Here is a 71641-nt window from a genome sequence, read left to right as displayed (position 1 = left end):
ACCAAGATTTACATAAGTCTTGTAGTATTAGAGCTGGGATCCAAATCCAGGCAGACCAGTCACGCAGTCTGGCTCTTAAATACTGTGATGTGTTGATATAGTTATCCATGCTCTTTAGAACAGCAAAGTCATTATTTCAATGATTTAGGTTTCCTTTTTTTTATTTTTTATTTTTAACTTTTATTTAATGAATATAAATTTCCAAAGTACAGCTTATGGATTACAATGGCTTCCCCCCCATATCGTCTCTCCCACCCGCATCCCTCCCCTTTCCCACTCCCTCTCCCCTTCCATTCACATGAGGATTCATTTTCGATTCTCTTTATATACAGAAGATCAGTTTAGCATACATTAAGTAAAGATTTCAACAGTTTGCTCCCACACAAACATAAAGTGAAAAATAATAGATGATTTTTTAAATGATGATGAAATCAGATCAGACCTATTGTCATGTTTAATCCCAGTGAGAGTCAAGTTGGGAATTGATAATTTCTTCTCTTTTTTTTTTTTAACAGAAGATCAGTTTAGTATACATTAAGTAAAGATTTCAACAGTTTGCACCCCCATAGAAACACAAAGTGAAATATACTGTTTGAGTACTCATCATAGCATTAAGTCTCAATGTACAGCACATTAAGGACAGAGATCCTACAGGAGGAGTAAGTGCACAGTGACTCCTGTTGTTGACTTTACAAATTGACACTCCTGTTTATGGCATCAGTAATCTCCCTATGCACCAGTCATGAGTTTCCAAGGCTATGGAAGCCTTTTGAGTTCACCGACTCTTATCTTGTTTAGACAAGGTCATAGTCAAAGTGGAGGTTCTCTCCTCCCTTCAGAGAAAGGTACCCCCTTCTTTGATGACCTGTTCTTTCCACTGGGATCTCACTCACAGAGATCTTTCATTTAGGTTTTTTTTTTTTTTTTTTTGCCAGAGTGTCTTGGCTTTCCATGCCTGAAATACTCTCATGGGCTTTTCAGCCAGATCCGAATGCCTTTAGGGCTGATTCTGAGGCCAGAGTGCTATTTAGGGCATCTGCCATTCTATGAGTCTGCTGAGTATCTCGCTTCCCATGTTGGATCACTCTCCCCTTTATTTATTCTATCAGTTAGTATTAGCAGGTACTAGATTTGTTTATGTGCTTCCTTTGACTCTTAGTCCTTTCATTATGATCAATTGTGAACTGAAATTGATCACCTGGACTGGTGAGATGGCATTGGTACATGCCACCTTGATGGGATTAAATTGGAGTCCCCTGGTATGTTTCTAACTCTACCATTTGGGGCAAGTCAGCTTGAGCATGTCCCAAATTATACATCTCTTCCCTCTCTTATTCCTACTCTTATGTTTAACAGGGATCACATTTCAGTTAAATTTCAACACTTAAGAATAACTGTGTATTAATTACAGAATTAAACCAGTCATATTAAGTAGAACAGACAAAAAAAATACTAAGAGGGATAATGTATTAAGTTGTTCATTAACAGTCAGGGCTATGCTGATCAAGTCACCATTTTTCATAGTGTCCCTTTCACTTCAACAAGTTTCCTTTTTGGTGTTCAGTCAGTTGTCACCGATCAGGGAGAACATATGGTATCTGTCCCTTTGGGACTGGCTTATTTCACTCAGCATGATGTGTTCCAGATTCCTCCATGTTGTTGCAAATGACTGGATTTCATTGTTTCTTACTGCAGTATAGTATTCTAAAGAGTACATATCCCATAATTTCTTTATCCAGTCTACCGTTGATGGGCATTTAGGTTGGTTCCAGGTCTTGGCTATTGTGAATTGAGCTGCAATAAACATTAGGGTGCAGACCGCTTTTTGTTTGCCCATTTAAATTCATTTGGGTAAATTCCAAGGAGTGGGATGGCTGGGTCGAACGGTAGGGTTATCTTCAGGTTTCTGAGGAATCTCCAGACTGACTTCCATAGTGGCTTGACCAGTTTGCATTCCCACCAACAGTGGGTTAGTGTCCCTTTTTCCCCACATCCTCACCAGCATCTGTTGTTGGTAGATTTCTGCATGTGAGCCATTCTAACTGGGGTGAGGTGAAACCTCATTGTGGTTTTGATTTGCATTTCCCTGATTGCTAATGACCTTGAACATTTTTTCATGTGCCTGTTGGCCATTTGGATTTCCTCTTTTGAAAAATGTCTATTGAGGTCCTTGGCCCATCTCTTAAGTGGGTTGTTTATTTATGTCAAAGAGCTCCTGGTGGAGCGACCAGGAGAGGGCTTCAACAGAGGCATACTTGAAGGGGCTGGTGGTAGTGGTTTTTTTTTTTTTTTTTTTTTTTTTTTTTTTTTTTTTTTACAGGCAGAGTAGACAGTGAGAGAGAGAGACAGAGAGAAAGGTCTTCCTTTGCCATTGGTTCACCCTCCAATGGCCACTGCGGCCGGCGTGCTGCGCTGATCCGAAGCCAGGAGCCAGGTGCTTCTCCTGGTCTCATATGTGGGTGCAGGGCCCAAGCACTTGGGCCATCCTCCACTGCACTCCTGGGCCACAGCAGAGAGCTGGCCTGGAAGAGGGGCAACCAGGACAGAATCCGGCACCCCGACTGGGACTAGAACCTGGGGTGCTGGCACCACAGGCAGAGGATTAGCTTATTGAGCCGCGGCGCCGGCCGGTAGTGGGGTTTTTAAGCACAATTTTTTGGGGAAAAAAACCTTGACAATCAGCTTGATGTTCAGTTACAAGGCAAGGACAAAACTCATCAAAAGACATGATCTGTAATCTTATTTTCCCTTTTTGGCTTGCTCACGATAAGACAAAAATGCCGTCTGAAGCCTGAATAGGTAACTTGTTCTCACAGTAAGCTGTGAGCTCAGGAGGATGGAATCACCATCCCATTACGATTCTCATGTTAAGGTTGCAAGCTCTCAAGGAGTAGGGCAAGTGCTTTTCACCTTGCTAAAGATAACTTTTGGGGAAGCAAGCATTTTGCACCCTCAATTTCCACCAGGATCAACCTGACTCCTCACATTCCCTCCCCAGAAATGGACCCTAGCTTCTGTTTTGGGGTATGGGGCAATGTCTACTCTGGCTTCTTTAGACTGAGTAGGGATGGAGTAGGGACTGGCAGTCAAGACAGAATTCCAGGAGGAGGTGGCCTCTCAAGGGGGACGCAGTGCCAGCTTGCAGAAACTGCTCCATCTGAAGTTTCATGTGCATGGCCATCTAGAATTTCACTGTTTCAAGTCTGGAGAAAATTAATCTAACAAGCAGATTAAATTCACAGGGTCTAAAACAATGGACAGAGTCATTATTAGAGGACCTAAGAAAGTTTACTCACTGAAAGAAAAATAGAAACTGATGAAGGGAGAGGAAGTTGATAATAATCAGATGGGCATTAGAAGTTGGCCAGGTATATATGGGGGTCCAGACATATCTGTCTCTTCACATGGGGTACTGGAAGAGACATCATAAGGGAGGTGTGAACCTCCTTAGGGAAGGTACCCTATTGACTTCCATTACCTAGCTAGCCTGGAGGGGAGCTGGCCTGAAGGTAGGTGGCATCTCTAAAACGAAATTTACAGTTCTATCTGCAATATTACTGACCCTAAATTTTCCCCCAAAATTGTGCTTAAAAACCCCTCAACAGACTTTGGAAGCTGGGCAGAGTGAAGCACTTTTCAGCTTAGATCCCGAAGGGTCTGCAGCTCTGACCTGGGAGTCCTTCAACTCCAGGACAGTTCCATTTCAAGTGACCCATCTCCTGGCTGGCAGAGCTGATCGGGCTCTCCAGAACCTAGCTTCTGAAGCATTGGCTTTTTCCACATGGAAAACCAATGTTATTTGGGGATGGCCTGGCCTTGTTGGGTCTCCTTGATGGCAGATCACTGTGTAGTTGGCCTGCCACCTCTCCTTACATTGCTCCTGCTGCCTAGTTCACTCTTCTTCCTCCTGATCTCTGTTAAAGTAAACCAGAAGTCTTTATGAGGATGAAAGCCAAGGTGTACTCAATTCTGTTCCCAATCTTTGGGGGTCACAGAAATCGGTGGACACAGGCATCTTAGGTAAGATGAAGCTCCTGAGGAGAGCTATGTCCTTACTTCAAGATCAAATATGATGATCACCTTATACAAACTGTCTATAAATCTTGAAATTATTAGCAAAACTTTCTCTCCTTTAGTTTGGTTTGAAAAGGGAGGTTTTGCCTGTTTACTGTGCCCATGACAAAATAAATATAGCTGTGAAATCATAATTTCTTTTCTATGTAGCCAGGCTATTATTACAGAAAATTGTTAGCCATCCCTTTTTTTAAAAAAAGATTTATTCATTTATTTGAAAGTCGGACTACACAGAGAGAAGAGAGGCAGAGAGAGAGAGAGAGGTCTTCCATTCGATGGAAGTTGGCCATAATGGCTGGAGCTGGGCCGATCCAAAGCCAGGAGCCAGGAGCTTCCTCTGGGTCTCCCACATGGGTACAGGGGCCCAAGGACTTGGGCCATCTTGCACTGCTTTCCCAGGCCATAGCAGAGAGCTGGATCGGAAGTGGAGCAGCCAGGTCTAGAACCGGCGCCCATATGGGATGCCGGCACTTCAGGCCAGGGTATTACCCATTGTGCCACAGCGCCGGCCCCAGCCATCCCTTTTATAAGGTCTAAAGATCAACATGTGCATCCTGAAGAGTCCTTGAGAATAGGATCAGTTTCCCATCTTCAAGAGAATAGAGAAACGAGGCAACAAGTCAGGCTTCTCAGATTGTTTACTACCAGTAACTGAATATCAAATGAAACTTTGGCAAGCCATTTCAACTGTCAAATAACAGCGTATGAAAATATTTACCAAAAGGTTGAATGCTTTCTATAAATTTTAAGAGTACACGTAGTTGGAACTATTTTTTTTAAAAGATTTATTTATTTATTTGAAAGGCAGAATTACAGAGAGGCAGAGAGAGAGAGAGAGAGAGAGAGAGAGAGAGAGAGTGTCTTTCATCCACTGGTTCACTCCCCAAATGGCCACAACAGCCAGAGCTGGGCTGATCCAAAGCCAGGAGCCTGGAGCTTCTAGCAGGTCTCTCATGTTGGTGCAGGGGTTCAAGGACTTGTGTCATTTTCCACTGCTTTCCCAGGCCATAGCAGAGAGCTGGAATGGAAGTGGAGCAGCCAGGACTCTAACTCACGCTGATATGGGATGCATATGGGATCACTGCAGGCAGCAGCTTTACCCACTACACCCCAGTGCTGGCCTTGAGTTTTGTAACTTTTGGACATTTGTATCAGTAGCACTTTAATTACTGTTACTTAAAATTTATCACCACTTCACATCTTGATGGTAACTTTAATATAATCCAAATAGCCTAATTAGTTGGTATCTCTACAAGATGAGAGATATTTCATTTGACATTTCCAGGGGCCCAACTTGAAATATCAAAGTCCAAAGAATTTGGAACTTTGAATGCCTATCAAAGACACCAAGAAGGCTTAAAATAAGTGATAGAAACAGGATCCTTAACATCATGACATAATAAAGATCAGATCTGATCATTGCTACAAAGTGATCACTCAAATACTTTAGAATAAGTATACATTTAAACAAACTGAAACTCTTTTAAAACTCAGCTGTTCTTAAAGAATCAGAACTTAACAAACAGTAGAGAGCACAACAGATTCAACAGAACACAAATCTGTGTCTCTTTGATCATCCCAAATATTGGAAATAAAACCTTAAATATAAGAGTTAGCACACGGTGGCCGGCGCTGTGGCTCACTTGGCTAATCCTCCGCCTGCAGCACTGGACCCCGGGTTCTAGTCCTGGTCGAGGCGCCAGATTCTGTCCTGGTTGTTCCTTTTCCAGCCCAGCTCTTTGCTGAGGCCCAGGAAGGCAGTGGAGGATGGCCCAAGTAGTTGGGCCCCTGCGCCCGCATGGGAGACCTGGAGGAAGCATCTGGCTCCTGGCTTCAGATCAGTGCAGTGTACCGGCCATAGTGGCCATTTGGAGGGTGAACCAACAGAAGGAAGACCTTTCTCTCTGTCTCTCTCTCTCTCTCTCACTGTCTAACTCTGCCTGTCAAAAAAAAAAAAAAGAGTTAGCACATGGAATCATCCCATAACTTGAAACAATTTTAACAAAATCAGAAGTAGGGAAGGAAAGAGATTACTAGAGCTGGCTAGAAAACTGACAGCCACCAATTAAACAAAACTATTCAAAGGAGATGTTGCAGTTTTTAAACAGATTTCCAAATCTGAAATTTAATACTGTTTTCAAATATTTCTGTTGATTTCTTTGATTTACTTTTTGCAATAACCCTTTACAAATCTCCAGATTAGGACAACGTGTTCTAAATATGATAGCACATCCAATTTCAATCTTAGTCACTTTCTTCTTTTTTTAAAAAAATATTATTTATTTGAAAGTCAGAGTTACAGAGAGAGAAGGAGAGGCAGAGAGATGGAGAGAGAGGTCTTCCATCTGCTGGTTCACTCCCAAATTGGCCACAATCGCGGGAGCTGCACTGATCTGAAGCCAGGAGCCAGGAGCTTCCTCCGGGTCTTCCCGTGTGGGTGCAGGGGCCCAAGGACTTGGGCCATCTTGCGCTGCTTTCCCAGGCCATAACAGAGAGCTGGATCATAAGTGGAGCAGCCAGGTCTTGAACCAGCGCCCATATGGGATGCAGGCACTGCTGGTGGTGGCTTTATTTGCTAGCCACAGCGCTGGCCCCTGCCTTAGTCACTTTCAAGCAGTGTTGAACTATTTTTTGTAGACAGTGTGAAAACATATTTGTTAAAAAACACAAATAGTTTTTCCATAGACTATAAGATGCTAAGAATACCAAAGTTTGCATTTAGACACATTTATCTCATTTACCTTTATCCAATTTACATTTAGCAATTATATCTAGATGACTTAAGGAACTGATATTATACCATACCTTTATCTCAATTAAGGTCAAAATTATATTTATATGGAATTATACTCCTGTTTGTAAAAACCCCAGATGGAAATCAGTGATGTAAGCCAGAGACTGCAAAATTCACATTAGGAGCTATAACAAGCGCTGATTGCCCATTACTATTTCATCCAGATCTGTTAAACCAAGTCATAGAACAAGTCTGGAAAGTTACAAGGCAATTTTTTTAGGCAGTGATCAACATAGATTCAAAAGAGAAATTTCTTTAAGCCTAATGTCCAGTTATAGCTGAACCAAATTTTCATGCATGAGATTGTTATTTACCAAAGACATCTTTTTAGATTCTAATTGAACTTGAGTCTAATTTTCTTTTTACACAAAAAAAACACCTTGGGCCAATGATGCCTAGTCAACAGTCAGCTACTTGGGACTGCCTCTGAAATAAGCATGTGTTCAGGCAGCTGCAAGACATGTCCAAAGGGTGACAGCAGGCTAGGAGCCAACGTGCCAGGGATCAGAAGCCCACTGGAGATTACTTACCATTGTGTTGGGTTTAAAGAGGGAAGGCATCCATCAGAACAAATGGGCACCCCGCCATATTTAAACTCAAGGGTCTGGAGCTACGACCTACAAGAAGGCTCCTGGCGGGGGGGGGGGGGGAGGGCTTGATGAGGCAGACTAGAGGGAGAAAAACTGGAGACCCTAAAAAGAGGCAATAGCCTTATAATCCAAACCAAAAGCCAATACTGGAAGCGTCTAATCATGGAGCTGTCAAACCAGTCCCAGGGATGAGGAGTCAGGTCAGGGTGTGTCTCAAGAAATCCAAGACAGTGGCATGGCCGGTAAAGCTCCACCTGAGTGCTGGCTCCCATGGGGCCAGAGTTCTTCAGTCATCTTGGGGCCTTCTGCTATCCCTTATGAAGGGCCAATCCACATGGGGTAGGGAGAGGTTAGGACACAGTCTCAGCTCCAGGAGATTGCTCTAGCCTAACCAACAAGCTTAACCCCTGAGTCTTAAGGCCAGCAGCAGCAGTAACCACTTTTAACTGGCTGACAGGGACCCCAGTGTTTTTGAGAAAGGGAGTTACTGTGGAGGGGGGTGAAACTTTCCAGAAACCAGAAGTGAGAGCAGTCCATCCCATGAGATGATCAGATGCTGGCTAGAATCAAACTCCAGCAGGATCCCAGTCACGTTGGAGTTGCATCCCAAGTCACAACATCAAAATGTTACAGGTGGAACGGCTGGCAGAGAAAAGACAACCTCAGTTCTTTGTCTCAAATGGAAGAATTTCCAGGCAGACAAGGCAGAAAGAAAAGCAAGACATAAGCGGGGCTCCAAGAAAAGCAAAACCCCACCTCAGGTTTCTTAGGTGAGATTTCCCTTCCTCAGTTTCTGACTTTCTAGAAAAGGATTTTGTTAAGCATCAAAACGCTTGCTTTGTATCACTTAGAACACTATCCCTTTTCCTATTTGTAGTCCATTTTGTTTTTATACCACAGGAGGATCCTAATATAGTTATCCCCTGCAAAATAAGGAATTCATCACACCAGGACCAACTATAATTCTCATTGGGATTCAATGTGGTCCCCATAAATATTAGATGCAGTTGCCTCCCCTTATCTGTGTTTTCAGTTGCTCACAGTCAATTGCGGTCTAAGATATTAAATGGAAACTTTCAGACAGAAATGATTCATAAGTTTTAATTTGCACACCTCTATGACTATCATGATGAAATTTTACACCATGCTGCTCCATCCTCCCAGGAGTGTGAATCGTTCTTTTGTTCAGTGCATCCGTGCTGTATCTGCTACCCACTTGTTAGCTATTTCATAGCTATCTCAGTTAGCAGATCAATAGTCACAGTCTTGCAGTGTTTGTGCTCAAGTCACCCTTATTTGACTTAACTTTGGCCACAAAGCACAACAGTAGTGGTACTGGCAGTGTTTTACTGTGTGTCATTATAATTGTTCTATTTTATTACATATTGTTAATCTCTTACTGTACCTCATTTATTAATTATACTTTATCGTAAGTGTGCATGTGTAGGAGAAGCCATAGTATGGGAGCGTATGGAGTTTGATGCTACCTGAAGTTTCAGGCATCCATGGGAGGGGTCTTAGAATTATCCAACACAACTAAGGGGGTCTACTCTATACAGTATGCTCAGGATCAAGCTATTCAGGCAGAAGGCAAGTGCCATTTTGGGCCTCACGCAGCATGAAACTTTAAATCACCCAATCACAGATGTTGGTAACCTGACAGTGAAGTATGTGTCGACTCAATGTCTTCTGTTCAGGGAAACACTGAACATTTTATTACTTAAGATAAACGCTGGTTTGTGTTGGAAAACACTGATGTATGTATGTGATGCTCACCATAGCCTTGTTGATAGTAGTGTAGAAAGAAAATACTAAAAATAACCAACACAGACTGATTAAAAAATACATTATGTGTCAAATGTTGTGGGGTCACCCATAGCTGCTTCCTGTGTCTTCCTAGCAGGCAGATGGGCGTCAGTTGTGTTGTGGCCGAAGAAAAGCCATGAATCAGATCCAGATTGTATTCCTTGCTCCGCTCTTGGTTTCCCGATGACAATTTTGCTCACTCTTCTAACAAGCAGAGGCTTTCTGACAGTAGCAATGCCCCTAAAAGTCTCTGCTTTAGTAGGGTTATGCGAGTCCATGATCATCTTTCCCTTGTAGCCAACATCATTTTCACCATTCCAGTATTGTGTAGACAAATCCACGATTGTATTTTGAAACTTCTGTTTCCTTTCAGCATCATATGTAAGTGATGCCACACGAAAGGGAAGCATTTTAATTTGGAAAACACTAGGAGGGGATTCTAATTTCTGTTGTGCACTTGTGCTGAATTGGTTAGAAAGTGTTAGAACCTATTAGGCCACTGATGTCTGATGGAACCGGTTAGGTCACTGGGTCTGACTCCCCAGGCCTCATGAAACTAAATGCAGATAGATAATCTAAAGGGTAGTGGAATGTTCATTATTCCCATGCCTGAGACATTCAGAACTACTAAGATGATGTACTGTAAGGAACCTGTTTGCATGTCCCCCACTCATCCTTTCATTGTCCACGTGGTGCTCTGTACCTCCCTCTACAGGCCACTTAAGAAGGGACTCTACCTGCTGCCCAAGTATAATGAAGCCTGAGTTCAAATACCAGCCCTCTGCCCAGGCAGGTCAACCCTCTTTTTCATTACCCCTTCACTCTATCATCATTAAAATAAAGTCTTCTATAGTTAACTAGCCACCTCTTTACCTCCTTTGAACCCTTAAATCCTAAAACCTAATAGAAAGCAGCTCTAGGACAGACCCGATTCTTTGTCCTCCACTTGTCTCAGTTCTGGGCTCCTTGCCCAGTGGGAACATTTGTAACTTTGCCATCTGCTTTATCACACCTAATCCTCCTGAACACTTCAGTAATATTGCATTAGGTAGTTTCTTACCACCAAGGGTAGAAGTTTTCTGCAAGACAAAGACAAACCTGCCACTATGATATTCAGGAAATGACAATTATGAATTCCAGTGAGTCATTAAATAAGAATTTCGTGTTTTCCATGTGTAAGTACTTGGTGAGCTAAGATAGCTAACTAAATAAGCACTTATCTTTAATTCTTGTTCCTTTCAGAGTCCCATTAAATGTTGGAAAGAAAATTAAAGGTCAAAATAAAACCACTGCTGGAAAATAAGAAGTGGAAAAATTGGTTCTGGCAAGTTACGATAAACTAAAAAACTAAAAATTCTCCCACTTTAAATGCTTATAAAAGATAGATGACTGTTACATAATTTTTAAATGCACAGCTAAATGTACAAGAAAGAAGGGGAATTCCCAACCCAGTTTAAAAAGGAAGTAGCAACAGGATGTTAAACATGTAAATTGGCATTACTGTTCTGGAAGGAGGGGGACAGGAAGTTCTACACAAGGCGATTTTTGGTGGGGAGGTAGAATTCATGTGGAAATAAGAGACAAAATCTTGGGTCTGCAGAAGGAAGAATCTAGAAACAAAAACACCTGCATGAAATATTGATCTTCCAAAGACTTTTGTTATAATAAGTGAGTGGTTGGTGGGGGGAATCCACCCAGCAACTCATATGATAAGTAGTCTTATCTTTTTATGAATTCTGGGGGCAGAAAGTTTCCCCCTGAAATAACAAAACCCCAAGGTCATGCCACCTTAATGGGTATACTCTGGGAAATCCCAAGTAAGGAATTAACATAATAATCACACCTGGGCTGGTGATATTCCTAGAGTTTAGAAGAAACAAATGCAAAACGTCTTTGATTGACACTGTCAGAAGCCCAGGACAGCATGACAGCAATTAGATGGCAGGCTAGGACATGACACCCTTCATTCTCCCATTAAAAAAAATCTGCAAATAGTGTATGTTTTGGATGCTGTTTATCCTCCCCAAAAGTCATGTTAAATTTAGTCCCCAGTGTGTCAGTAATGAGTCTTACTCTCACAGGGCTGGATTAGTTGCCATGAAAGCAGATTGTTCCAGCGCAAGTGCAGCTTCCTTTGCTTTCTCTTGCTTCCTCCCTTGCCATGTGATCGCTCATTCACATGTAACTGCTTGTCTTGCTTTTCTGCTATGCATGGTGTGGCATGAGGCCCTCACCAGAAGCTGAGCAGACATGGGCACTGTCCTCTTGGATTTCAGAACCATGAACAGATAAATCTCTTTCCTTTCTAAATTACCTAGTTTCTGGTGTTCTGTTACAGCAACAGAAGGTAGACTGAGACAGACCGTTATCCAATAACTTTGGATAACCTTGGAAGGGTTCTATGGCTCCATTAAGAATCTTTTGCAATACGGTAGAGCATGAAACAATAGCAAAATGGAGACCGAATGCACAGAAAGAATCTCTGATGATATCAACGTATCTGAGACACCTGGAGATGGATGGGGACAAAGAAGATGAGCAAGGTTTATCACACTCAACCATGCTGCCTGTTCTTTTTTTTTTTTTTTTTTTTTTTTGACAGGCAGACAAGTGAGAGAGAGAGACAGAGAGAAAGGTCTTCCTTTGCCATTGGTTCACCCTCCAATGGCCTCCGCGGCCAGCGCGCTGCGGCCGGCGCACCGTGCTGATCCGATGGCAGGAGCCAGGTGCTTCTCCTGGTCTCCCATGGGGTGCAGGGCCCAAGCACTTGGGCCATCTTCCACTGCCTTCCCGGGCCACAGCAGAGAGCTGGCCTGGAAGAGGGGCAACCGGGACAGAATCTGGCGCCCCAACCGGGACTAGAACCCTGTGTGCCGGCGCCGCTAGGCAGAGGATTAGCTTGTTGAGCCATGGCGCCGGCTGCAGCCTGTTCTAAGGAGGACTTGAGCAGCTGTAACCACTGAAATAACCAAGCTCCATGCCTGCGGCAGACTCCTGAAGAGGAAGATGGTGCTTTACCTCCCCTTAGTAAGGGCCTTCTATTGTGCTGTGCCAAGGTTGAGGTTGCCACCCCTTCCAATGCAATATACATCTCTTACTCTGGAGCCATGACCACTTTGTGTGTGCCCACATTCCAGATCCCAGGGCCATAGACACTACTTATATGTCTACATTTTATGCACTGGCTCTGTAGTACTGAAAACACTTATACCTCAAAAACTGGGGCCACCATTTCTATGGGTTAGTCTTGTTCCAGGTCTCAGGTGACTCAGTTTCTCTTTGTGCACCTGTGCTACCAACCTTGGCTCTGTTGTACCATGAATGCTCATGTCTCTAACAGCTGAGCCACTAGCATTGCAAGGCAGACCACTTCCCACACCCTGGAGCCACTGTGCCACCTTGTATACCCATATTCCATACCCCAGTTCTGTGACCACACCAAGCACACCTAAGCCTTAGAAACTGTTTTTTTTTTTTTTTTTTGAGTACTTAGTGTGTTCCAAACACCATTTTACACTGTTTTAAGCATTTTACACATAGGATTTTACTTAATTTTTAAAACAACACTGTTTTTAGCTATAACTGCTGTTTGAATTTCACATTAATTTGAACCAAACTGCAGCACTAGTAAACTGGTAGAGAAAAAATGTAAATTCAGACAATCCTTTCTCACAGACCATGCTTTTAACCATTTTTTGCTGATGACCTCACCAGAAAAAAATTATAACCACTAAAATAGGAAGTGGGTTAAATAAAATAAATATAGCCAAAGACAGAACTAGAAAGATAAAAATTTTAAATTAGTCAGAATGCAACTTAGAAATGGAAATCTGAGAGAATAATTAGGAGTAATGAAAATAGAATTAGAAGAATCGATAAACTTCTGATATGAATTAATGAAGGAGAGAATTAAAGTAATATTAAGAAAGCATAATAAATGACAATATTTTTTAACTTTGAAGAAAGACATGAATTAAGTGTGGGTGGCAGGGTGTGTAGGGTGGGAAGTATCACTATGTTCCTATGTCTGTACACATGAAATACATGAAATTTGTATACCTTAAATAAGATTTTAAAAGAAGATAAATAATTTAATAAATAAAAATTTTAATAAAAATAGTCATTAATCTCAGACTAAATAAATCCATATTTAGACTAAATAAATCCAATACAGTGAGATTACATAATGCCAAAGATAGAAAGTCTTAAAAGCAACCAGAGAGAAAAAAAACAGATTAATTACAAAGGAGTAATTATTAAATGGATAGAAGATTTTTCAAAGGCTATAAACAGACGCTACAAGACCATGGAATAGTATACTAATACTGGCGAGTCTTTAATTAAGCAATCAATTTTAAAATCTACTTTTGGACTTTTGGACAAATGAACTCACCGGCCCTATAAAAAAAAAAGACCGGAGAGACCAGCACTGAGGCATAAGAGGGAAAAGCCACTGCCTGCAGTGCCAGTGTCCCATAGGCATGCGGATTCAAGTCCTGGCTGCTTCACTTCTGATCCAGCTCCTTGCTAATGCACCTGGGAAGGCAGTGGAAGATGGCCCAAGTGCTTGGGTCCCTGTACCCTTGTGGGAGACCAAAAGAAGCTCCTGGCTCCTGGCTTAAGCTCTTCCCAGGTCCTGTAGTTCGTGCCATTTGGGGAGTGAACCAGTGGATGGAAAATCTCTCTCTCTCTCTCTCCCCCTCCCTCTCTCCTTCTCTGTAACTCTACCAAAGGAAGGAAGGAAGGAAGGAAGGAAGGAAGGAAGGAAGGAAGGAAGGAAGGAATTAGAAAATTCGAGTTCATAAGGAAAGAAAATAAATATAAAGGATTGGAATTTAAGAAGTCATAAATAAACTTAATATAAGTATTAGGCAAAGGACTAATGGTATAAAGAGGTTCAATTTTCTGGTCACATAGCACTCCAATTCCATAGTGCTCCTATATTGGAGCTCCAAATAAAAACAGTGGCATACAAAATGTAAAAATCCCTGTCAAGCAAACAAGTAATAAAAATTCCCAAGAGCCAAAAACAGAAACTCAAAGCAGAAACTTCAACTGGAGGAAATAAGAGAGAAAAGAAATTAAATGGAAGAATATTTAAGGCAGACAGAATGGAAAGTGAGAGTTCCTGAACTGGGGCTACATTTGATGTATTTGAGGAACATTGTGGTTAATGTGGTTGAAGTGGATTCTGCAAGGGAAGGAGGATGGGAGGACATGTGACATTACACAAAGCCCAGAATCAGACTAATGTTCAATTCAGCTGAGCTAAAATATCATAAAAGTAAAATGAGAGAGAACAGACTATTTAGTAAATGATAGTGGACAACTTATGTTGTCTACCCCACACATTTTTTAAATTCTAAAAATATACACAAAAATGTAAAGAAAAAGCAGTAAAAGTTAGATTCATTACTTGCATAAACCATATGCATGAAATATGGATGACTATAAACAACTATGAAAGTATTATAAAATACATAAGAATATTGAAGAGAACATAATTATATGTTCTAGAAGATAATAGAAAGACAGGAAGACCAAGACATAAAAAGTGGAATACAGCTGCACAAAGACTAATCTTCCATATTTTAAAATTCACTGTAAAAGAAAAGTGAAATGAAAGATTAGACATAAACATTGGCCTTGCATACAGTGGAAGAATGGTCAAAAACAATAATATCTATTCAATGTTCCTTGAGGGGCAGAAAATGACTGGGAACATGTTTAAGAAAGTTTCTGGAATGATGAAAATATTCTATACCAAGACAGAAGTTTGGATTACACAGATGTATGAGTTTGTCCAGTTGGTGGAACTGTGCAACAACTGTGCCTTCCACCATTTGTAAGTCATGCCTCAACTTAAAAACTTCCTATAAAAGCTGTAAGAAGAAGAGAAATGAGTACACAGAAAATGGGCAAAAGCTAAACCAAGGAAACTTTTTTTAAAAGACTTATTTATTTATTTGAAAGGCATAGTTACAGAGAGGCAGAGACAGAAGCAGAGAGAGGTCTTCCAGCAGCTGGTTCATTCCCCAATGGACGCAACGACCAGAGCTGAGCCGATTCGATGCCCAGTTTCCAACGTGGTTGCAAGGGCCCAAGGACCTGTGCTATCATCCTCTGCTGCCCTCCTAGGCCACAGCAGAGAACTGGATCAGAAGTAAAGCAGCTGGGACCTGAACTGGTGCCCATAAGGGATGCCAGCACTACAGGTCGAGGCCTTAACTCACTTCGCCACAGCATCGGCCCCCAAGGAAACCTTTAGGAGAACCACATAGTAACATTCAATTTATGGAAAGATGCTCACTTGCATCAATAATTTAAGAAGCATGAGGGGCATTGGTTATGATACCTTTCTACCCTAAATTGATTGTCTCATATGTTGTTGATGGATGTGTATGTTGATACAGGTTTGAGAAAGATTTAAGAACATTTAACAAAAACATTTAATGTATACAGCCTAAAATACAGTAATCCAAGACTTATAAATTTTTCTTCCAGATAATCTGTCATGAATGCATAAATATTCTTGCACAAGGACATTTGTTTGAGTATTGCTTTTATAGTATAACATTTATGAAAGCCACCTTAATGTCTAGCAGTGATAAAAAAGATTAAAATATGTTATTTTGGTACTTAGTACAACTGAATCGAGCACTTAAAAAAAGGCTAAGATGACCATTTTATGTTATGCATACTTAACACAATAAAATATATTTTATGAATTACTGTAAAACAGAAAACAATGCAGTCTTTAAAAATAATATAATACATCTAAATATAGATTTGAAAATATTTCATGAGTTTGTTATATAGATAAACTTCTAGATATCTATATATTTACATGTACATGTAAGCCCTTATACAAAAATATTTTAAAAAACTTAAATTTTTAACCATGGTTGTCACTTTGTGGTGCTAGCTTGCAGGAAAAACTCTAACTTTTTATTTTATATGCCTTTAAATTGTTTTAGTTTGTAAAAATGGGCATATGATTGCTTTAAAATTATGATACAGTCCTACAGACTACATTGTAATACTTTCAAAGAGTTTGTTAATAAAAGAGGAAACAGCATTTGTAAAACTCTTAGAGGCCATAACAAATACAGAAGTTTGGATGTACTGAAACTTATAAATATGATACATATGTGGATCTTTAGATTGGCCCTTGTACACAAAATATGTCAGCAAAATTGAAAGTAATCACAATAACCTTTGCTGTAACCTTGTTTTACATGTGATTTGGTAGTAGTGACCCCCAAAACCCCTGAATAACATATTTCACATGAAAAGAGGATGCTGAATCATGCAAGAAGCAGGGCTAGGGTTCTGCACTGTGTGAGCAGAGAAAGCATTTGCACAAACTGGTGGTGAAAGCTCTCTTTATGGAGAGTCCTGCAAAATCACTAATCTTGGGTTTGTGCAGGCAAAGCTTCACTGTCTCCACCTTAAGACCCCAGAATTTCTTATCCAGCACCATTTACTTATGTAAAAAGAAGTAACAGCACAACTTGACCTGTTTCTAAAGGAGCCAGCAGCAATCAGATGTTGGTGAAAAAGTCCCTCCCACTTCTCTCTCTGTGTTGGTTCTCCTGAGTGATTTCTTCAAAGTTCATGCCAGCCTTATAGTAGGGGAAGAAATAGTCTTCTACAGAAAAGCACCTGGATGAGGTGTGTTGGAAACTTAATTCTAGGATCTCTGAAGAACATGTGGGTCTGAGACATGGGGTCCTGGGTGGTTTTCCACAAATAGACTCTTCCATCAGGTTACATAGCATCTTCATAGTCCACATCGGTAAAGTCTTCCTTCCTCACCCTAGAATAAATGTCTGAGGATTCCTGTAAGCAAAGGCACAGAGATGGGACCAGGACAAGGAAGAGAAGAAGAACTGGCCTTCCCCTGGTCTTCTCCCCTGGCTAGTCTGGGTGCACCCTCTCGTGGCACACAATGCAGCAATACAGGACATGTGTTGCACACATGCACAATACAGCCTATTGCAGACTGTGGGTCCAGACCAGCCTTTTCAGGGGCCCTGCATCTTATAGGTGGGCTGCAGAGGTGCTCCTGGTGGACAGCAAGCTGATTCAAATGTACAAGGCCTTCCCTCATTCTTACGGGCCATTGTTAGGCACCTCCAGGGGCAGTCATTTTTTAAGAATGTCAGACTATTTTATTCATAAATTAAATTTAGTATGTCACTGGACTTTACCAGGACTTGACTTCCACCCCAAGATATCTGGCAACTACGCTACACTAGACAAAACTACAAAGCACCTGCTGTCCTTGTACACATGCACAGAGTTGCAATTCCTGCAGGTCTCAGAAAGTATTTTTGCATCATCAGTGATAGCTTGAATTGTTCAAGGTTAACAAATGAGTGAGTTTTCATGGCACAATCATTATTAGCTTAGCTGCATTCATTATTGTTATAGTTTGCTGCAGATGGCTTTGTTAACTTTACAATACAAAGTGACAGGTGTATGATCCAGCGGTATGCTAGGAAAAATTGAGTTTTCAAATAAATGAATTTTTAGACTAGGTATGCATCACGATTGAACTATGAGTCATCCTTATGCCTGTAGCTGGAGTAAATGCACATGTGCAGCCCCCAAATTTCCTTGTACAGTGACACTTCATGGTTATAACTATATGTTTTTGCCTCCAACTGTTTTGGGAGATAAAGGATGATGGGATCTTTTGCTATTCCTAAGCCGTTACAACTTAAGAATTTTGAGAACCAGCCCCTGAAGAGAAGAGAGAGGGTATGAGTAGAAACTCTCACTCACGTTATTCATCACATGGGTCCCAGTAGGTTCAACTGTGGAGGGAAAGGTAAGTGCTGTGAGATTCCACCTGTATTTAGTCCTTTACTGACCTCACATTAATAAAGTCTGCCTCTTCTATCATCTAGTTTCACAGACTAAGTCCCCTTGACATTTATGCCTTGTACTTCTTTCTGTACAAACTTGATTCTCTTGGTTTTCAAAGGAAAATTGGCAGCCTGTGGGGGCGGTGTTAAATAGGACCCTCCTCCAATGCCAAGTAGACTCCCAAGGTTTCTGGACCATTTGTGAATAGGAAGGGACAACATCAGCAAGTAGGCAGCTGTGACAGGGTGCTGCCAGGACTCTGCAGGGCTACTTAAAGAGAGCACCATCTCCAGTGATGCTGAATGGCCGGGGAGTGAAGCATAGAGTAGGTCAGGTTAGCACCAACACTGGGCTGTACTCCCGCCTGATAACCTTCAGCCAGGAACAGCGATGTGTATAGTCAGCTCCAAGGGAAGCTACAACGTCTCTGAAAAATACTGCCATGCTGCCATGTTCAGTCACCGATTGTCCTTTTGGTTCCAGGAAACACAAAAGTCAGAGACAAATTCCTTCCCACATGTCTCACCTGCTGTTGAATCCAATTCCTGCTGGATTTGGTACACTGATGAATAAATTCCATCACCACTTACAGCACTCACTGAAAGAGAAAAAGGGAGGCAATACAACACTGACACAGGCCATTTTTTTTTTTTGTCTCATTTAACTCATTCCATGTCCACCACCAATCACAGCCATGGAAGCAGATGATTCGTTTAATTGCAGGAGAGGCTGGAGCGTAACAGGGCCAGGCATGGCTGGCAGACATCACACTGTGGCCCTTTCCCGGCTTGTTGTACCCTCATTGGCTCAGGTCCCGTGGGAAGCCTCACCGTTTTCATATATAGGCTGTAGCTTCCCTGGATCAAGTGAGTTGAGGTGAGTGGATTCTTGGTGTACTGGGCTGGGAGGGCTCCTGCAAACACAGAAACACATGCTGTCTATCTGGGGTAGGGTCCCAGATATACCAGACACAGCCATCTGAGAAGGAGAGAGCTGTTAGAAAGGTTCTTGAGCAGAATACTAATTACCAGGAAAACTAGCACAGCTCTGGGTACAAGTCCACAGGCTGGGTGAGGCATTGGAGAATGTGTGTTACTCCATGAGTAAAAGGCTCTTATATATCTGATCCCCCCCTCACCCCCGGATAGTGCCATTCACATCACAGGTGCTCAGCAAATATGAAATGAAGAAACATTGACTTATCCCAGATGGAAAGCAGGTGACTGGGCAGAACAAGAACTCGAGGAAGGAGCAGAACATAACGGTCGTGCATGTGCAAGTGCCGCAGAAAGAGTGAAGCTCTGGGCAAAATATGTTTATTTTTGGCAGAAACAATAGACAATTTGGCACTAGAAAAGTATATCAATCAAACATTGGTATTCCTAGATGGAAATATTCCATCAACAATTTTTTGGTATGTTTATTACTCTCTGTCTTGCATATCAGCTAATTCGAAAATGTTTTCAGATTCTCAAGGTGTTTCCATGTTTTCATTCCTCCCAGCAGCCAATGGGAGGACTTACAGACCCTCAGGCAATGGTTGACTGAATGAATACGTGGCTCTGGTCAACAAATCAATGTCACTTTCTTATTCTGCCAAAGTATTGAAGGGGATCAATCAGAAAAACCACGAAAGGATTTGAAATATTTAGTTAATGTGTGAAATGTAAAAGAGGATAAAATAGCATATGAATGTTGAGGGTTGCCAGTAGGAGAACTGGGGTAAGTTTGGGGTGTGAAAAAGGATAAAGATTTATGAGTGGGGACAACTAAAGTTTTTAAAGTAGTTTTTTTTATTATTATTATCAACATACAAGGAGAAAACCAAGCCTCACCTGGGTGGATTCCTGGGTGAGCGTCTTCCTGCAAGTCAAACAAATGAGTTACTTCATCAATGATCTTTCTCAGTGTTTCCTCCAAGCAATCATTTCAAGAGCCTTCAATCTCACAGATGAGAGATTCAGGTCCAGAAATCTAAGTAGCCTTTCTGAAGCTAATAATTACCAGATCTAAGTTTTGAACTCATGTTTCTGAACCCTGTGTCTATTATACATTTTGGTTTGGTTTTGTAACCACAACACCCAAACTTACCATGACAAAAGTCCCTGGAGACACGTGCTGCCACAGTAATGCTATAGATAGGGCAAGATGCTCATAGATGCTGGAAAAGCTTGGATTTTTTTTTTTTTTGATAGGCAGAGTTAGACAGTGAGAGAGAGAGACAGAGAGAAAGGTCTGCCTTCTATTGGTTCACCCCCCAAATGGCTGCCACGGCCAGCGTGCTGCGCTGATCCGAAGCCAGGAGCCAGGTGCTTCCTCCTGGTCTCCCATGAGGGTTTAGGGACCCAAGCACTTGGGCCATCCTCCACTGCCTTCCCAGGCCACAGCAGAGAGCTGGACTAAAGCTTGGAACTTAAATGAGAATCTCCTATTGTCCTCCCTTGCCCCATCCCTACATGCTCAATGGAGAACAGATGACCAAAGTTAACACACAAGGAAATATCACCAATTGTGATAAAGTGTGAAGCTGTATGAGCTTGGACTGATAATAGGACAACTGCAGATGTGTGACCAGGTGAAGCTTCTCAGAGAAAAATAACATCTCAGCAGAACAGTAAGAAAGATCGCATGGTGAGTACAATATGTGGCTATGTGAACAACATTTCAGGGAGAATGGAAAGCTTGTGATGACGCTGTGAGATAAATAGGAATTAACATGTTGACTTTAGAACATGGTCAAGAAAGCTGGAGCTGCTTTGGATTTTTCTCTTTTTGTGGTTGATTAATTATTTTTAATGCTATATTCTGAATAAAAATTAAATTGCAGAAGCACAACATAGCAGTTGAATCTCAAATGAGAGTATATGAGGGATGGAGAACTTTGCTAAAAAATGTTGCCATGCACTGGGGGCTGTGAGCCACAGGCAAGGTGGTTCACAGCATATATTTGTTTTGCAGTACATTTGTCATAAATCAGCCTAACTCAGTAAAAACAAAGGTCACAGTAACAAAATACAGCAATCTTTGTAAATACTAACCTATTTTTTTCTTGAGCCAGCAGCAAAATAGCAGGGCTATGATGGCCGGACCAAGACTGCCCAGTAGCCCTTCCATGACTCCTGCAGTAAGACGATCGCTTCTCTCTCCAGTGGGCACTGTGTGGAGAGACCTGAGCGTGAGCTGATGAGAGGCAGGACTTGGGGTTTGGAAAGTAGATACCTTGGGTGGGGTTTGTGCCCAAAGCCTGTTCTTTCCGGGGGTAGGGGGATACATTTGTTTATCTAGGGACTTGCTTGTTATCAATTTGATGAAAGAAGAGAGGCACCCAACCTCTTGACAGCACTGCCAGCAGCAGGCCCAGCTTTGGTAACACATGACCAGAAGCAGGGTGGCATCAGCAAACCTTCCTCAGGAATCCGGGAAAGAAACACTTGACCAAGACAACTCCACAGTCAGAGTTATACCTTTGACAGCGAGTGTCACGGTCTCACTGTGCTGGAGCTCATGGCCATTGTCAATTTCACAGGAGTAGTTTCCAGAGTGCTCTGCAGTCAGAGAGAGGTTGAAGGACACTCCTTGCCCAAAGGGGACTGAGCTGTTCTCCAGAATAGCATCCTCATGATAAAACCGGTACAGGAGTGGAGAAGAACCTCTGGGGGCTTCACAGTGCAGCTCCACCACATCTCCCACCACAGCCTGGGCCCTGGGAGCCCTGAGAGTGAGGACAGGACGAGACACTGGACCTGAGAGAGATGGAGGACTGTCAGAGAGGGTCCCTAAAGATATGATGGACCCATAAGCACTGCCCACAGAGGGTCCGCCCCATTGAATTTCCTCACGGTATCCCAGGGAAGCAAGGAGCTCAGTCTGAGATTTGCTGGCTGAGCAGCAAGTGGGGGAACTTACTTCTGACAGTGACGCCCACCAGCCCACTGAGTCTGGGGCCGAAGCCATTGTCAGCTGCACAGTAATACCCCTCAGCATCACTCTCCCTCACTGAAGGGATCTCAAATTCTGCTGTCAGGGAACGCTGGGTCTTCCTTTCCAGGTTCAGACCCAGGGACCCTTTGTACCAGAAGAAGGTAATGTCTCCTGTGCCCTTAGCAACGGAGCAGATGAGGACCAGCTTGTCTCCTTTCGTCACCTGCCCCCCCGGGGGCCACGTGTCCAGGCTCACATCAGACACAGGGACTCCTGCATGAACACAAGATGATATAAGAGAACCTTTAGTGGGGAGATAAGGGGAAGGTGTGACAGTTCTAAAAGCAAAGGCTGTGGTGGTAAAGTCAATAATTTATATAATTGAAACTGCAAGTCAGGGGTCTGCTGATCTGGAATTAGCATTAGCTGAGTCAATGGAGGTAGGGTAAGAAGGAAACTGAAGCCTGTGTCACTAGAATATCCCTAGAATAATGGACTCCCACTACTCCGACCTTTCAAACTCTCATTTTATAAAGCTTCAATAATATAGTGTGATGATCACTATATTTATAAATCCAACTACTTGGGTTTGAATGCTCATTCCAACTCTATTTGTTGTGTGTGCTCAATCAAATTACTTAACTTTTCTGAGACTCTATTTTCCATCTGTAAAATGGAAGTGGTAATGATACTTACCTCTTCCAGTTGTGGGGTATCAATAAACAGTGTACATGAAGCCCTAGAATGTGGCCTACTGCGTGCGAACCGTTCAGTGGCTTTGTTGTAGTGATTGTGGTCCAATTTCACCATGTTGAGTTTTTAGCAAGTTTGGGAAAGCCCAGCCTCCTGGAGGTAATAGATATGGGCCTAATGGCATGCTGGATATATGTACATCTGAGAATGAGTGAGAATGCCCTGTTCAGAATCACAAGACACCTTCTTTGCCATTTGTCTTCCAAAATCAATCCACTTCTCTTACACAAGCCCTTCTCCAATAGTCGTCTCCACATACTTACTCTCCAGAACCCTCACCTACCACTTCACCATGTTGAGCTGATAGAGGGAGAAAGCCAGGAAGGCTGGAAGGCCCTCACTGCCATGTCCACCATCCCAGGGCACAGGAGATGTCTTTGTTCTACTTTCCTCCCTAGCTCTGACCCTGGAAGAGCAGCCCCGTGGACACTCACTGTGCACATGCATCTGGGACTTCGAGCTCTTTATTTTGGTTTCGCTGTTCACTGTCTTTGCCTCACACCAGTAAGAGTCTGAGTCTTCCCTCCTTACGGAGGGAATCTGGAACTCTGGGGAAGTACTCCAGCCTGGCTGCAGGACTCGGGTGTCTCTGTAGAAGCGAAACTGGAGCTGGACCTCTGACTTGTGTGGAGTGGGCCGAATCATACAGGTCAAGGTCACTGGGCTCCCCTCTTTGGGGGAGGTGGGCCTGAGTATCAGCACAGGAGGTTGAAGCAGTTCTAGAGAGAAGCATTAAACACAAATTTAAGGCAATGGGGTTCAGAATTTCTGGTGAAAGACACTTTTTGTCTCATTCAGTTGGACACACAAACTACCATAGACCAAACTCAGCCATCACTCCCCCAAGATGGCCCAGGGGCTTCCCTTGGCCATGAACCAACCTTGCTCAGCAGGGCACACTCTGCCCCTTGCAGCAGCGTTGCCTTCCAGAGGGCAATCCTTACCTTTGACTTGGATCTTAGTTTTTGTGAAGTTTCTATTCATTAACTAAAAACACCTTTCTCAAAGCCAGTGAGGGGAGAGTGAAGATTGTCACTGGAGGTGGCCCTGGAGTTGGTGAGGCTTGAGGTTTTCATAAAAGCAAATACATTTCTTTCATCCTGGTTGTATACTCTTTTGGTTATTTTATTCTGTCCTTCTGCCCTGCACCCCCCAAATATTTCAGACCCACGTTATTTCTTTCCAAGGCAGAATATAGGACCTGGAGGACAAGTCAGTCTGGGAAAGACAGAAAGGAACTCAGTTGCCTTTTTGTTGACTCTGTCTTGTCCCTGTTATAAGTGTTCCTACTGGAAGAAGAAGTGTGCCTCATATCCACCATCCACGCAGCCCAGCTCCCTGATCTGGAATGTCTGTACACACTTCTGTAGAAGCCTGGGTATAAGGATCCAATTTAATCCATGCCTCAAGCCTCTTGTATCCCATTTGGGCCTCAGGGGCAATGTTTGGGGTGAATAAAGGTGGCTGAAGCTGTATTCTGCTCCCACCTCTCTCCTTCCCTCCCTCAGTCACAGTGACACACACAGTGTCACAGTCTGTCTGTGACAGCAGTGGCTCTTCAGGCATTTGATTATCTGCCTCTCAGACTGTGCCCTCTGGGAAGCCTTTTAAGATAATTTTTATTTATAGAAGGTGAACAAATTTCATGCATTTCATATATACAGTTTTAAAAGCATAATTATACTTCCCATCCTACCCTGCCTTCCTCACTCCCACTCTCCATCCACCTTCCTTTCTTATTTTTCTTTTACTTTTTAAAAGGGCATACTCCCAATTTTCTTTATAATCACAAACTTAGCTCTCTGTTGAATAACTTCAACAAGTAGCAAGTAGAAAATCATTGCTCCTCAAGAGTATAGACAAGGGTGGGCCGGCGCCGCGGCTCACTAGGCTAATCCTCCACCTTGTGGTGCCGGCACACCAGGTTCTAGTCCTGGTCGGGGCGCCAGATTCTGTCCCGGTTGTCCCTCTTCCAGGCCAGCTCTCTGCTATGGCCCGGGAGTGCAGTGGAGGATGGCCCAAGTCCTTGGGCCCTGCACCCCACGGGAGACCAGGATAAGCACCTGGCTCCTGCCTTCGGATCAGCGTGGTGCGCCGGCTGCAGCACGCATGCCACGGCATCCACTGGAGGGTAAACCAACAGCAAAGGAAGACCTTTCTCTCTGTCTCTCTCTCTCACTGTCTACTCTACCTGTCCAAAAAAAGAAAAAAAAAAGAGTATAGACAAGGGCTATAAAGAATAATCAATCTCAAAATGTTAATTTCACTCATATGCATTACATTTTTCTGTACTCTGTATATTAGCTACCACAAATCAGGGAAAACATGATATTTGTCTTTTGGGGACTGGCTTACTTCACTTAGCATAATAGTCTCCAAATGCATCCATTTTTTTCCAAAACACAGTATTTCATTTTTTATGGCTGAGTAGTATTCCATTGTGTATACATAGCACAAAATAATTTTTCTTAGAATAAATCTCTTTCTCATCACATAAAAGTTCCATGTGCTCTGCATCACTGATGGGCAACTCCTAGTCCAGTAACTGTAGTCCCCATGTCTTTCTACTGGAAGGCTTCCCCCCAAGACCTTTTAAGCATCACTTTTATCCATGGTACAAAATGTTTGCTCTGTCTTGCGGCATGGAAGACTCCATGTACTAGACTCACTTTTCTCTTGCTGGTGCCCAGAAGGCTGATAAGCAGCGCAGCTCTGGGAGCTGAGCACAGAAAGGAATAGAAAAAGGCCTCCAGGCACCTGTGATCTGTTCTTCTGCTGAGCTGGGGGTGGTGTAGGTAACTGGACAGGGCTGATTGCAAGGGTCTGGAGCTCAGTTTTGCAGTTCAGCACTTGTTTCAGATAACTTTTTTACCTGGAAGGTACCTGGCAGAAGAAACTGTTTCTTCATCCTTGATGTGGTTTTGGATTTCTGCTAAGGCTAGCACTGAGCACTTGGGCTTAGAGGTAAAAGAGATCAGGCATGGCATTAACATATGGCAAAAGTTAGAGAAAGGTCAGGTGAGGATCCCAGAAGATCAGCTTGATTCTGATCCCTCTGGTACAGGATGTCCTGGTGTTGAGCTCCCCAGTAGGTGGCAGGACAATCACTTTTAAGCCTGTGCTTTATGTACAAGAAAGCAATTCTTATCTATGTTAGATTTGAAAATGCTTTAATGAAAGATTACTTTTTTGGAAGGAAAATTTTCTCCTCTGGTAAAGGTAAAACTTCAAAACTAGATCAGAGCACTAAATTAAGTTTGCCTAAACTGGAGTTTGAGAGAAAAAATCTAACTGGGGTAACAGATGTAGCTGCAGTAGAGCTAAAAATTAAAAGGAGGCAGCTGTGCCATTTCATTCCATCTGCGTGTGGCCTGAGGATTGATTACAGGTTGTTCTCCATGGATCTGTGACTTGGGCATTTCCTCTGTCACTCCTGGTGGGGCACACAGGGGACTTTTATCTCTTGAGGCTGGAGGGTTAGAGATTCTTCTAACATGAATCGACAACACCCTCTGCTTTCCTTGTGTAAATGTCATCTCCTTCCCTGTGCTGGAACTTTCCAGAAATAAGACTGAGTTCTTGAGAAGATCAGAGCAAGTTGTGCTCCCCAACCCGAGCAGGCAGGCATGTGTCCGGTGCAGAGACTGGGGTGACCACAGGGCAGCCGGGACCCAGGGGAGTCACTGATGTTTGCCATCTCAGCAGGTGTCACCTGGATGTCTCTTGGGCAGGCAGACTGTTCAGCCATCCACGGCTGACATGAGTGACAAGGCGCCCACAGACCATGAAGAAGAAAGGGAAGTGCAACTCACCGGCTTGTTCGCAGAGTAGAGCTGGGAGAGAATTCAGCAGAGGTCAGTACACAGCAGTGAATCCACAGACACCCAAAGTTCAACTCCTGTAAGAATGCCCCAATGCTATGCCCTCTTCCTGTGCCAGCTGCATGTCTCTATTCCACCCCCCTCACTCCTTTTCCCCCTTTCTTTCCCTTCTTCTGTCTTCCCTCCTGGTGTTTCTCCCTCTTCCTTCCTTTACTCTTCCCTCCTTCTCTCTGCTCCTTTTTCCACATTCCTTTTCATGCACACAACACACGGCTCTTTCTTATGGTCATAAAATGATTTCCAATGATTTTTGTCATCTGTGATGAGGAGATGTCTTTAATCATGTAGCAGGTGCCTCTTCCAACCCCTCATATCACTCCTATCTCCTTTCAAAAGTTACAGTGATCCAGGTCCAGCCTCACTGCTTTACAGAAACAACATAAATAGACAAAGAGGGTAGGTGCAGTATCACACACTCAAGTCATGGGACCCCTTTGTTTATCAACTTCAGCTCAGAGGAGGCTTAGGTCCAGAGAGAGAATTCATATTTCTCTAAAGATTTTCCCCTTTCCCAAGGATTTGACCTTAATGTTATGACATAATGGTCAAAATGGCTTTTGAGCGGAAGACACAAATTTGAATCCTTGTTCTTCCTCTTGCAAGCTGTATGGCCCCAGGAATGTGCTTCACTTCTCTGTGTTTTGGTCTCCTTTTCTATAAAATATGCCTACCTCACAGAGTTTTTGTGATGATTCAATAACTTGATAACCATAAAATGCAGAGAATAGTGCCTGGAATTCACTTAGCATTTAGTAAATATAGTCTTAGTATTATGATTTATTTTAGTAATATGCTTACTTTTCTAGACTAATTGTTCATTTGAATAATTAGTTGCTTGGTTGTTAAAGGGATAGATGGAGGTTAGCTAGGATAATAATCATATTTTGGGGGGCCAGCAGTGTGGTGTAGCAGATGGGCTGCCACCTGCAGAGTCAGCATCCCATATGGGCACTGGATGTCCTGGCTGCTCCACTTCTGATCCAGCTCCCTGCTGGTGTGCCTGGGAAAGCATCAGAGGATGGTCCAAGTCCTTGGACCTCTGTACCTATGTGGGAGACTGGAGGAGGCTCCTGGCTTCTGGCTTCAGCCTGGCCCAGCCCTGATTGTTGTGGCCATTTGGGGAGTGAACTAGCAAGTGGGGGATCTCTCTTCCTGTCTCTCCTTCTCTCTCTGTAACTCTGCCTTTGAAATGAATAAATAAATCTTTTAAAAATCATATTTTGTATCAGCATCCAGACAGCCAATGGTTTTGAGTGCTTTCTGCAGGCCAGGCATTGTGTGTGCTACTGGGTTATAGGAAAGCACAAGAGCATCAGTCTTGACTGTCAAGAATTTACATTATAGTGAGAGAGAGAGAGAGAGAGAGAGAGACAGAGAGAGAGAACTAGAAATTAATATACAACATGATTTCAGGGGCTTGTTAGTGCTGCAGGAAAAATAAAGCAGATAAATAAATTGCAGAATATTTTATAATGGTCTTGACTATATAGAGTGTAATTCAGTAGAAACTTGAATGGAATCAAGGATTGAACCCTCTGAATATTTGGGAAAGAGAAGCCCTAGAGAGAGAGAGCAGCAAACACAAAGAACTTGAGGAGGGAATGAGTGTGTCCAAGAAGGACTGAGGAGGATCTGACTGGGTGTGGGTGGGGACGGTGGTGGACTTTGGTGTGTGAGAACTAGGTAAGAGCCAGTCCTGGGTGACTTTAGGGACTTGGCAACAGTTTTAGATTTCACTGAAAATATAATGGAGAGCCTTGGACATTTCTGACAATTCATATTTGTAAGATCCCTGATGCTGTGAAGAAAGCAGAATACAGACATGCAAGAGAACCTGGGGGAACATTAGTGGGACTTGTCTCTGGATAACAGCTCAGTTTAGGCAGTACTGGTACTTGACACAGTCATGTTTCAGTATAAAATTTGAAAACAGGGTAAATAGGGTTTACTTGTGGATTTGATTGAAAGTGTGTGTCTGAGAGAGAGAGAGAGAGAGAGAGAGAGAGAGAGAGAGAGAGATTATGAGTCCTGGAGTTTTAGCCACAGAAACCAGAAAGATGCTAATGAAGTGGAGAAATCATGAGGAGAAATGGTTTAAGTTTTGTGGTGATTGTGGTACAGGTAGGAGATCAAGAGAACTTTTGGAGTTTAAGATGCCTACTAGATACCCTGATGGCAGTTGAAATTGTGGAAGATGTTCAAAGGAAAAGATGAAGCTGGAGAAGTTAGATAGATTTTAAGCTTAAAGTGGCATATAAAATGAAAAAAATTATATAACTCGGGGAAGTGACTATGGTTAGAGAAGACACATCTAGTATCTAGATATGTAGATGTCTGCATATCACCCTTGGGAAGGTCTAACATTTGGAGGTCAGCAAAGTATCCAGCAAAAAGATAGAAAAGCAGCAACTATTGAGTTAAAAGAGAATCATCAGTGTACAGTTTTCTGGGAGCCAAATTAAAAAGTATTTCCAGAAAAGAGAATAATCATCTGTGTCAAATGCTCCCAAGAGATTGAGTAAAATAAGGAATGAAAATTGACTCCTGGGTGAGACAACATGGAGGTAGTGATGGTATTACTATCAAAAGCCATTTCAATGGAGTGCTAGGGTTGAAAGCTTGATTGATGCAGGCTCAAGAAAGGATGCAGAAGCCCCAGGACTTAGGACAGTTTAGCACTTGGCGATGGTTAGAAATATGGGATTTGACCATAAAAGGATTGAAAATATGAGGGAATTTCGGAAGTTACAGAAATTTTGTTTTGATTGTTCTCATGGTCACATGACTGTAAAACTGTCAAAAATCATACAGTGTTTCAACAAGCAAATTTTAAAGTAATGTAAATTCAAAATAAAGTTTAAAGAATGGAGGAACTGAAACAAAGATGGCAACTCACTAAGAACTTGATAAAGGGAGATAGAGAAATGGAGCAGAATGGAGGAGACCATTGGATAAAAAATATGACGGCATGTGTTTTGGGAATAATCCAGAATAGAGAACTATTTTGGTGATGGAGCAGTTTTTTGAGAAAGGAAGAGGACCTTAGGTCTAATGCACTACTGGAGACTGTGTATTTGTGGTGGGGCGGAGAAGGTGGAATGTGTGGATGCAGAGCTAGGGAGACTGGCAGATAGGGTAGTGGAGACATGAAGAAATTTTCTAATTGTTGCTTCTATTTTCTCAATGAAACATGTGGAAGGAATGTAAGTTGAGAATTAAGAGGAATAATTTTGAATTTCGAGGTGAAAGGAGAAGGTACGAAATAGTGGTCATCAAAAATGGGCAAACAGGACTACAAAAATGTAGGAAGTTTGCCTGTTGATGGACACCCGAGATTTGGACTCCTAAATTTAAAGGAAGCTAGGTTAGCAGAGGTGTGCCTTTTGTATAAAGTCAGGTTTATTTGTTTAAGCACAGGTGTAAATGCAGAGAAGTATGTTCATCAGAAGAATGCTAAGGGAAAAGAGAGATGAAGGTGTACCCAGAGGAGTGTTGTGGTGATGGACTACAGAATCTGAGTCCTGTGAGAAGTGCGAACAGACATTATAGTAACTGTTAATGGAAAAGTAATCCTTTGGAGTCAAACACAAGCTGGAGATGGAGAGTTAGAGAAAGTGAGCCAGAAATTCAAGTAGAGAGGATGGATGTTGAAAAAGGGAGGTGATCCCGTTTTAAGTTAGACAGGAATGAAGAGTCATAGAGGGATAAAAACCAAATACTACTGATCATAAGAAGTGGAAGGAACTGAGATGCTAATTGCTATCTTTGCGTCTATTGAAAAAATCAAGCACAAAGTAATAATGGTGGCAGGAGCCCACACTGTGGCACAGCAGATTAAGGGGACACTTGCGATGCTGACATCTCATATGAGTACTGGTTCAAGACCTTACTGCTCCACTTCCAATCCAGCTCCTTGCTAGAGCATCTGAAAAAGCCATAGAAGATGGTCCAAATACTTGGAACCCTACCAACCCAAACCCAGATGGAGTTCCAAGCTCCTGGCTTCAGCCTGGCCCAGCCTTGGATGTTGTGGCCACTTAGGTGGTGAGCCAGTGAATAGAAGAGCCTTCTCTCTTTCTCTCTTTCTCTTTCTCTCTCTTTCTTTTTTCTTCCTTTCTCTCTCTCTCCCCTCCCCAATCTATCTGATTCTGCCTTTTAAATAAAATAAAATAAACTTTAAAAAATTAATGATGGAAAGAAAGACGAATAGTGAACCATTCCTATGAGATAAAAACTAAAATGATTGTTTCAGAAGTCTTGCTTTCCAGTACTACATGTCCCACTTTCTTCCTGATGCTGAGCCCTGATTGGGGGCAGAGATCTAAGCGTCCTGAGCATCCATGAGCATAACCAAGCAGACAACTAGTCCTGAGCAGTCCCCACAGCTCTTCATGAGGGGGCCTCCCACACCCTGCTCTGAGTTGTCCGACTCACCACAGATGAGTAGCAGGAGGCTCAGCAGCATGAGGACCAGGCCAGGGACAGTAACAGGAGATACTTCTTATCAGAAAAATAACTCACATCAGAGTGAAGAGACAGCAGGTTGTCAGAGGTTTGAGGAAGTCAGAGTCAAAAGTTACCCTTCAACACAAGTTTACAGAAATAGAAGAAGGAGGAAGAGCCCTTCAATGGTCAACCTCCATTTCCTCTCCAATGGAAAATATAATTAAAGATGCTTCTTTTTGAAGTTTGGCTTAATTCTACCACTTAGAGATACTGCATATGAATATATGTGGACCTTCATCAAGAGCTCGGATGTCTCAAAGGAAGTTTCCCAAATGCAATTTATCACATTTATGAATCTCATCAGGTATAGTCCTGAAGAAACTCATATGCCACACTTTTAATTCTTTTTTTTAAAAAAAATATTTATTTGGAAGGTAGAGATACAGAGAAAGAGGGAAAGACACACATGCACAGAGAGAGAGAGAGAGAGACAGACAGACAGAGACAGAGAAACAGAGAGAGACAGAGAGACAGAGACAGAGAGAGGAAGGGAGGGAGGGAGGAAGAGAGAGAAATCTTCCATCTGCTGGCTCACTTCCCAAATGTCCACAATGGCCAGGGCTGAACCAGGCTGAAACCAGGAATGCTGTGCTTCATCCAGGTGTCCCACATGTGTGCAGGGACCCAAGCACTTGGTCCATCTTCTGCTGCTTTTCCAGGCACATTAGCAGGGAGCTGGATCAGAAGTGGAGCAGCTGGGACATGAACTGGCACCCATATGGGATGTTGGCATTTTAGGCAGCTTAACCTGCTATGGTAAAACACTGGCCACCACGCTTTTCATCCTCGATAAGGCTGTCTGTCTCCTGGATTATGTCTCATTGGTACATCTTTCTTCCTCAGAAGTCACTAGTATAGTCACATTATGAAAACGTGCCAGTCAACCAGGAGCTGATGGAGCTGTCTCCTAGGTTGTGCTTTTGAAGGTTGTATGCTGATTTATCAAGCTAGTCATACAGATATGAGGTTCCCATAATTAAATCTTTCATATATCAATAAATAATCATGAAATAGTGAAGAAAAACAAAATCATGGGCAATTACAAGAGGAGAGCTATTTGAAAGTGAAATACAGAAAATCTACATATGCAAATTAGCTTCTGGGTCATTAGCATCAACTCTTGCATTTGTAATCTTGCCCCTTCCCTTACCCAAAATCATATCTCTAATCTCTCCCATAGCTTTTTTTTTTTTTGAAAAGAAGATTTTTATGTATTTATTCATTTGAGAAGTAGAGTTACAGACAGTAAGAGTAAGAGGCAGAGAGAAAGGTCTTCCATCCACTGGTTCATTTCCCAAATGGCCACAATGGTCAGAGCTGGGCAGATCTGAAGCCAGGAGCTAGGAGCTTCTTCCAGATCTTCCATGTAGGTACAGGGGCCCAAGGACTTGGGCTATCCTATACTGCTTTCCCAGGCCATAGCCAAGAGCTGGATCAGAAGAGGAGCAGCAAGGACTAGAACCAGTGCCATATGGGATGCTGGCACCACAGGCGGAGACTTAGCCCACTACTCCACAGTACCAGGCCTGCTTCTTTAAGCACATTAGATCTGCCTGTTCTCAACATCTGAAGCCTAGGGATAAGTCCGATGATGGATTAGAGGAGAAAAGGCCTTATAATCTTCAACATTTCTTGAATCTTTGAGTATCTAAAATTAATAATAACCAATGTGTGGAAGGTAAGCTATAAGGGGACATGAAAATGTACCATCCAGTAATGATATTCAAGTTCAGTTAACAAGTGCAAACAGGAAGACTGAGAAATGAAGCTAGTGGACCATGATATGTAAGACTGGAGATAAGGAGGAGCAGTGTTGGGAACCAGGCTAAAGGCTGGACCTTGGTAAAAACAAGAGAGTTGTGATCCCCACTTTCTTTATTGGCTCGGGAAAGGATTTGTGGAATAAGTTTGCTCAGTTTAAAGTTTCAGGGCCAAAGCAGAAATTTTTCACCTTTGAAATTTTAGGCCCACTAAATTAGGGTGTAAAGTTGTTGTTTCAGTCACCATGCTGATCTACATTTCTTCCTGTGATCATGTGTGTCCTGCTTCAGTTCCTTCACAGTTTGTTGGGATTAAAATATGTCTTCTAGTCTTCTTCACGGGTTTAAAGGCTGTGTGTTACATTAAACTGTCTAATTTTATTTTTATAATTTAATAGTTGCTAAATGCATTGTAAAAAGGAAAAATATAAATTATGAAATTTTAGGATAAAATGAAAAACCATGAACTCATCTACCATTTAGTTTAAGAACTAAAGTTCAGCTAATACTATTGCATCTACTTGAGTGTGTAATTTGTTACCCACTCTCCATATATTTTCAGAGCTCACCATCATTCTGAATATTTTATTGATTTTTCCTTTATAGAAGTATAATTAATACAATTGATATTAACCCTGTATAAGTGTATGCAAAATGATTTTTGACAAACGTATACACAGACATAAATATAGTTATAGTCATGATCTAGAACATTTCTATCATGTCAGTAGGTATTTTTAGTTACTTTATTTCATTGCTCATTCTGTATTTCCTTTGGCTTCAGCAAGCTCTTCAGCTGGCCATGGTTCTTCACCATGTAGTATGACCCAGTTTTAGTTCCTGAAAAGTCTGGGCTATCAATGGTCCTTCTTGAAGCAAGTTACCATAGTTTTACACTGACCTTAATCATAAAGCCTGGTAACATTATGAGAAACCATAAGGGGCCACCTGTATTCCAGACATGTTTCCTTACCTCCATCATGGAGTAGTAGTCTAATCTCTCCTTGGTAGTCAAGATCAAGTGCCGCAGCCAGCAGAGATACTCCCTTCTTTGCACACCGATTCAAAGGCATGAAGAGTGCAAGATGGCCGAGTGAAAGTCTTAACTTCCAGTTCCATGTACTCATTGCTGTATCTCCGGCCCCATACCCAGAAATCTTAACTGAAGAAAGTATGGGGGGCAGGGAGAGTGCGGCGCTGTGGCGTAGTGGGTAAAGCCGCTGCTTGCAGTGCCGGCATCCCATACGGGCACTGTCCCAGCTGCTCCTCTCTCTGACCCAGCTCTCTGCTATGGCCAAATAACCAAGGTGGCCCAAGTGCTTAGGCCCCTGCACTCACTTGGGAGACATGGAAGAAGCTCCTGGCTCCTGGCTCCTGGCTTCAGATTTGCTCAGCTCTAGCCGATGCAGCCATTTAGGAAGTGAACCAGTGGATGGAAGACCTTTCTCTCTGTCTCTCCTTCTTACTGTAACTCTACCTCTCAAATAAATAAATAAAATCTTTTTAAAAATTCCATTGATCACATGAACTTCATAAACTCCTACTCTAACTGGTGTGCCATAATTGACATTTTAGGTCTCCTGAATTCAGTATCAGTTCAGAACCAGTGTCCAGCAGTCCCTAACTTATTTTCCCTAATGCCCAGTTACCCTAGTAAAAGACGATATGACTCTTGGTGGTGGGGGAACTAAGGAAAAGATTAACAATATAAAGTTTTGGTAGTACCTTATGGTCCTTCTTCAGTGACACCTAGCATCCCTTTATTCAAGAGATTCTGGCTTTGTAAATGACTCAAAACCAAGAATTAATTGAGGCATATTATTTTTGTTTATGACTTGGATTTTACTTGTTCGCTTGATCTAGAATGTCTCTGCTTATGCAACTGAAGAAAAAATTTAATAGCTTTCCTGTCTATTTCACTTCTAGGAAAACATGATCAGCTAGTCAACATCATAGGTCTCTGTGAGTCAGACTATTGGATTACTGCTTTGACTTTCCCATCAACTATCATATCTATTTGCCTTTGTCAGTTAAAAAACTGCCTCTTGGACTCTTCCATTCTGGATCCAATTATTATTACTGTGCTTAGGTTCCCTAATTCAGTGACTGCAGTTTCCTCTGCAAAGTCTGTCCTACAGAGAAGATCAGTAACAGAGCTCACTGAGTAGTCCAGATGTGATGAAAGGAGTATTTTCTGAACTCTAACAGTGTGGGTGATAAGGGTTTTTTTTTTTTTTTTTTTTTTTTTTTTTTACAGGCAGAGTGGACAGTGAGAGAGAGAGAGACAGAGAGAAAGGTCTTCCTTTGCCGTTGGTTCACCCTCCAATGGCGCGCTGCGGCCGGCGCACCACGCTGATCAAAAGGCAGAAGCCAGGAGCCAGGTGCTTTTCCTGGTCTCCCATGGGATGCAGGGCCCAAGCACCTGGGCCATCCTCCACTGCACTCCCTGGCCACAGCAGAGAGCTGGCCTGGAAGAGGGGCAACCGGGACAGAATCCGGCGCCCCGACCGGGACTAGAACCCGGTGTGCTGGTGCCGCTAGGTGGAGGATTAGCCTAGTGAGCCGCGACGCCGGCCCAATAAGGTCTTAAATGACAAAGATAAACCAATGTTCCAGTTGCCCTAGGCCTTTGAGTCCCCTTCTCTACTTTAAACCAAGGCAATGTGTGCTCCCTCATTCATTCGTTGTCTGCTACATTTTGGCCCATGTTTTGGCCAAATAACCAAACTATTAGAGCCCTCCCTAGCTCCCTGGATTGCAAATTAAATAACGAATACATTCTTAGGAAGCTCATATCAATTAATTTAGCCTGATCCAACTTTGAGTTTCCTCTACCCTTATCCTACATCTTTAGTAACCATTCTCAAATGTTTCCAAATTTATGTCTATATAAGTCAGAAAACAGTACTTCTTTGGGCACCTACACATTGGTCACACTTTGCCTCATCTTTAGAAACCTGCTGGAATATGAGTCTAGTTACAGGTCTAGAGGCAAAGAAGATCAGTGGAGAAGAGTTATGAGAAGAATTAATATTATATTTTACGTCATCTGGCTATACTGTTGGGTTAGATTGTGGTTCACTTGATCTAGAATGTTTCTGCTTATACACATAAAGTAAAAATTTAGTAGCTTTTCTATCAATTTACTCCCCTTAAAGAGGAGGTCTTTACCAAGTGTCTGGTAATAACAATAGATAGAATTAAAAAGGAGAGAATTTTCCAACATAAGAAGCAGTTTACACAGTAGACGCAGAATGACAAACATCCTAAACCACACTCTGACCTCAGAATCAGCCCTTAAGGCATTTTTATCTGGCTGAAAAGCCCATGAAAGCATTTCAGGCATGGAAAGCCAAGACACTGTGGCAAAAAATGTTCTACGTGAAGGATCTCTGTGAGTGAGACCCCAGTGGAAAGAAGGAGCCATCAAAGAAGAATGTACTTTTCTCTGAAGGGAGGAGAGAACTTCCACTTTGCTTGCTTATGGCCCTGTCTAAATATTGATGGAGTTCATGGGCTCAAAAGGCTTCCATAGCCTTGGAAGCTCATGACAAGAGCCTCAGGTGATCACTGATATCATAAATAAGAGTGTTAATTGTTAAAGGAACAACAGGAGTCACTGTGCACTTACTCCCCATGTAGGACCTCTGTCCTTAATGAGTTGTAGTTTGAGAATTAACTGTAGGGCCTGGTGATGTGATGTAGCAGGTAAGGCTGCTATCTGCAGTGCCTGCATCCCATATGGGTGCCGATTCGAGTCCTGGCTGCTCCACTTCTGATCCAGCTCTCTGCTATGGCCTGGGAAAGCAGTACAAGTTGCCCTAAGTCCTTGGGCCAATGCACCCTCGTGGGAGACCTGGAGGAAGCTCCTGACTCCTGGCTTCGGATTGGCGCAGCTCCAGCTGTTGCGGCCATTTGGGGAGTGAACCAACAGATGGAAGATCTCTCTCTCTCTCTCTCTCTCTCTCTCTCTCTCTGCCTCTCTGTAACTCTGCCTTTCAAATAAATAAGCAAATCTTTTAAAAAAGAGAATTAACTGTAAAATTTGTTTTCAAATAGTGCTTTATACTTTGTGTGTGGGGGGGTGCAAATTGTTGAAATCTTTACTTAGTATAGAGTTGGTCTTCTGTATATAAAGTTAATTAAAAATGAATCTTAATGAAGAATGGGATGGGAGAGGGAGTAGGAGGTGGGATGGGAGTGAGGGTGGGAGGGCAGGTATGGGGGTAGAATCACTATATTCCTAAAACTGTACCTATAAAATTTGTATTCATTAAATAAAAGTTTTCTTACTAAAATAAAGTAAAAATAGCTTAAATGCAATAAAAAAAGAGGAGGTCTTTATTCGAACAATGCAAGGCCAATCTCTTCGGGTGGAGACACAGGACCAATACCACTGGGGAAGGGGATGAGAAGGCTGCTCCCTTATAAATGGGGAATGGGGAAGCTTCCATCATTAACAAAACAGACTCAGAATACAGAAGCTCGATGTCCTCAGCATCATCAGGATCTTCCTGCACACCTCCATCTCAACTTACATGGTCCTCCTATTTTCCAATCAATTTCTGTGATTTAATAGTAGATATTCTGCAAGGTGGTGGGTTTAACTTGTGTTACAATTTGGTCATTCACACCATAAGATTCTGCATTTTATTTTCACCAATCCCTGTGGCTACAGGAGATACGGGTCACTTTCAGGGCACATGTGAAAGTTTTCAAATGACTTATGTGGTCTAGTAACAGTAAGAGTAATCAGCCAACCTTGTTATATTCATTGGTTTCTCAAAACTGTTCAAAAGAATCATATACACAGCCACCTGGATATTTGCTTATTATAAGTGGTTGATTAGGAGTATCAATGTGATATATTTTTTGTAGCCTATTACCAACTCATGCCATGTACTATTAGTTATATATTTACTATTTTTTAAATAAAGTCATTGATATCTTTAAATATACTCAAATTAGAGGGTCAATACCAGAAACGCTGGAACCAATTCAGAAAATTCATCCTTAAAATTCTGTCCATCTAGAACCTCTTTCAGTCCAAAACCCACATTTGTCAGAATTCTTCAGAGAAATAGAAAACTCTGTGTGTGTGTGCGTGTGTGTGTGTACATAATGTATTACAAGGAATTTGTCCACACAATTGTGAAGGTTGTGGATTCCTATGATCAGCTGTCTTTAAGACAGAGATTCAGGAAAGCTACTAATGTAATTCCAATCTAAGTCTAATGATCAACAACTCAAATTATTTTGGTAGCAGCATAATGTGGTTCTGGAAATTAACAATCAGCTGCAAATTTCTGCAGTGGAGGAGTTTAACAGTTAATTATTGCAACTTTAGATCTCTTCCCCACATTCTATTCCCTTTCAAGTATTTACATTTGGCTTCTACTTCTATCCAACCATGGGGCTAGAATGAAAGTGTGGAGGAGGAAAATAGTAGGTGAGTGTAAACTTTTGTCTTTTTGCTTCTTAATTTCCTCCTTCAATGACAAATTCTTAATAGACTTGTTGTCTTATTAGTCTTAGGCTACTGTCACATCTCATTTTCAGTGTGATATTGACCCTGTCTCTTCCAAGAGCTTCTACTTTTATTTGACTTGTTCTCAGGAGTCTTACTAGGTGGAAGTTTTACAAAATAAATTTTAATGTATAATTAATTATAGAGAAACTACAGTTCCCTTTTTGAAATTTCAACATTGTTCTGCTCTACTAATTATAAAAGTGCTTTTAAATGACTCAAGTCACTTCACTGTGCCTCTAGTTTCCAGGTACCATGGATTGGAGGAATAGGATCATTAGGAAAGTTGGGAAGACCTGTGAGAACTGATCAGACAAATGTAAAGTATCAGAGTAGATCCTAAACATCTCTTAAGGTTTCTTCTCTTTTCTAATCTATTCTTGTTTGCCCATGCCAGCTGTTAAATATTCATTCAGCAATTTAAGCTACAATGGAACAGTTGGTTGAGAGGTAGAAACTCACTCCAGTGTCATGTTAGATTATCTCTCATATTTCTTTTTTGAGGAATGCAGAGCAAATATGATGTGCACACTCTGAAATTAATCAATGAACAAGTACTTGGCAGTGAATAGTGTCAGTTCCATCCACTTTCTTGGGAACTCAGTTTTTCAGGGGACCTTCTTATTCCATCCTTTCAGCAATGTTGGGAACCTTTTCTTTCTTCAGTGTCTTCACATAACCCTGTTATAACCTAGTGCTATAAGAAAGTACACTCTATGACAGGTAGTGACTTGAGGAATCACAGCTTTTCTTCCTGGCTGCCAGTCAAGTGTTGGGCTTTATCTCTCCTGCCTTCCTACTATTACACTGTACCCTTTCTCCCACTTATTGTCCTGATGAAACTGTTGGTGGATTGTTCTGACAGGATTAGGGACCAAAGACACATGTGATTCTGGGTTAGAAACACAAAACACACCCATTAGAAGGAAGGCAAAACTGATATGATTAAAAAGGCATAACATCAGAGTTGGATTACTTGACATATGTCAGTCAGAAGTGAAAGACCAGCAAAATTGACTTCAGTTTAATGGGTTGGAATAGGAAATAGACAGGGAGAGAGTTGCGCATCCAGGGGAGAGAGTACAGATATGGTTGTATTTTCTAGCAAGTTCTGCCTCCTAGTCCCACCTAAAGTGCCACCACAGAGAAGTGGACACATCTGCTTCTCTATCAGCAGAAAGAGCACATCACACAGAAAGGCAACTTTTGTGACTGATATCTAACTTATTAGACACTATAAATGTAGATGTAAGAATCAACTTAGCCTCAGAGCTTAAAGTTTTTGATTTTTACAATAAAGTCTTGATTGTCTCCTTGGTTATCACTCTGTCTTGCCTCAGCCTTATAGGCCCCAAAGTTTCAGTTGATAAAATGAAAATGACATTTCCTGGTTGGCATGAGAAACCTCCCCAGCCTCCTTCTGTGTGTTTTCTGAATTTTCATCTTTCCTTGGATAAAATAAAATGCATTTCTGAGATTCCTCACGTTAAATGCCAATCATGTTGGCATGCCGTGTAAGGATGGACAACAATGATATCTTGGAGTATTCAGAGGGTGGAACATCCATTATAAGTGTCATGAAAAAGTCCAGGATTACAGGACACTGCTCTGCTACTGAAAGGATGGTTCACTTTAAACAAGAAATCACGCAGCACTACGGTGGTATTTGATATGAGAAAAAAAGTTCAAAAAAACTGTTTCTCCCCCAAGACCCATGACATTGTCTACCCACATTTGCTTTCTCGTGTTGTTGTTGTTGTTGCTTTATTTCTTTGTTTACAGATAAAGAGCTTGCCTTAGCAATGACATGCACCTTTGGTCTCATTGACAGACCTGAGGACTCCAGGTTGCTGGAGGGGAAGCAGGAAAGGGCAGAACCAACTCCAAGTGGTGCGTGAAGAGCAACAGGCAACTGAAAGCTCATCTTCTCCACATCCCAAGGCAACTGTGTCAAGAGAGTGGTGGCTAAGGCCTGAGACCCAGTGGCAAACTAGGGTAACCAGGGCCCAGGAGAACAAGCAGGCGTCATGCAGGGGCCAGTTGGTGGCCAAGGCCAAGCAGCAAGGAGGCCAGGATACTAGTCTGTAAAAAGAGAAGGAAAACGCAGTGAAGGAGTTGATGGGCCAGAAAGAGGAATATCCTGTTCAAGCTCTAATCATCTAAGGAAGACAATTGGAATCAAGTGTGGAAAAGAAAGCTAAACTACACAGATATCCCACACCATATAAGCAATTTCCCAGGGACTTACTTAACCAACTCCCATGTGAGTTCCAAATAGTATTCATGTACATTAACATGTTACATCCTCACACAATCACAAAAATCTTTATGGTAAATGGGACAAGTGTCTCTATTTTACAGATAAAACACTGGGTTCACAACAGTTAAGTGATTAAGTTCATACAATTTCAAAGTAACAGCAGCAGGAGTCAAATCTTCTGTCACTAAACCCATCAGTTTCTGCCTCCTACATTCCTTATTCAACTATCAGTTTCCACTTAGTTCCAGAGTTAGTTTAGCCAAGTAGCCGTGCACAGTCAACTCCCAACTTTTGATACAATTGGGTGGCAGACCTGTGGCTCTCTTGAGTCAGCCACCAAGGTGCTGCAAGTGCATTTCCTGGCCCAAGCTGGCACAGGGATTCTTCTCAGGGCTGATATCCTGACTTTCGTAGTAACACTCTTGTGGAAATTGGCAAAGAGCTCTCAACCATAGGCCCATCCCCAGATTAATTTAAAATCTGGGGAATGATGAAGTGATGACAAATGGAATGAGGTGAGACTCTGTTCCATAGGTTAAATTTGGTGCTTAAAGGTTGGGATCCTCTAATCCCCTGGTTCTCTACTAACCTTAGGTTAAGAATAAAGAATAGTCATTACCTTTCTGCTAGATTATTTGAAAGTGTTTTTTTTATGATTTTGGAAAGTTGCTTGTTTAAAAAAACTTCCTTCATGTTTGATATCAGGATATTGAAGAAATAATGCTTAAAATTCTTCTCGTTCTCACTTGTAATAACTGTATGCTTTATTGTTGTATTCCTGATGTCATCCTCCCTCCTACCTCTCCCCTCCCCTCTACTAATATCCTAGAATTTCCCTGTCATGTCCCTAGAAGTATGCATGGAGCAGGTAATGACTATAGCCCGTCCTATGGCAGCCTGTTCTTCAGAGTCCACCTCCCCTCTTTCCATTACCCTCATGAGCTCCATGTACAGGACTTACCTGAGCAGATCACAGCCACATCTTCCTCATGAGTGCAGTCATGATATCCCCAAAACCTATGCCGGCACTGCTCCAGAGACTGTTCCTTCCCTGAACAGCGGATATCATCCAGCCAAATGCGGCCAACTCCAGGGCCAAAGATTTTCCGTTCTTTCAAGGATGGAGAGAGAGGCTTCCCACAGCCCAGTTGCTTGCATACTACCTGGTCCTCCTCTTCTCCCCATCCATCATCACACACAGAGCCCCATACCCCCTTGTGTAGCACCTCCAGCCTCCCAGAGCAGTGGCTGTCACTTCCTACGAGCTTCAAGTCAAAGGCATCTGCAGGGTTAAAAAGGAAGGTAAGGGTTGTAGACAAGAACAAAAAGAGAAAAAAAATGAGATCATCTGCATCCTCATCCAAACTAAGAAGCTCTCTTAGAGAAAGTTCAAACTCCGTGGTTCAAACTCTGTGAACCAGGTCCATTTTTCTATCATGGACTTAGCACTGACTCATCTCTTTTATAAATTTAATATTTATGAGTGACTGTCTACTGGTTAAAAAAAATTGAAGAGCTCAACAGGCACATGGAATAATATGCTATATTATACAGAATGTAATTATAATATCAGTTAATATTAATGTAGTTCTTATTATTTAAAGCATTCTCACACACAAAAGCATATCTCAAATCAATTTAAAAACAAGAGAATTAATGAACAGTACACTTAAATCGCTTGCAACAGTTCTGTGACAGATGAGTAGTTCCCTGTAACATTGTTGGAGTGGAAATTCCACCTAAGTAAATTTAAGAATGAGTGTAGGCTCTGGATATATAGACATTACCTTCACATTCCACCCACGTATCCTCAGCATGGGTACAGTTGTTATTCTCCCAAGGCCCAGAATGGCATTCCTGAAGGGTTACTTCTTGTCCTGAGCAAGATATCTGGCTCTGCCAGATTGGTCCTTGGCCCTGGGTAGATTCGCTGCAAGATCTTTGTGTCAGTATGGCTTTCCCACATCCCAGCTGCCGGCACACCACCTTTGCAGCCTTGAGGTTCCAGCCTTTTTTGCACACAGTGCTCCATTGCCCCTGGTGCTGTATCTCCACTCGTCCCTTGCAGCGCCCAGGGCCATCAACCAGCCTTATACTTTCTGGGACTGGAGAGGAGGGGCTGTCTGGATCTGGGAAGAAAGAAGGAGTAAATGTCTTCTCCACACAAGAACATGATCTTCTCAGAAGATGGGGCCCTGTGCACACATCTGTCAGTTCTTGGTGTTAAGGACAGCATAGATTCACATGCTTAAAACTGCCTAATAGAAACTGTGAACCAGGTCCATTTTTCTATCATGGACTTAGCACTGACTCATCCCTTTTATAAATTTAATATTTATCAGTGATGTCTACTGGTTAAAAAAAATTGAAGAGCTCAACAGGCACATGGAATAATATGCTATATTATACAGAATGAAATTATAGTATCAGTTAATATTAATGTAGTTATTATTTAAAGCATTCTCACACACAAAAGCATATATCAAATCAATTTAAACACAAGGGAATTAATGAACAGTACACTTAAATCACTTGCAACAGTTCTGTGACAGATGAGTAGTAGAATGAAGAGATGGAGGTCATCATGTTAAATTAAATAAGACAGATATAAAAAGACTAATGTTACATGCTCTCTCTCACATGCCAGAGTGGAAAATAATGTCAATTTGGTCTTGGGTTAATGATTATTATGAGGTGGGAAAGGCAGGAGGTAGTGGGAAGTTAGATACCAAAATAGTTAGATAGAAGTAGTAAGTTCTAGTGGGTTGACTATAGCTCACAATAATGTATCATACACTGTGTGAAGAACTGGGAGGTGCTCTCATAGGCTCCAAACATAAAGAAACATAAACAGGGACATGCTAATTAGGGTAATAATCTGATTTATCATTTTACACTATATATACACTATATACATCTGTTGAAATATTGCACTAAATCCCATAAAAGGTACAAATATTACATACTAATAAAAAATTGTAAAATAAATAATATCTAAACCAATGAATTAGAAGTAAATGAAAAATCAAACCTCAAAAAAAAGAGTGTGTGAATGAATGAAGTGAATGTTGGTTTTTCAAATTATTTTCACATTCTACTTCTCATTTTGTCCTCACAAGAAACAGTCAGTGGTAGTGTATGGATTAAAAAAATATTTTTGCAAGTCAGAGAGAGAGGGAGAGAATTCCCATTCACTGGTTTACTCCCTGAATACCCATGATGTCTGGGAGTGGGCCGAACCAAGCTTGGGGTCTGGGAACTCAATCCAGGTCTTCCAAATGGGTTGAGAATCCAGTTAATTGAGTCACCATGGTTCCTCTTAGCTTCCACTTTTCCCCTTTAGCAGGAAGCTGAAGGCTGGAGCAGAAGCAGGAGCTGGGTATAAGAGCTCAAATATTCTGCTGTGGGATTTGGGCATCTTAGCTGTTATATTAACCTCTGGGCTAATACCTATGCCCCAATTTTAAGAATTGTAACAGCACACAGGATATGCAAAAAACTTTTTGGTTTATCATTGGTATTATCAATCAAGTATCTCTACCAAAACTAGTGTTCCCAACTCTCAATCTAAGAAATAGAAATAAGACTTCAGCTTTGGGGCAAAAAGTGATTGCTTCTTGGTTAGCAAATTCTGTGTGAGAAGACAAAGAAGAAGGAGATCTCAGAAAAGTCATAGTCTAATGGAGGAGAAAACATACATGGAGGGAGAGATTACTAATATATGGAAGGCAAATATCAGAAGGGAAGGAGGGGCTGGAATACAGATTTGTCTGTCAATTTATCATCTAATGAGGTTACTTTGGTTTCCTATGGGTATCTCCTGACTACCTCTCTAGACGGTAGACTCTTTGAAGACAGAAACCATGAAAAACATCACTTTGGGAGCTCATTTCTTCTCTCTTAACTCTACCACCAGCTTCAGAACAAGATACATTAATCAACAAATGTTTAGTGGCTCCTGGATCTTTGCATGTTTGTGTATGTGTTAAATAAGAGACACAGTTCTCATATAGATTGAAACTAAGAGAAAATATTAGCTCCTTTAAATAGGATTCATAATTCCAGGTGTGGATATTATTTATCTCCAGTGCTCAAAATTGAGAGAATGGGAGATGTGAGGGATGGAGGGGCCAGTGAACTGGCCGTGGTGAGGCATAAAGACCAACAAGATAGACCATGTGGGTATGGGCAGCTAATATATGGTCCTTGAGCCCTGACATACTCACTCTCACATGATGCCCCGGCATCCTCCTTGTGTGAGCAGTCAAAAACATCTTCTTCATATTCACACTGAGACAGCGTCTTTTCCATTCCTTTGCAATTGACCAATTGGATGAGGACCCTTTGCTCATTTCCTGCTGATGGCTTAAATACAGATCCACTGGGAGTTCCCTTGGCTGCTCCACAGCCCAGCTCCCAGCACAGCACGTTCACATCATTCATGTCCCAGCCGTCGTCACACACAGTGCCCCAGTGGCCCATCCGCTCTACCTCTACCCTCCCTTCGCAGCGATGGGGGCCTCCCACCAGCCGCACCCTGGGTGAAGACTCTGCAAAGAGATAGAATATTAGCTGGACACATGAGAAGAGCCCAGGGCGCGCTCAGGCATGTAATCAGTCAATTTGGGACTATTCTACCACTCACAGAGGATGTGGAGAGGTGGGCACTTAAAAAGGAGAGGTCAGAAGGGAAGGGGAGGGAGAAGAACATCAAGACAGCATTTCTAGTTCTGATTCTCCTAAACTCAAAATTGTATACCACCAAGAACCCCTCTTCAAGACACATAACCATGAATTCTGGTGTTTTTTAAAAGATTTATTTATTTATTTGAAAGTGGAGTTACACAGAGAGAAAAGGAGAGGGAGAGGGAGAGGGAGAGGGAGAGGGAGAGGGAGAGGGAGAGGGAGAGGGAGAGGGAGAGGGAGAGGGAGAGATCTTCCATTCGCTGGTTCACTCCCTAGATGATCACAACAGCTGGAGCTGCGCTGATCAGAAGCCAGAAGCCAGGAGCCTCCTCCCACACGGGTGCAGGGCCCAAAGACTTGGGCCATCCTCTACTGCTTTCCCAGGCCATAGCAGAGAACTGGATCAGAAGTGGAGCTGCCAGGACTCTAACCAGCGCTCAAATGGGATGCTGACACTGCAGACAGTGGCTTTACACTCTATGCCACAGTGCCGGCTCCTCCTGGTGTTTTCAATTTGAAGATTAAGTGAAAAGGGCTGGTTGAGGATCCAGCAGCATGTTCGGACTCTCTGGTATTTAGATTCAGAAAGACCGATGTCCATCCCATTAGTTCACAGATGAAGAAGGAGACCCACATGGAAACAATGTTTCTGGGGTCACATTATCCCATAGTGGAAGTGCCACTCCAGAACATAAGTAAGAAGATATCTATTATTTTCTTTTATCTTTTCCTTAATGATTCCATTTTTCTCCATGGTAGCCAGATTGAGGCAGAGTTTATAATTGGGCTGAGCATTATTCCATTATCAGTGACCCACTTCCACCCATCCTTGCTGCTTTCATGATACGATACCCTGTACAAGCACCCAGCTTAGAAGACATACAGAAAGCACTGGGTAAGAGAAGAATCAGAACTTCAAAGTCTCAGAATCCCAACAGTTTTGCAGAGGATTCTAGGGGATAAGCATAAAAGAGAGGCACCACAGAGACTCTGTGTACATTCTGAGGACTCAAGAACTTGGATTTATTTTCTGACTAGAACTCTGGGGAAGGAAAATACAATGAGAGTTTACCTTCCTTCCACCGAGACATAGAGGTAGAGGAGAGATGGCTGTAAAGGAAAATCAGGAAGAGCACACTAGGCAACAAACATTTGTTGAGAACATACTACGTTTCACATACTCTATTTTCATGAACTAGAGAATGATGACAAGCAGGACATGACTTGTGTTCTCAAGGAGCTTCTATTTAGAGAACTTGAGGCAATCCTACCAAGTCTATTGCAGACACAGAGCAATACAGAAAAGGGTGAATTGGTCATGCCATGGGATTGTTAGTTGAGAGAGATCTGGTATACCAGGAAAGGAAATATTTGAACTGGTAGTCTATGGTCTTTTGGGATATGAACAGCTTAAGAAGAGACTAGTATGGGCCACATGGATGTCCCAGATAGCTTTATGGATGAAATATGACTCTTGAGGACAACATTTCCCACTGCCTGTTTAGCATCAACTCTGTCTCAATTCCCCAGAACTTGGGATCAGTGAAGAACTGAGTGAGAAAACATTAATCTGGCTGATTTTAATCAAAAAGGGCAGATTATGTTTGGTTTGCTGATTTGCTTTTCTCTCTTCATTTTTTAAGGGAAACAATATAAAGAATGGGAGCTAGAGATAGGGATTAAAATTTAATCATAAACACTAAGAAAAGTTTCCATTTTTGCAAGGTTGCACTCATGTTGATATATCTAAGTATAAATATAACTTAAAAGGAGTTGCCTAGGCATAGGTTTTGGGACACTGGATGCAAGGTTAGAGTTTGGATTAGCATCATTGTGTACTCCAGGAATACTAAGCTATCAGGGTCATGAACAGGATATTTTATTTCATTTTGGATTATAGAATTCTCACTTTTGATGAATTTTCATTTTCTGTGAGGAAGACTTGAAAAGTTCCTGGGAAAGATGAAATAAGCGAGAGAGAGAGAGAGAGAGAGAGAGAGAAAGTAAGTACAAAATAAATTTAGTTTGAAGTTATAGAAGGGCTGAGGAAAGATTTGAAAGGCAGAGAGTAGAGCCTCTCCTCAGGATGGCTGTGTCCTTGGCAGGACTTTAGCTGCCTTTATCCATGGGCTTGAGGGGAAGACCCAGGGGAAAGAAGGGTGGAAGAGCAACATCCTCCAGTGGGGAGGTTATAAGGAGATCTAGAAGCAGTACTCTTTAAAGAACCAGATTACAGGAAGCTGGGAAGGGTGAGGAGAGGGGGAAGGGGCAGGTTGGATAAAGAGCACTAAAACACAGTAAGGTGAATGTAATAGGTTCTGGTGTTTTGCAGCACAATAGAGGTGACTATGACTTACAATGATGTGTCAAATCCCATGTAAAGCACTAGAGAGAGGAACTAGTAAACTCTAAACATAAACAAAGATAGGGAATAGAAAGAGTAATTGCCAGGTATGGCCATTTTAAGATATGAATATGTGTTGAAAAGCTGCATTATACCCATTAAATATTTGCAAGTATTATGTGTTAATGTGAAATTTAAAAATAAATTATTTATTAAAAATCAGATTCCTTAGGATATAGGAACCTCCATACCAATAGCAGAATTTTTAGATGCCCCCTCTCCATGCAGCCTACAGCATTAAGTGATAATGCAACCTGGAGAGATACTGTAAAAGAAACCACTAACTCCTTGAGTTTGGACCACCATGGTGTCATCTCTCCTAGACTCTCCTAAGGTATACACATGATGCACTGCCCAAAGACAGCCCAAGAAGCCGGCGCCACGGCTCACTAGGCTAATCCTCCGCCTTGCGGCGCCAGCACATCAGGTTCTAGTCCTGGTCAGGGTGCCGGATTCTGTCCCGGTTGCCCCTCTTCCAGGCCAGCTCTCTGCTGTGGCCAGGGAGTGCAGTGGAGGATGGCCCAAGTGCTTGGGCCCTGCACCCCATGGGAGACCAGGAGAAGTACCTAGCTCCTGGCTTCGGATCAGCGCGGTGTGCCGGCCACAGCGGCCATTGGAGGGTGAACCAACGGCAAAGGAAGACCTTTCTCTCTGTCTGTCTCTCACTGTCCACTCTGCCTGTCAAAAAAATTAAAAATTAAAAAAAATTTAAAAAAAAGAAGTAAAGACAGCCCAAGAGATAGCCAGGAGAGACTGAAATTCCACTGGCACTCTACAGGGACAAATATATTTCTAATTCTAACAAAGCTGCCATTAAGGCTGGCAAGGGAACTTGAATATTTTAGAGTCCAAAAGGCAAGTTTATGTGCCAGATGAACTACTACAATGGAGTGAAGTGCATTCTGGGCTTGAAATGAAGCTTTCTGCTATTTAGAAGCTGGTTGTATTTTTTGGGTAACATTAGTTCAAGTGGGAACAGGTCCCCTATCCTCTGGCAGGATAAACCATCCTAAGCCTCCCTGAGTTCTGGACAAGGAAATCTGCCCACACAAGACTGTGGGGTGGGTTTGAGTGAAAACTAAAAAGGAAGTTTGTCTCCCTCTCAGGAATCCCAAAACATCTTACCTGAGAGGCCAGGTCCGGTGAAAATAGCTGGAGAAAGAAGAAAGTGAGTGAGGTCATGGATTCAATGTCCAAGATTTTGTTCAAAGAAAGGAAATCTCTGGATATCCCTAGTGAAATTTTGTACATAGATACAGAGCCTCCAAGTTCAGTCCTGTTGGGACCATATTCTCTTGGGATGACTGTCCTTAAATACAGTGATAGTGACTAAGAACCAGAGGCCAATTCTGCCATAGTTAACTGGTGCAGCCTGCTCGCTTTCTATGTGATAGTGACTCAACCCCAGGCATAAATTTGGTTCTTTAAGCTAGACAATTAGATTGGTTATTACTAATAGGTTGGTGATGCAGCCTTTTGGATAAGAGAATGCTGGGGGTCACTGGGAGGATGCACTGGTAGGGGGAGATAAAAAAGGCATGGGGGAGACAAGATTCACCTGTGTTCACTGGCAATTCATTTAGACATGTTTTGTACAGGACCAGATAGTAAATATTTTAGGTTTTGTGGGATGTATGTTACCTTTGGCAACTGCTCAATTCTGCTATTGTGGCATGAGAACAGTCATATACTTATAGGCAAATGAGTAAGGCTATGTTCCAATTAACCTTTATATATAGACTCTGAAATTTACATTTCACATAATTTTAATGTGCTATAAAATATTATTTTTCTTTTGATCTTTCTCACCATTTAAAAGTGTAAAAGCAATTGTCATGTATCAGGCTATATAGTCTGCTGACGCCTGGTTTAGATCAATAGTCAGAAAGCTGCTCTGAACTGACTTCTAAACCTCCAGATTTAAGCACCAGCACATCTTCAGAATATGGGATTTTCCTCCTATAAGGTCTATGTGTGATTGGATTGCTCTATTAGGCTACCTCCTGGTTCTTTAGAGAGTCCTGAACCCCATGATCAGTGGCAGTTCCTGAGCTCTAGGCATGTTCAACTGGAAGATCTGCCTACCACCTTCATCTGACAGACCTTTCTGAAGAAGCGTATGTCCTTGGACCTCCAGTTTAGAACTTTAGATATAGATCTAAGTATTCCAGTGTTTTATGCCAGAGTATTTTCCAAATCACTTGTAATATTTCTATGCCCTTTCATCTTCATAATATAGTCACTTTAGACTCCGTGATACCTTGTTTTCAACTGTCTAAAACTCAAAGTTACATCACACATACATGAATTATTGAATAACCAACCACATGCATATTAAAGAACACAATATATGTATGCATGTGAAAAGCAGGTGAAAGTTCCAAGCCTCAGATGCAGGTGCAAGGTGATGCAGGCAGTAAATGATTTGGGAGCTTTGCTGTAGGTTGGATAATTACAGGTGACACAGACCAGGAAGGCTTCATGAGACATGGTCCTTCAGATGAGCCTGGGAGACTCAATGATACAATCATGAAGGTAAGGTGTTATATGGGATCTAGAGATGTTCAAGATATGGGCAACACCTTTCAGAGAACACAGAAGTGCCCAATACTGAGAGATATATGTGGGCTTTCATAATCAAGACATATGTCATATGTCAAGACAATGTCATAATCAAGACATTAAACACAGATGTACTAGGTTATGGGGGGAATTTAGACAACACAGTTAGTTAGATGTCTGATATTAGTTATCTTGTAGAAACTCTAGCAAACCTCTGATGGCTATAATCTCTTCATAGACGAGAGACCAAGATTTCAGAGGATTATGGTGACCTAAATCAGACAACTTTCAAATACCAAAGAACCAGACTGAAATCCAGGTCTTTTTGATTTCAAAATCTCCAAAATAATTAGGTTATTCTCAAGTTTAATCTAGGCAAAAGGAAAAAAGCACACAATAGCTGGGAAAAATTATGGAAGCATTAGTTGGACAGATCTTTAGAGGAAAATGTATAACCATGAAAACTGATTGCCTTGTAGCTCTACTTCCTTTCCTTGCTCTGCCTGCCACTGTTTTGGATCCATAAATTTGTGTTATTTTTAATGGTACATTTAGTAAAATTTGTGTGAAGAGGGAAATGAAATTATCATAAGTCTGACAGTACAAATATATGGAAATAGGAAAAAAACTAGGAATCAAAGTGGATTAAATTGAGTATGGATTAAGTGGCTTTTTAGAGTTTAGAAAAGTTTGCAGATGTAGGAGGGAGTAAGAAGCCCATTCTTGAAAAATACCCAAATCTGTGTTGGGTGGGCAGGGAGAAGTTTCTGCCTAACTAAGTTCCAGAAAACTCTGAAGCCCAAACTAGCAGAAGCAAAGATACTCACCAAGGATCAAGAACAGCAGGGCCATAGCCCGGCAGATGAAGACGATGAACAGCAACGTAAGGCTGGAAAGAGGTCCTCAAGAAGAAATATTCAGTTTCGGCTACTGGCTAGTATATGAGAAAGAAGAAAGGCACTCCTGTGCTCAGAGGAAGCATTATCAGATGATCTAAAATGGACCTAGGGATAGAACTAATAGAGCTAGACTTGCTGAATTCAGCATGTTCCAGAGGAAGCAGAGTGGCCAGAACTGGAAGGAAAAAGCTGGAAAAGAAAACCCAAAATAACCACAACAGGCTGTCATGACTTGATTCTGCTATAAACCTGGCTCCATCTATTCTTTGTCCTCTTCACTGTCTAAACAGGGAAATAGATTCTACAAGGAAAACCAGGTGTGAAAATGTGGCCACCTCTCATTAGATTAAGCAATGCTTCAAGTACAGTTTGTGAGCAAGACCAATTTTGATTCCCTTACTCCAGAAGGAAATGCCTAGAGAATATGGAAGCCAGATGCCATAGAAAAAATGCAGAGATGCACATCCCATAAGCCATAATCCAGACTCAATTTGTCAACTTCTATGTGTAGGGCTAGCCTATGTTTAAACCAGCATTCTTAGTGTTCAGCAGAGTATAACACCAGATATTCTCCTCTAGGTCTTTCTGGAATATGCCCATCTTTGGAAGCTGAGTGGAAACAAGTCCCTCTGGTGATGGCATCATGATTGCTGAAGTCAGGTGGTCCTTAAGTCTAAGGTATGATGGACAGAGATTGGGCAGCAAGACCTTCCATATTTCCAGGCCCTTCTGATTTTTTTTGTTAGTAAGAGTAGCTATGCTTCAAGATCAATTCAATCCTATGTTAACCAAGTACTAAACTTCATATGCTAACATCATCCTTGCTTTTTCAAGCACAGTAACATTTTTTACTGTGTAGTAAGACATCTTAGCTTCTTAGTAATATTCAGTCTCAGCCCAAAGCTTGATTCATGGTAGTCATTCATTTTTAGACCTGTATTTATTCATTTACTTATTATTATATTTAATAAAAAGTGTTTAGTAGCCTTGGGTGTTAAGAACTGTAATGAGTGGATGGAGTATATGGTTTAACCCTCCAAAATATGGTCCTTTAATTGCAGTAACATGAGAACTACTTCAAGGGAGAAAAGTATAAGCAACTATGAGGATACAATGGAAGAAATGGCTACTTCTATTTAGCCTAGTCAGAAAAGACTTCACAGAGATGATGGCATTAGAGAAGAGGTTAAAGGATGAGCAGAGTGCAGAATCATAATGGGAAAAGGTTATGCTGTACATAGACAGAAACAGCATTACCCATTACAGGAACTACATGTAGTTTGGAATGACTACATCACTGCCTGTATGGTGTACAGGGTCAAGGAATTATTATTCACTGGATCTGGAAAGTCTATTATGAATTGATGTATAATTTTTAGTGATTGCATATTTCCCTATAAAGATTCTGAAGTGATGCAATAACACAGATTTCAGAAAAAAATTCAAAATAAGAGCTATACCATTGATAAAACTAGATTAGATTGCTGTAAAATCCAAGATCTGATGTTTTTACCCCTATCCATCAGCACAACTGAATTTACACTTGGAGGAGAAAATCCTTAATTTGATTTTAGGTAGACAAGAGTGGTAGAGAGCACAGTCCTCATGATTCAAAAATACACAAGCAGATTTCAGAGTGTTCTTGGAAAATGCACATTATCTTTTAATTCCATTTTTCACAAAATTTTTGAAGTGTACATCTATTTCTTTTGATCTCTTATGGAAAGTAGAGTGAAAGAAATGGAGAGAAAAAAGAGACAAAGGCTTTTAGCTCAATATGTATATTTTAACAGAATGAAGGATATGAAAAAGGGAAGTTTTTTGGTTAGAAAGAACATTAGGGGGCCGGCGCCGTGGCTCAATAGGCTAATCCTCCACCTTGCGGCGCCGGCACACCGGGTTCTAGTCCCGGTTGGGGCGCCGGATTCTGTCCCGGTCGCCCCTCTTCCAGGCCAGCTCTCTGCTATGGCCAGGGAGTGCAGTGGAGGATGGCCCAGGTGCTTGGGCCCTGCACCCCATGGGAGACCAGGAAAAGCACCTGGCTCCTGGCTCCTGCCAGGATCAGCGCGGTGCGCCGGCTGCAGCGGCGGCCATTGGAGGGTGAACCAACGGCAAAAGGAAGACCTTTCTCTCTGTCTCTCTCTCTCACTGTCCACTCTGCCTGTCAAAAAAAAAAAAAAAAAAAAAAAAAAAAAAAAAAAAAAAAGAAAGAACATTAGGGGCTGGCACTGTGGCGTAGTGGGTAAAACCGCTGCCTGCAGGGTTGGCATCCCATTAAGTCTCAGCTGCTCCACTTCCAATCCAGCTCTCTGCTATGGCCTGGGAAAGCAGTAGAAGATGGCCCAAGGCCTTGGGCCCCTGCACCTGCATGGGAGACCCGGAGGAGGCTCTTGGCTCCTGGCTTTGGATGGGCGCAGCTCTGTGCATTACGACCATTTGGGGAGTCAGTGGATGGAAGATCCCTCTCTCTCTGGCTCTGCCTCTTTCTCTCTCTATGTAACTCTGACTTTCAAATAAATAAGTAAATCGAGAGAGAGAGAGAGAGAGAAAGAAAGAGAGAGAGAGAACATTATCCCATTGGACGAAAGAAATCACAAAAGGGTGATCTGCATTTTACAGCATGAGTTCTGACTGCAGAGTAGAAGAGAAATTGGAAGGGAGGAACACCACAAAGTCAGGAAGAGTGATTAAGAGACAATTGCGGCCGGCGCCTCGGCTCACTAGGCTAATCCTCCGCCTAGCGGCGCCGGCACACCGGGTTCTAGTCCCGGTCGGGGCGCCGGATTCTGTCCCGGTTGCCCCTCTTCCAGGCCAGCTCTCTGCTGTGGCCAGGGAGTGCAGTGGAGGATGGCCCAGGTGCTTGGGCCCTGCACCCCATGGGAGACCAGGAAAAGCACCTGGCTCCTGGCTCCTGCCATCGGATCAGCGCGGTGCGCCGGCCGCAGCGCGCTGGCCGCGGCGGCCATTGGAGGGTGAACCAACGGCAAAAGGAAGACCTTTCTCTCTGTCTCTCTCTCTCACTGTCCACTCTTCCTGTCAAAAAATAAAAAAATAAAAAAAATTTTTAAAAAAAAGAGACAATTGCACCAGTTCAAGGAGAGCAGAGGATTTAAATAGGAAATAAGAGATGGCACCTGATACTCAAAATATTTAGGGGGTAAAATGGAAGCTATGTTGTTCAATGTGAGCCAGAGACAGTGTCTTGATCTGGAAGTTTCTGAAACATGGTTAAGGTCTGAGTTAATCACCGAAGGGAATATTGAACATGAATAAAGACAAGTAAAATATCTATTTCTCAGCTTGAGGTGAAGACCTTGTCTCTGTAAGAGGCATCACTGTGCCCAGACATGAGATCCTCACAGGCTTCAGTCAGAGGCTGAGTGTGGGAGGCTCATGAGCCTAGGGATTCCAGCAGAGGGGTCAACTCTAGTGGTGCACAAGGCTTAGCAAAGATTAGGAAATGGGTTGATAAAAAGTGAAGACAGAAATAAGTTATGGGACTTCGACAGGAAAGGGCTGGGGAAAAGTCAGTGTTAAAAAGTTCAAGATACAGGAAGTTGTTTAGAAACTGGAGAAGTGTTTAAGGTTTTGGAGGAGAAGCGGTTCTGGCCAGCGAGAGGGTCAAGTCAGGGGCCTGGGAGAGAGTGAAACTGGAAGCTGCCAAAGCTGAGGAGTTCAGCAAATTCAGAAGAGGTTACCGGTAACAGCTTGCTCAGAACAGGGAGATGGTTTGAGAGGGGCAGGTTGGGGAAGCCCAAAGCTGTGAGAAAGTAGGTAATTGTCTGGAGATCATAAATATATGAAACATATCAAAAGCTAAAAGCCATCCTGTAGGGTACTCCCAGGAATGGAATGGTCCATGTCCAACTGAATTGGCATTAAGGTAAAATTCCTCCTACCAAAATTAGGTATGTCAATTATTTATGGACTTGGTGAGAGTTGGAAACCATCTTGATCATTTTGCTTTATATTCCTACTATCTAGAATGCAACAAATTGGTTTTGATCAATACATTAAAGATTTTATTCACAGCTCCAGGATATCATTGAGCCTGTGAACCCACTGGAAACGCCATCTCTTGGATCTACCTTTTGTCCATTGTGTCTGCCATATCTGGTATGGCCTGAGAGATAGAGGCAGTAGGGTATCTAGATGGAATACTGGTAAGGAAATTAGTGTTCTGTCAAGCTAGGATCTATATCATCAAAAGAAGACTCAAAGAGCTAGTAGAATACCAGGTCATTTGGAACTCACGCCACAATAATGGAACAGATTATTAGTCCAGGAAGACCCATTCCAGTTATTCTTGGTGGGAATGAATCAAGTCTCCTCCTGTGCACCCGTTTTACAGAAGATTGGCCTTGGAACTGGGTTGGGCTGAGCTCACAGGAAACAGCCACTAGAGTGTGTTTTCTGGATTGGAGAAGGCCAGACATTTTGGGACAGTGTTCAGAATGTCCAGGCTTCTCCTGGGCTGACTTTGTACAAGCAATTAAACCAGAATGCAGGATTTTGAAGGACTTAGTTGTTCTTCTCTGTGGGTAGCTGCAAACACCCATAAAAAATAGCATGATTCCCTTCTGTTGCTCTCATTTGTTTGCCTGTCTCCCTCTTACATGGTGACCAGAATGGAGAAGGAGCTAAAAATCATGTCACACGAGGAATAGACCCAGCTCTTGGGTTCGGAAGCATAAACACTGTCTTCAAGCCTTTAGAATAATTGTTCTGTGAGATTTCTGAGGAGAAAACACCACCTATAGATGGTAACTGTAAGAATACATTTTAAGTCTCATGAGAGAAAACTGAGCATGGAATAGGTTATCCCATAGGCCATGAGATATCTATGACCATAGGCCTATTCATATTCGTTGACCTATTAATAGATAGTCTATCAGTTACAACTGGGTGACTATCACTAATGATTTTTTTAAGATTTTATTTTTATTTATTTGAAAGAAGAGAGAAGTAGAGCCAGAGAGAAAGAAAGGTCTTCCATCCGCTGGTTCACTCCCCAAATAACTACAAAGGCCAGAACTGATCTGATCCAAAGCCAAGAGCCAGGAGCTTCTTCCAGGTCTTGCTCATGGATGCAGGGGTCCGAGGACTTGGACCATCTTCTACTGCTTTCCCAGGCCACAGCAGAGAGCTGTATTGAAAGTGGAGCAGTGAGCCGGCGCCACAGCCCAATAGGCTAATCCTCCACCTAGCGGCGCCGGCACACCGGGTTCTAGTCCCGGTCGGGGCGCCAGATTCTTTCCTGGTTGCCCCTCTTCCAGGCCAGCTCTCTGCTGTGGCCTGGGAAGGCAGTGGAGGATGGCCCAAGTGCTTGGGCCCTGCACCCCATGGGAGACCAGGATAAGTACCTGGCTCCTGGCTTCGGATCAGCGCGGTGCGCCGGCCATAGTGCGCCGGCCGCAGCGCGCCAGCCGTGGCGGCCATTGGAGGGTGAACCAATGGCAAAAAAAGGGGGGGGGGGCAAAAAAAAAAAAAAGACGAACTTCCTCTCTGTCTCCACTCTGCCTGTCCAAAAAAAAAAAGGAAAAGAAAAGAAAAGAAAAGAAAGAAAGTGGAGCAGCTGGGACTTGAACTAGTGCCCATATGGTATGCCAGCACTGCAGGTGGAGGCTTTAACTCACTGCGCTACAGCATTGGACCTTAATGATTTTTTTAATAGCATTCAAATATCAGTGTTGTTGTTTGCAAAAATTCTAATCACTGACAAGAAAGGAATCCTAAGTATTTTCTAAAATTCCAGCAGCAACCTTCATCTATCTTGTGGACACTGAAGGTGCTAACTGACACCTAGGCTTTGGCCCCTCTCAGGGGCATGATAAAGTCATAACAGTCTATTCTTCAGACACTTGTCATGAAGGATCCAAAAGGCAGGAGGACAGATGATACAACCATAAGAGAGGGGTCCACAGGGAGGAAACACAGGAAGCCCAACTACATTGTTTGCACCCTGACTGCCTACCCTCATTCTGCTGGAGACAAAAACCACCCTCTCTGTCCTTATGTCCCTGGTGTGTGCACTGCCCTGGAAATGTAACCAGTGCTTCCTGGGAGCCACCCTTAAACAGGAGCATTATAGCACAGAGTCTGAGAGCATGGACTTTGCAGACAGATTGACTTGACTCCAATTCCATCTCAGTCAGTTACTAACCATGTGACCTTGAGCAAGATGATTTGGCTCTCTTGGCAGTTTTTTTAAACAATATTCTGTTTATTTATTTACATAAATTTTACATTTACATTATGGTCAAAGAATTAATGCTCTACTAAATAGAGCTCAATAAATGAAAAATAAAAAAGGCCAGCGCCATGGCTCAATTGGCTAATCCTCCGCCTGTGGTGCCGGCACCCCGGGTTCTAGTCCCAGTTGGGGCACTGGGTTCTAGTCTTGGCTGCTCCTCTTCCAGTCCAGCTCTCTGCTGTGGCCTGGGAGGGCAGTGGAGGATGGCCCAAGTGCTTGGGAGACTGGGAGGAAGTACCCAGCTCCTGGGTTCGGATTGGCGCAACGCTGGCTGTAGAGGCCATTAGGGGAGTGAACCAATGGAAGGGAGACCTTTCTCTCTGTCTCTCTCTCACTGTCTATAACTCTACCTGTCAAATAATAAAAAAATTTAAAAAAATAGTTGAGCAAGAAAATAGTCTAGGGCTACAAACAACAAACAAACAAAAAGATGTTCAACTTCAATGATATACAGTAAATTTTAAAACAGTCTTTTGGCAATTTTGTTGACTAGGATTTACATTGCTTTTTGCTAGGTTGATCAGTTTTCACTTCTGCCTTTTGTTTAACAAATACTTGATGAATTGAATTTTGCTTAATCTACACTCATGTTCTGCCTTTAAAAGGGAAATCCAAAGTGACAGCAAAGCAACTAGTTGATAGGGTGACACCTCCGAGAAGTACTAAGCGGAAGAGACTGGACCACTTCTTAATACAAATTAGCCTTCATTAGCCCTTCTGTGCCTCATAGTCGGTGCCCTGAACATCTGACTTTAAATCTAGGTCTTGGTAAAGACAGAAATTCTAAAAAGCCTGTGTTCTGATACATCAGAGTAAGTGATTCAGGACAGGGCCGAGGAAAAGAGACTAAGAGGAGCTGTGTGAGGAGCTGATCCTGGACTGGAAGTGCCCTCGGGGTTACTGGATGTCACTGCTCTATGCTTCCCCTACATGCAGGAAGCTATTGTGATGTGAAATAGGAGTTTTGTAAGAAGTTGCATGCCTGGTTTAGTCCTGAGCATTTCCTACCCAGCCTTGGGACTATTGTACTGTCAAATCTGATGCTAAACTCCAATCTTTCATCACCAACAGCACGGTGATGTTCCTTACTTTCTGCAGCTAACAGAACCACCTCTGTTCTATTCTGCCCCCATTCAACCCATTCCACTTTTTTTTTCTCTGCATCTGTGAACGCTCTGCATCATTCCTGTTACATGTGGTATGAGCAGAGAATAAAAAGTTTTCTCCTTTCAGCTCTTCACTCTTTCATTAACTAATGCTCATCACCTATTCTCAAAAAGAGAATAGAAATGGAATAAAAATGTGATAGTGATACCAGGGGAGGGCTGACAGGTCATAGGAGGAGGAAAAGAAGAGAATGAAGAGCAGTCTGTGCTCTCAAAGCTGCTAATGAAAATGTTTATCAGTGGGGTCAGTGCTGTGGTACAGTGGGTTAAAACCCCAGCCTGCAGTGCCAGATCCCATATGGGAGCTGATTCAAGTCCTGGCTGCTCCACTTCCCATCCAGCTCCCTGCTAATGTGCCCGGGAAAGCAGTGGAGGATGGCCCAAGCATTTGGGCTCCTGTTCGCATGTGGGAGATCTGGAAGACACTCCTGGCTCCTGGCCTTGGATCAGCTCAGCTCCAGCCATTGCAGCCATTTGGGAAGTGAACCAGTGAATGAAAGACTCTGTCTCTACCTCTCTCTCTCTCTGTAACTCCGTATTTCAAATAAATAAAATAAATTTTAAAAAAATAGAAAATGTTTATCAAAAAATAACTTAATCACAAACATCTTCTGTGTACTAAGGTATCTATTGTGTACCAAGCACTGTCTTGGGTTCTGGGAAGGAGAAGAAAGGACAAGAGTGAGAGACAGGTTAAAAGACAATCTTTTCACTCTTTCCAGCACAGAGCACCCTCGGATGATGCACACTCTGGTTTTCTCTTCTTCCTCCTCAGGCTTGTACTGGATGAGCTCTTCCTCTCCAGGACAGACCTGTCTTGCTCTCACTTAGAGGAGCAAAGGTCATTTTAATTTTATTTCATTATTAACTGCTGCTAGACTTCTGCAAGTTATGCTGGATTTCAACAAACAGAACAAGTATGCTTTTGCTGCAAAACTTCATGATTAATTCTGTCAGCTTTAAGTCCATTATTTTTACAGTTGTACTTTATTATGGCTATATATTTCAGCTGGAATGTCACCATTGAAGTTAGATTAATTGTATGTTTTGGTTCTGGGTTGCTCTGCAAACACTGAGTTTGAACTAAAACTGTCACAGAAGTGAGCATAAAAGTTGTGAAGAAAGTCAACATGAGAACTATTGACTGAAGAAAAAGTAAAGTATATTCAAACTGGAAAGGAAGATGTTAAATTGTCTATTTGATCTAATATTATGAAAAACTCTAGAGTCTCAGAGAAGAGTTAGGGAAAAAATGGCAGATGAAACTCCACGTAAGTTAGAGGGACACTGTGGACCTACGTGGAATGTGTAGATAGCACAACTCAGGACTCCAGCGGCCAAGAGCCTCAGCACCAGCTTTGGAGTGAGGTGAGACCAGACTGCAGCAGCCTAAGCCACTGGTGATAAAGCTGTGGGAAGAACTTGGTGGAAGTCTGGCTTGGAGCCCTGTGGGGAACAGTGTACCTGTCAATCAAGAGGGAAAAACAGGGGACACATTTCTCTCTCCCCAACCACCAGGCACCGGCATCCTGAACTAGCCAACAGAGGGTGGGCTCCATGTTGGACACACAAAACAGCTGTATCAGCTCATGTCCATGCAACCAGCAGCCAGCCAAGAGGAGCCTGGCTGGGAGCATTGACAGGGGGCTGGGAGCTTGTGACTATGGGAGGTTTGTGTGCTGGGACTGTGAAAACACTATGGCTGCATGGGAGGGTGCAGGGTGTGGCTGAGACTTTGGGGAGTTCTGAGAGCAGCTCCACATCCTCATGGACACATTCAAGCTGGCATTAGCTGGAGGACATTAGGTGGCATTCTAAAGAACAGTCAGTTGTAAGTAGACTGGCCAAGATTTCCAAAGAAAAATACATAGAGTATTTTGTGCTTCAAACTACTACCCTCTCTACTTTTTACTCCTGTGAACACTGGTATATGTTTAATGAAAATCTGGAAAAAATGAGCTCATTTGAATCTGAAACCAGAGAATGTAGTAGAGCATTAAGAAGATGAGTGACTACTCTGAGACTACTAGGAATGAGGTTTAATCTTTAAGGCCAACGGGAATGAAGTTTATGATAGGAAAGACAGAGAAGCTACAAGGAAAGTGTGGCATGAGTCAGGTCTTCTGATCATGCCTTCATGAAATAAACCCACAAGTGAGCCTCAACCTGCAGGGACGACTGGATCCAGCATTTTAAAAATTCTGTTTTAAATAAAATGGCGTGGGTTTGGGAATTGGTATTAACAGAGAAGGTTGGCCGGCGCTGCGGCTCACTAGGCTAATCCTCTGCCTTGCGGCGCCGGCACACCGGGTTCTAGTCCCGGTCGGGGCGCCGGATTCTGTCCCGGTTGCCCCTCTTCCAGGCCAGCTCTCTGCTGTGGCCAGGGAGTGCAGTGGAGGATGGCCCAAGTGCTTGGGCCCTGCACCCCATGGGAGACCAGGAGAAGCACCTGGCTCCTGCCATTGGATCAGCGTGGTGCACTGGCCGCGGCAGCTATTGGAGGGTGAACCAATGGCAAAAGGAAGACCTTTCTCTCTCTCTCTCTCTCACTGTCCACTCTGCCTGTAAAAAAAAAAAAAAAAAAAAAAGTCTTCTGATGTGCATTTGGAAGTTAGAGGGACCATGGATCTAGTGGCAACTTCCGTATTCAATAGACAGCAGAGAAGTGTGTGGCTACTTCATGCAAGAATGCACGGTGAGCCATTGGTAGGATCAAAATTCCATAGAACTGTTTTACAGCCTGGAGAAAGCCACTAGAAAGAGAGACAGAGAGATGGCATAAAACTGTAGCCTCCCTGTTTGGATAAATAATTTAAAATACAAGATATAGAAAGAGATAAGTATTACATAAGAAACCAATATGAAAATTATAATTCCTCCCTCATCATAAGTCAAAAATTTTAACCTTTAATTTTGCTCCCTCAAAATGTGGAAATCTTTACTTAACATACGCTAAATTGATCTTCTGTATATAAAGAGAATTGAAAATTAATCGTGATGTGAAGGGGAAGGGGAGAGGGAGTGGGAGAGGGGAGTGTTGTGGGTGGAGGGAAGTTACGGGGGAGGGGGGGGAGGAAGCTATTGTAATCCATAAGCTGTACTTTGGAAATTTATGCTCATTAAATAAAAATAAATAAATAAATAAAAAATTTTGCTCCCTTAAAACCTGCAGTTCATCATTTACTAACTTGATTTTTTTTAATGTATTAATGTATTTATTTATTTGAGAGGTAGAATCACAGAGGGAGGGAGAGACAGAGAGAAAGTTCTTCCATCTGCTGGTTCATGCCCCAAATGGCCACAACAGCCAGTCTGGGATGATCTGAATCCAGGAGCTAGCAGCCACCTCTATGTCTCCTACATAGTTGCAGGGACCCAAGCACGTAGAACATCTTCCACTACCTTCCCAGACCAAGACAGATACAATTTTATAGTCCATTAATTGATTGAGAAATACATATTGAAAAAAAATCATATTTTATCTAATTCAATTATGTCAATTTCCAGTAGAGAGTCTCAGGTCTCCTTCTCTAGGCCTATATTCTAGCACAATGTCCTAAAAAGGAATCTTCCTTAGAGAGAAGCTAAAACAAAAAAGGGGAGACTCTAGGATGAATAAAGCAGCGCTTCTTCCACTTTCCCTCCAGAGTTTAGTGACTAGCCATTTTGCACATTCTAGAAATGTCCTAAGTTGTAACTGGATGAGGAATCACCCTCAGAGAAAGCTGGACACAGTAAAAGATGGACCTGGACTAGGAGGCTGTCTGAATTCCTTGCTTAATCTCCCATCTAGAGCTCTTTCCTGAGCCTGCCAAGCCTCCCTAAGAGACTGGGGCATAGAATTCTGATACAGGGTGTGTGTGTGTGTGTGTGTGTGTGTGTGTGTGTGATTGTCTGTAGAAGTCTGCTTCTGAGTGTGCAAGACTGACACCAAGAACCATGACAAACAGGTGAGAAATGCATCACTTTTCTCCAGGTGAGGTGGAAAGGAGGGACTTGGGTGACATCAACTTCTCCGGGTTGGGAAAAGTCAAGGTCCCTAATTCTGCACCAGTCTGGATGGGAAGTTTAGGGCAGGCGTCCTCTAACTTGAGGCCCTCACTTCCCTCTCAGCAGCCTCAGGCCCCCCCCACAGCCATCCTGTCTACAGGATCTCAGTCTTCCCCTGGCCTCCATGGGAAACCCCTTCAGGCTCAGAGCTCCCCAGGACCTGACCAAGACTCTCATTGGATTTTTCTTCTCTCCCTCTCTCAGATACCAGTACAGAAAGATATTGCTAATTTGAAAGAAACTGCAAGAAAAAGTACTTCCCACCTTATGACACATCTACAACAGCAGCTCAATTTACATACCAAACAGAACATCAAGAATGGAATTCACCATCGTGAATTGCTCTTGGCTGTTTCTGCTCCACTTGGCTGGTTGGATGAGAGCCACCAGTCTTTTAAACTCCAACTGTGATAATCACCTAAGAAGATCAAGGACAAAATCCACACATATAACCACCGCTGCCCTGTGGGTAGCACCTGTTTCTCTCAACTTAGCTTTCTTGCTTCTTTTTTCAAATGTGTAATGAAGAGAATTACCCATCAGTTTTTCTTTGATGAAGGTTGATCCACTAGGAAGGGAATGTTGTTCCAACATGGGTGTTGCCTCCTCTGAGCACCATTCCAGTGATGTGCTCACCAGTCTGTATATAGTTTCATTCATATTTCTTTGTGCAATTTTAACCTCTTTTGCTAGGTTTTGTTTTGTTTTATGTTATTTTTAACTGATACTGATAGTTCTGATTAGAATTGGAGGCCAGTTTCCTTGCTCAATGCTAGTAAGCAAGTGATCTTTATTAGAACCTGAGATGATAGCTATTAATGTTGCAAAATGGAACCACACTTGCCTTACTTAAACAGAATATGATTCTGGTACAAGTGGTGGGGGAACACCACAACCAGGGTGAACCATCGGATGGAAGAACTCTTTCTCTGTCTCTAATTCTCTGTGTAACTCTGTAACTCTGTCATTCAAATAAATAAAATAATAAATTTTTTAAAAAGAATATATAGGCCAAATGCAAATATTACACCCCTTTATGTTCAGACTTGAGCATCACTGTTTCTGGTGTCTGCAAGGCGTCCTGGAACCCATCCACCACAGATGTTGATGGATAGCTGTCCATATCCTGTACCTCCTTGCAGGGTCTTGATTGATATAGATATGGCACTTAAACATGAGGTGTAGGTCTAATGAATTCCTACAAATATGGAAGACACTTTCTACCTGGGTTACAGGTATAAGCTGGAAGAATTCTGACATACATTGAAAGTTATGGATGTGAATGGGGATTCTGGAGAGGTCTGTAATGGAACTAACTTAACATGTGATTGAAGACTGAGAAAAGTTGAATCTTCTGTTTAAGAGGCAGGCAACTTGACTGACTTGTAGTCCAGTGTTTTATAGAAGGAAAAAGGTGCAGGCAATAAAACTTGACATTTAACAGAGTTAATAAACCTGAACGCAAACTATTCAGTTTACATCCTAATAACATTCTCTATTTGTTAATCAACTGTAACAAAGGAAACACATTCTTATGTGAATAATAGTGGAAATGTACTGGAGACAGAGGGGACATGTGAATTCTCTGTACTGTCTGCTCAATTTATCTGCAAATACATAGCTGTTCTATGACAAATATTAATTTCTTAAAAGTCAAATAATTGGCAGCACTCTGTGATAGGTGGTTCATAATGCATAGTGAGGTAACCAATGGGGAACCACAGCAGTTGGTGATTTCTAGCCTGTGGCTTCAGCCTGTGATAATGAGAATCACTTTGGAATCCAGACAGCAGAGCACAAAGGTCAAGGTCATGGTCTAAGTCATCTTCATTCTCCATTCAGTGTAGGAAGGCCAGTGGTATCAGGTGATGGCAGAGATAAAACATCAGAAAGAAAACTCCATGAACCACGATGGCACAGTCTCCACAGCAGCACTGCGACTCCTCTGGCTTCAGAGCCCCGTCGTTTCCAGCTAGCCCACCTCGGAGCCGCAGCGACCCTCAAAGCATCCCTCTCCTGGAGCCCACGGTGCAGGGGGCTTGGTGTCCGCTCCAGACCCCTCACGTCCCGAGTTAGGGCTAGGAAGGCTCTGGTCTCGGGAAGGCAGCTCCACGGGCCACGGGCTGCTCCCCCGCGTCCTTTCTGCCCCCGCCGCACCTGGGACCCTGCAGCTGCGACCCCGACTCCCTCTTCCCCTCCATCCGCCGCAGGAATCCAGTGCGCAGAGAAATCGAGTGGCCGAGCTGGAGCGACCCCATGCGCGGCGAGCCCACCCGGCCAGGGCCAGTTCAGCTGCGTCCACCGCTGGGGTCCGAAGTCCTAGCCCCGCGGCTAAGGACCCCGTTTCCAGGTAAGTCCCTCCTAGTCCTATGAATGACCACCGGGGAGAAAGCCCCCGCCCCCGGCAAAAAGGCCGCCGCCATCGACTCAGACCCCAACATAACCCCACCGGCCCTCCCCCACCCCCGCATCTTTTACCCCGGCCTTGCGGGGATTGCCGTGGCAGTAATGACGCTGCTCTGTTCATCCGTTCCTCCCAGCCCGGGACGCGTGGCGTTCCTCCCCGCACCACAGATCCCGCGCGGCCAAGCGCGAGTCGTTTCCAGGCATCGGCGTCTGTGGTCCTCGACCTTCGGATTTCAGACCTCGGTGCCTCCCAGGACCGCGATAAACGTCGCCTCCGCCCCTCTCTCTCAGATCGCCTGGGGGGCGGTCTCGGCTTGCCCCAAATCGGTCCTCATTAGAGCCCGGCCAGGGAAGCCGGCATCCGTGGCTCCCAGGGACCTGGACCCGGAGCTGCTCCTCCCTGCCCGGGCGACAGCAGCTGAGCAGTCCCGAGGCGGTCCGGAACCTCGCGGTGCCGTCTCCCCTCCCAGAGCGGAGTCGGGGACCGGGCTAGGTGGAAATGCCATGGTTCCCTTCTGCCCAGCGGGACCGCCCCTGCCCAGTCTCTCTCGCTTTTGGCCCTTCCTGGGGCTTCTAACGCCGTGGAACACTTGTGTTTCTCCTAGGGCTCGCTTGGAGGAAGGCAGCCTAGCGCAGACGGAAGGACCAGGTGAGAGCGAGGAGGAGACGATGGGCAGGAGGGAGGAGCCGCGTTCCCGGGGACAGTCCAGGCGCCGCTCCCCGTGCACCGCCCTCCCGGGAGACCAAGGGGCTCACTGCTGTCCTGAGTGCTTGGTTTTGTCTGTGCTTTGTCCTTCCAAGTTTCTTTATGTTGTTTATGGAAACGGGATGGGCAAGAAAGATGTTTGCAAGTGAGTGGACGCCAAGTCAAGACCTGAATTCCTTTATTAGCAAGCAACCTCCTTCCTTGCCATGTCCCCCTGCAGGAAGTGGCCAGGGCACCCAGGGCCATGAAGATCAACTAAGGACTGGTCCTGGCTGGAGGTGTGGGTGCAGGCACACTGTCCCCTCACAGGGCAGGCCCTCTCTGGGGTTCTGACCAGGAGACTGAGCTAGGCAGTCAGTCCTGGGAACCAGCGATCAGACATTGCTCTCTGAGCTCCCACCCAAATCAAGTCTTCTACCTCTTCTCCCAAATGACCCATTGCCAGACCTCTTCTTTATTAACAGAGTTCACTGCCCTTATCTGGCCAGCCATCCCCAGTTGCCAGTGGCCAGGGGGGAGCCTCACTCCCTGGTAAAAAGTAAGTCAAGGTTTTTCTCTGCTTGGAGGGGAACAAGCCTGGCTCAGGCCCAGTTCCCACCTGGTGACTCACATGCCAGGTTGGAAGGGCAGACTCTCCTTAGTTCCCAGCCCACAGCTGATATCAACACTTACAAAAGTATCTTGGGTGCTGACTATTGGGGTATAATTGGGTTAAGCTGCCCCCTGCAATGCCTGCATCCCATATAGGCTCTGGTTTGAGTCTGGGCTGCTTCACTTCCAATCCAGCTCCCTGCTAATGTGCCTGGGAAAGCAGCAGAAGATGGAATAAGTCCTTGGGCCCCTGCACCCATAAGGAGACCCTGGTGAAGCTCCTGGCTCCTGGCTTCGGCTTGGCCCAGCCCTGGCTGTTACAACCATTTGGGGAGTAAACTAGTGGATGGAAATGGATTTCTGTCTCTCTGACTCTCCCTTTCTCTGTAACTCTGATTTTCAAGTAAATAAAAAAAAATTAAAAAAAAACTTTTTAGAGTATCTTGATCTTGATTAGATGTATGCTGAGAAATAAAGTTTTTACACTTTTTAAAATCTTTCTATTCCATTTTTCTATGAACATTTTGAAATCCCAGTGTACAAAGGAAAGAGTGGGAGTGGTCATGTAGGATCTTTGTCCTTAGTGTGCTGTACATTGAGATTTAATGCTATAACTAGTACTCAAACAGTATTTTTCACTTTATGTTTCTGTGTGGGAGCAAACTGTTGAAATCTTTACTTAATGTATGCTAAACTGATCTTCTGTAGATAAAGAGAAACAAAAATGAATCTTGATGTGAATGGAAGGGGAGAGGGAGTGGGAAAGGGGAGGGTTGCGGGTGGGAGGGACGTTTTGGGGGTGAAGCCATTGTAATCCATAAGCTGTACTTTGGAAATTTATATTCATTAAATAAAAGTTAAAAAAAAAAAAGGAAAGAGTGGACAAATCCACCTGAATCCTGGTCTGTAGAGCAATTGTTCACAGAAAATCAGCCCAAGAGAAGACCAGTCATTCTGACAACCATTTCAGAACATCAGGCCTTCTTCAGCCTGGGAAAACACCCGCCGTGACTCTCACCCCTGGCCTCAGTGCTGCTTAGTCTTGGTGCTGATTCTGTGCAAGAGAGGGGTACATCAAGAACCTCATTCTCAGGACAGGTGTTTGGTACAGCAGTTAAGTCACCATCGGGACTCCAGCAATCCATATCCAAGTGCCTGATTCCAGTCCCATCCAGGTTCTGTTGGTGCACACCCTGGGAGGCAGTAGATAATGGCTCAAGTACTTGAGTCCCTGCCATGCACATGGAGACTCAGATTAAGTTCTGGGCTACTGGCTCCAGCCTGGCCCTACCCCAGCTGTTGCAGGCATCTGGTGAATGAATTAAAGGCTGGAAGTTTTCTGTCTGTCTCTCTCTCCCTCCCACCCCCTGTCTTTCTCCATCTCTCTCTCTTTCAAGTAAAATGAAAACAAAGATTTTTCAAAAATTTAGGAAGAATCTCATTCTTGGCTTTTACAGTTCTCTTCCCCAGTTTCTCTTCTGGCTAATCAATAAATCATTTAACAATCCATTTTGTAGGCAAAATCCACGGGTAATTTCCTGACAGGTGGTTCCCTAATGAATGCTTCCATGACCAAGAGGTAGACTCAGAAGCACTTCTTGCTTCCTTCTTGAGCACTTAGGTTTTCCTTTTCCTTTAAGTATTTCTTTTTTCTTTTTGCTTTACTGGCCACTACTTTGAAAATGTAGAGAAGATGACATAGGCCCTCACAGCATCCCCCAGGAGTAACTCCAACGAGAAGTTGTGGGGCATCCCCCTATTCCTATGCATTGTGTTTTACACAGTGCAGACCACACTGAATGTGTGACGTTGTAGCCTGCGTTTCAGGTCACCTCATCTTTGTCACTTTTACACACATGACCCCAACCACTTTTCTATTTTAGAGTTTGCCTTTGTATTTATTCTTCTCCCATGGAAATAATGTAATTTCTCTGTTTGCACAAGATGCTTTGGTCCTATTTATTTTTATAAAAGAACTATCAAACAAGCACACACAAAGAACCTCATCCTTATAGTGGGTATTTGGTATAGCACTTCAAACAGCCCTTGGAACACCCGCATTCCATATCAAAGTGCCAGGATTTCAGTGCTGGCTCCCCTTCTGATTCCAGCTCCCTGCTAGCATGCATGCTGGGTCCCTGTCACCCACATGAGTGAGTTCCCAGCTCCCAGCTTGGCCCCAGCCCAGACCCAACCTTTCAGTCATCTGGGGAATGAACCAGGAGAGGGGTGCTTTTTCTCTCTCTCTGTCTCCCTCTCTCTCTCTCCCTCTCTCGCTCCCTCCACCTCACATACAGTTTGTAAAAGGAAATAAACTAGAAAAGTCAGAAGAAACTAAACTCAAAATTAGTACAATAAGGAAATACTAAAGAGAAAGAAATAAAGGAAATGCAGACTTGAAATAACACAAAAAGTCAATGAAATTTTGAGTTGGTTTTCTTGAAAGACAAAATCAGCAAACGTTTAGTTTTGCTAAGAGCCACGAGTGGCATTTCTGAGGGACCTAAAGGCTCGGTGGCTCTGATGGCCAATACACCCATACAGGTATGCACTCATGGATTCAGCAAGCATTTATTTCATGTTGAATACTGGGAATATAAAAACAATTTGGGTGATTTCTACAACCTAACAATTGTCATTTGCAATCCATAGAGATGTAGGTTAAAGGAAAAGTGCCTAGTCCTCCACTTTCTTTAAGTTACTAGAAGTGCTGTAGTATGCTTCTAGGTGGGGCAATTTTAGAAAGGGAAAAAAAGGTTAATTGGATATAACATTATCTCCTAACAGATATGAGCCAGAGGAGCTCCTGTGGACTGGGAATTTTGGAACTACTCAGAGCTGAGGGCGAGTCCTTCACCTGGACCCGGATGCCAGATAAGCAGCAGGACATGGAGCTCATCATCATGAGAGTGCCCTGCCTGGTGACTTCTGGGCTCTTAAGTGTGTGACGTTTGTCAGTGTTCTCCAGACAGCTGTCTGTTTCCTACAGCTAAATCCCAAACCACTTGTCCCAGCTGGCTGCACTTCCTACTGCTTGTTGTTCTCACTTTCTTAACTCTTTGCTTCTGCAACTTCCACCTTCCCTCTCTTCTGGTCCCACAGTTTGGGTCTTATTGCCCAGAACTGCTTCTCCTCTGAAACCTTACATGCCACTCACCAGACCTCTCAACCCAGCATTTCATTCATTAAAATCTCTAACACTTTCCGTTGTTCCAGCTCTTTCTTATTGGGGTCACCTCCCCCACAATTTGCTGCTTTTCCTCCTTTTTATCAGCCCATGTTCTGATTTTCTCTAAGCCTAAACTAAAATAGGGAATTTCAAGGGCTGGCGCTATGGCGCAGTAGGTTAATTTTCCGCCTGTAGTGCCGGCATCCTCTACGAGTGCCGGTGCTAGTCCCAGCTGCCCCTCTTCCAATCCAGCTCTCTGCCATGGCCTGGAAAAGCAGTAGAAGATGGTCCAAGTCCTTGGGACCCTGCACCCGCATGGGAGACCGGGAGGAAGTACCTGGCTCCTGGCTTCAGATTGGCGTAGCTCCGGCCCTTGCAGCCATCTAGGGAGTGAACCAACGGAAGGAAGACCTTTCTCTCTGTCTCTCCCTCTCACTGAAACTCTACCTCTCAAATAAATAAATAAAATATTAAAAAAAGAAATGGGGAATTTCAATTACTCTCTCCACTTGATCCCCACTTGTTGGGTATTTGGTTAGGTGACATCCTGTCTGTTAGCCTTCTTGCCCAAGCATATCATGAAGGAGGAAACTAAGTGAACATTTTCATCTGAACTCTTTTACCATTGATGTAAATCTAGTGACTAAAATCTGGTACTTACTCATCATTTCTTGACCTTAACTGAAGCCAGATATTTTGTATGTATTCAAATCTTGAGACACCAGTCCTAAACCAAGAGTATTATTGGCATTTCTTCTGCTGACATCTTGTTATAATTTTGCCTGTATGACTCACCATAAATATAATCTTCATTCTGCGACCAGACTTCACCTGAATTTCATTGAACAATTAAAATTCCGCTCTTACATGTGCAGTGATCCTTAAATTGTGAAAAGCATAAAAAATTGAGTTTAATTAATGCTGAATTTGAAAAAACCTTCTATGGATCCTGGTAATTGATAGCTCCAAGAATATGTTTTAATGTCAATTCAAATGCTAATGCCAATTAGCATGCAAGATACTGACCCTAAAGTTAAGTCTAGATGATCTTGTTCAATTAGATTTGTAACCAGATGTCTTCGACTGAAAAAAGTGTCATAAACTAAAGTGCACAATAAAGATAATTTTCTAAGTATTTTTGCAATTTTTCTCTCTGATCTCCCATCTGCGTACTTTAAAATAAGTAAATAGATATTAATCTTGCCAAATTAGGTTAATTTCAGCTCTATCAGAATTTCCTTATTTAATCTGGTATTCCCTTTCCTGCTTATTGGTGAGGATAACTCTAGGATCAAGCGCACCTATGCCTGTTGGGACTTTTGTCTTCAGGGGCCACTTTCTATCTATGTAAACATATGGATCACACCATTTGACCTTCAGGTAAAATCATCCCTCCATGTTGGCATCTGAAATCTGCAGGTGCTTACATCACCATTCTAGGCAATTGCTTCTTTCTCCCAAATGTGGCCCCTGCAGGAGACCTGGGACTGCCTCATGCATGCTGTCTAGTTTGTTTACCATTTTCTTTCCATGGTGTAGAATAATACCTGGAATATGATAGGTGCAATAAGTGTGTGTCTCCTGATGAACTCTATTCTCTGGTGCTCCCACACAGTCATCTCTGCCTACTATGCCTTGGTAGAATGGAGAATTGATGTTAGTCTGTTGTTGCTCAGAGATGTGGACATGAAGCAGATATGAAGCCTGAATTTTCCACAGCTTATCTGGAGGTTGATTAGAGTCAACCATCCACAACTATGCTTTCACTGAGATCCATCAAGTAGGTGTTGCTTAACACAGGTCATGACCTATTATAAATCTCAATAAACTGGGTCTCTGCTTTTCCATAAAAATCATCTTGACAAGGTGGTACTTGGAAAAACATATAAATTCAACCCTGATAAATACTGAACAATGACACAAGCATTTACAGACTATCTCTTGAGGAGGTGGATAAGACAAGGAATGGCAAGATGTGATGCATATTGCAACACACAGCACAC

The 71641-nt window shown here is 42.9% G+C and overlaps 2 protein-coding genes and 1 long non-coding RNA gene across 3 annotated transcripts in view; 1 reads left to right on the top strand and 2 right to left on the bottom strand.

Moving 5' to 3' along the window:
• Window positions 1-15809: 15809 nt before the first annotated feature.
• Window positions 15810-31250, bottom strand: FCRL1 (Fc receptor like 1). The gene is made up of 11 exons (XM_008264260.4): window positions 31128-31250; window positions 26625-26645; window positions 23247-23531; window positions 22045-22332; window positions 21603-21881; window positions 21177-21293; window positions 19974-20001; window positions 18969-19051; window positions 18665-18736; window positions 18055-18086; window positions 15810-17106 (listed from the first exon to the last, which is right to left on the bottom strand). The coding sequence occupies exons 1-11, from the start codon at window positions 31156-31158 to the stop codon at window positions 17035-17037; spliced, it is 1308 nt and encodes a 435-aa protein (XP_008262482.2). The 5' UTR covers window positions 31159-31250; the 3' UTR covers window positions 15810-17034.
• An 8969-nt stretch (window positions 31251-40219) lies between these two features.
• CD5L (CD5 molecule like) lies at window positions 40220-51393 on the bottom strand. The gene is made up of 6 exons (XM_051858496.2): window positions 51226-51393; window positions 48962-48988; window positions 44973-45296; window positions 42534-42875; window positions 41708-42028; window positions 40220-40568 (listed from the first exon to the last, which is right to left on the bottom strand). The coding sequence occupies exons 1-6, from the start codon at window positions 51248-51250 to the stop codon at window positions 40564-40566; spliced, it is 1044 nt and encodes a 347-aa protein (XP_051714456.1). The 5' UTR covers window positions 51251-51393; the 3' UTR covers window positions 40220-40563.
• Window positions 51394-65289: 13896 nt separating this feature from the next.
• Window positions 65290-71641, top strand: part of LOC127493739 (uncharacterized) — an 8030-nt gene continuing 1678 nt past the window's right edge. The window contains exon 1 of the long non-coding RNA XR_011390110.1: window positions 65290-65821. This is a non-coding gene — a long non-coding RNA (uncharacterized lncRNA). The remainder of the gene's footprint in view (window positions 65822-71641) is intronic.

The sequence above is a fragment of the Oryctolagus cuniculus genome, chromosome 7, assembly GCF_964237555.1.
Source record: "Oryctolagus cuniculus chromosome 7, mOryCun1.1, whole genome shotgun sequence".
Taxonomy (NCBI): domain Eukaryota; kingdom Metazoa; phylum Chordata; class Mammalia; order Lagomorpha; family Leporidae; genus Oryctolagus; species Oryctolagus cuniculus.
The sequence above is the reverse complement of the archived record's forward strand: the minus strand, read 5'-3'. Positions and strand labels throughout refer to the sequence as shown.

Coding starts and splice junctions, on each gene's coding strand:
- FCRL1 (XM_008264260.4), bottom strand. CDS start 31,158: ATGCTGCTGAGCCTCCTGCTACTCATCTGTG. Junction 23,532..26,624: donor TCTACTCTGCGAACAAGCCG/GTGAGTTGCACT, acceptor GCTTCTCTCTAG/AACTGCTTCAACCTCCTGTG. Junction 22,333..23,246: donor GTCCCAGATGCATGTGCACA/GTGAGTGTCCAC, acceptor GTGTTCATGCAG/GAGTCCCTGTGTCTGATGTG.
- CD5L (XM_051858496.2), bottom strand. CDS start 51,250: ATGGCCCTGCTGTTCTTGATCCTTG. Junction 48,989..51,225: donor CCTGCTGTTCTTGATCCTTG/GTGAGTATCTTT, acceptor TTCTTTCTCCAG/CTATTTTCACCGGACCTGGC. Junction 42,876..44,972: donor TGCCGGGGCATCATGTGAGA/GTGAGTATGTCA, acceptor CTTTCTTCCCAG/ATCCAGACAGCCCCTCCTCT.